The sequence below is a fragment of the Pituophis catenifer genome, unplaced genomic scaffold (genome assembly GCF_029215685.1).
Source record: "Pituophis catenifer annectens isolate HBS135680 unplaced genomic scaffold, rPitCat1.0.hap2 SCAF_1, whole genome shotgun sequence".
NCBI lineage: Eukaryota > Metazoa > Chordata > Lepidosauria > Squamata > Colubridae > Pituophis > Pituophis catenifer.
The window spans coordinates 120,678,583-120,750,671 of NW_027256881.1; positions in this window are offsets into that span (position 1 = coordinate 120,678,583).

The following is a 72,089-nucleotide window of genomic DNA, read 5'->3' on the forward strand; positions in this document are numbered from 1 at the left end:
ACTCAATAATATTAGTAAGAGTTAACGGTTTAAATAGAGTTCCTTTTATTTACAATAGGCATTCTATATTCACTGAATATTCACAGATAGAAGCGAAGAAAAGGGTGTAGGTAGCTCCTTATATATACAATGGGTGGAGCTATAAGTGGGAGTGGTGAATTATGAATACATTAAGTAGTGAAGAATAAGTTAACCCCTGATACCCCATTTATGTACTATTTACACATTAGAGAATAAGGCATTTACATCTGACACAACATTTTTAACAATTAAGTCCTAAAAAAAAAAAAAAAAAAAGGGACATCGCTTCTTCCTTGATATATAATGAGAGACCAGATGGCTGAAAACAAGGATCTCAAGCTTGGCTGTTTTCATTGATGCAGAAGAGAGAGAAGAAAATGGTAAATATTAGCATCTGCGTCTCCTTAGGCAAAAAAACAAATAAGAAAAAAACAAGCCATCATTCTTGAGGGACAGGAACATAGGAACAGAATGTCCGCTGTTTCCTGATCCCATTGCTTTCATGGAAGATTGAAAATATATGGGAAGGGGGCTTAAAAATAAGAAATGAAATCTAGCCCTCCACGAGGTTAGGTGTGGGGAAATAAGTAAGCTGGCAATTATTTTCAGATTTTATTTTTTTCAGATTCTACTTTACTGGGAATAAAGTTTTGAGAAGGCATATTTATTTATTTAGCTTTTTAATTAAAGTTTCAATACAAATAATACAAACTGTACATATAAATCTCAATACTAAAAAAAGGGGGGGAATACAAATATTACAGTGCACCCCCCAAGACCATTTTTTTCTTATATTTCTTCTTCTATAACAACTAAAATATATACAATATATTCCAATTATGCACTCCACTCCACTGCTTATCCACTCCAAAAGAACATATATTCTTGAGTAGGTTTATTCCCTTTGCCTTCTACCAACACTGTTTTTATAAAATCCCCCCATATTTCATTATAATTCTTTGCTTTAATTATACCTTTTTAAAATTTAATTTCTGTTGTTAATTTATCATTTGTGGCCATACTCCAAATTTCATTATATCACTCATTTCTTTGAATATCCCAATTTCATCCCCAATATTTAGATGAGGATCCACTAACTTCCTCACCATAGTTGCCATGGTAGCTTTCCTTTTCCCTGTGATAACATGAAGCATGTTGAGGACAGGGTATAAATCTCATAGCAACTATGACAAGACACAAGTAAAAGTGCATTACTGATCTTGCTTTGTGACAGATAGAGTAGTAAAAATTTCGCATTTCTCCATCTCCAAGACATGAGCTTTTTCAAGTTATCAAAGATATTGGAACCTAAAAGACTCATTCTGGTAAAGATGAAAGGCATTTATGCAATATTGTTATGTTTGTGGAATACCTTTCCCAGAGAAACTTACCAAATACGTATCTGTTTAGGATATTTCTTTAAGAGACCAGCCCTTACTAAGCTGCACCAATTGGAAACCAACTTGACTAAAGGCCAATCAGAAGTCCGATCACATTGGCTATAAAAGCAGGAGCTCAGTTAGTCCCTGCTCAATGGCCTGTGATATGTGGTGCAGACTACCTTGCTGCTGAAGATGCCAGTCAAAATTGCTAACAAAAAATCATGTAATCTGTCATCTAGACCAGGGGTGTCAAACTCAATTTCATTGAGTGCCGCATCAGGGTTTGACCTCAGGGGGCCGGTGGGTGTGGCCATAGTGGGCATGGCCAGCCCGATGTCACTCATGTTAGGAGGTGCCTTTGGCAGCCTGAGCACTCTGCCAGGGAAAACGGGCTCCCACGCTCCATTTTCGGCTCTGATAGCCTCCTGCAACCCTCTGCCAGTATGAACAAAGCTCGGAAGGGCCTTGCGCAGCCCTTGTGAGCTCCGTTTTTAGCTGTGACTGCCTTCTGCAACCTTCTCCCAATGAAAATGGAGCTCGGGAGGGCCACTGGCAGAGACACCATGAGGCAGTCCTTTGCTGTTTCCAGGGCAGCCCCATGGGTCAGATTAAGCACCCTGCAGGCCGGATCCATCCTGTAGGCCTTGAGTTTGATACTCCTGGTCTAGACTATAATCACTAAACCCTGAAGCCTAGCACTGCCCTCTAAGATAAGTTTACAAGAGTGCATAATTGGAGATAGAAGACTGAAGTAAATCTGGTAGAAATGGCTTGGTGTCTGAGAAGATGGTGATGATTCATCTCCAGGTGTACCTGAACGAAATGGTTTATTTATATCTATTTCACTCCAAGTCTGGAACAAAGGTTGGCATGGTAACTACTTTACCTGTCCTGATGGATAACATTTATAGATAGATATCTACTATTCAGATTTTCCTTCTATTCCTTTAAATAAAAGCTATGCTGAGATGACCAGACCAAAAACTTCACATTCCAGGCTCATTTGCCCCTGTCAGTTTTATGCTGAACAGTTTCTGTAGGACACAGCCAGAAAGCATCCATTCATATCATTTGAGATAATGATTGGTCAAATTAATTTTTACTACGTCATTTGTACTCTGTAATAAATTTCCTGTTGTGTGAACTTGTTTTTTATTCAGAAGGCTGGTGGAAAATGAAGACCAGACCCTGCTATGAAATCTAGAGAAATATTCTATAAATATTTTTAAATGAAAGGTTTCCTGTAAGTTTGAATAACTACATCTGATAGGTTTTAGTTAGCAAATTTATTGTGGTTGTTGTTGCTATTATTTTAAATTGCAATTGACCATTTCTGACTTCTCTCAGCTGGAGAAAGGATTACTTCAAGTAATAAGAGCTGTTGAAGAGGGAAAGCATGTGTTGGTTGATTACGTAAAAGACAGCCAAGAACAAGGACTGATGCAGGTTAAAAATTGTAAATCATTGAAGGTATAAGAAACAAAACGTGAATATTGAAATAATGTAATACAAATATGAAATAATCCTGCAAGGGAAAACTTTACAGTCAATTTCTACAAAAGATTCAGGGAAATGTGGATAAAGAAAAAATCTCCCAATGGCTTACAACTGAAATTAAAGCCAGACCGAAAAATTGTCAAATGATTCAAAGTGGAGATTGTGCAAAAATAGCAGAAGAAACAGTAGATCGTATACTTAGTTTGGGCAAGAATATTGCACAGACTGATTTTTAAGAACAACATAACATAACTGCCAAAATGATTACTGGAACATCTGTAAAAATTGTCATGTGCCAATTGCAACTTGCAACTGTGATTTCATATCATTGGATAATAATAATAATAATAACAACAATAACAGTTTCACACTTAATATGTGAATGCAGCAAAATCGCACAAACTGATTACAAAGCTAGACATGATTGAGTTGCTAAATTAGTCCACTGGTCATTATGTAAAAAATACGACATACCTGTATCCGAAAAGTCATGGAAGCAAAAAGTGGAAAAAGTTATTGAAAATGAGATGGTGAAGATCTTGTGGGACTTTAGAATACAGATTGATCGTCATTTGGAGCATAACATGCCAGATATCACAGTTGTTGAGGGCCAAAGTGTACAGTTTATTGATATCGCTGTACCAGGAGACACTAGAGTTGAAGAAAAAGAACTGGAAATAAATCAAGAAATACTGTGACCTGGCCATCGAAACTGCATAGCTATGGATGAAACATGTAGCAGTGATACCTATTATCATCGGGGTACTTGGTACCATGTCCAAGAATTTTACAAAACACATCAAGAAATTGCAGCTTTCTGCAATGACACCAGCGGAACTGCAAAAAACTGCACTACTGGGAACATCATATATTTTAAGAATATACTTGGTTGATACCTAGGACACTGGCAGCAACCCATATCAACCATTAGCATATCATATCAATCGTATTTGTGACACATTTTTAAATGTTGACTGAGTTTCATGTTTAATGAATAAAATAGATAATAATAAATAATAATATAATTTGTAAAAAACACAGGTCCTGCCATGAGAAATTCTGGAAAAAAAACTACTGTTCCCCTTGTAAAACCTTCAGTCAAGGCTCTAGAAAACAGATTTATCTACAAACAAGGAATTTGACTGTTGTCTAATTTTCATAAATTTTAAAAACATCATCATCATCATCCTCACCACCACTATCATCATGTTTTACATAAGCTATGCTGACTAAAATTTATATTGGCTGAACTTTCATATATAGCAGACATTGTGAAATTATATGAAAAAGCCTATAACCTGTTGTGAAAATAGAAAACCAATAGGTTTCCATCTACCTACCTAACTTAATTTACCTATTGTTATGAAGATGTTTCTCTCTAGCATGAAATATGAGTTTGCTTTCCCAGCCAGGGATGATTCTGCATGCTCTTCCATATGACATCAGTTCATTTATTATTTATTTTATTGATTTAAAACATTTATGTAACCTCCCATCTTATATCAAACTTCGGATGGCTCCCAGTTACCATCACACAGATGTTTATCTGGGATTAAAACAGAAAGATTCACAAATATTATTATTATTATTATTATTATTATTATTATTATTATTATTATTATTAGTTAATCTTTAGTGAGATTCACAGCCTTTGAGGCTGGTTAATAGCTCAGCAGCTCGAGTCCTAACCAAGGACCTAGGAACTGTTAAGGTATCGTCGGAGGATGTAAGCTGTTCCGAGTAAGGTGGTTTTTTGTAGAGTCAAAATGTTCAAGTCCGGCAAATTTAGAATTTCTAAATAGCGGGGTAGCCCTTTGGGTATTGCTCCGAGGGCTCCAATTACAATCGGGACAACACACGATTTCTTTTTCCACAGTCGCTCAACTTCAATTTGTAAGTCCCGGTACTTTGTGATTTTTTTCTTGCTGCTTATCTTCAATTCGTGCATCACCAGGTTATTATTTAGACTTCTATACCACTTCATAGTGCTTTACAGCCCTCTTTAAGCGGTTTACAAAGTTTACAAAGTTAGCATATAGCATATTGCATATTAGCGTATTGCATTAGCATTAGCATATTGCCCCCAACAATCTGGGTCCTCATTTTACCCACCTCGGAAGGATGGAAGGCTGAGTCAACCTTGAGCTGGTGAGATTTTATCTGCTGACCTGCTGAATTAGCAGTCAGCTGAAGTAGCTGCAGTACTGCACTCTAACCACTGCGCCACCTCGACACATAACAACTAAAACAACATATTCTGATACCATATGTAAGAAGAATACATTTGTTAATGATCATGTTATCATCCTGTTAATCACAGTGCATAATAGCTACCCTATCAAGGGAAAAGGGAAGTTAATATATAGATTAGGAGGAATCTGATTTTTTTTTACCAGTAAATGCATCAACGTTTGTGTTGTTTACTTCAGCAATCCAGTTAAATGCTCTAAATGCTGATGGTGCTAAAGCAATATGGAAGTTAGTATTTGCATTTAATTTAAAAAAAAAACCCCTGAGTAATGCTGTTCTAATCCTGATTTCCAACATCTGGTGTCTTTTACTCAGTCAATAAATCCCTTGAGACAGGCAAAATGCTGCAAGTTGGAATGCTTGTGCTGTACTGCTCTGTTTAGCTTTGGTGAGTTAATTGCCAAGAACAGATAAGGGATCAATAGTCTTTCAGTGCCAATAATTCCTAGTTAATAATTTAATACTCTACCATTTTAACTCAATTTTTAAATTAGTATAGGCATGGTAAAAATGCTAAACTTTGCATTTGCTTTATTCGTTCACTGCTGCATTATCCTTGCAAGGAAGATAAGCAATATGCTATCATCCTGCCATTTAAATACCTTAAATAACATGTGCATTATGAAGACCCACACACACATTGTTCGTAGCATGATGGAGCATGATTGACAATCTCAAAGGTGCTTTTTTCTTCAAAAGGCAACTGGACTGTTTTTTCCTTGAGGAAGAAGGAGAAAATGTTTTGCTTCTCATCCAAGAAGCTTCATCAGTTCTGATGCCCGGGGGATGGAAGCAGGGGTGAAATCCAGCAGGTTCTGACAGGTTCTGGAGAACCGGTAGCGGAAATTTTGAATAGTTCGGAGAACTGGCAAATACCACCTCTGGCTGGCCCCAGAGTGGGGTGGGAATGGAGATTTTGTAATATCCTTCCCCTGCCATGCCCACCAAGCAACACCATGCCCACCAAGCCACGCCCACAGAACCAGTACAGGGGTGGGTTCTAAATTTTTTTACTACCGGTTCTGTGGGCGTGGCTTATTTTGTGGGTGTGGCTTATTTTGTGGGCGTGATTTGATAGTCATGTGACAAATATTTAGGATTTAGCAGAGGTACTGGTCTACCAGGCTGAACCGATCTACCCATTTATTTTTGCAGGCACCGGTCTACTCATTTGTTTTCTTTTAACACTGATCAGCTATAGGGCGGCCCTTTGAAGCCCCCTGGCAAGAATTTAAACAGTTTTTTTCCCTCTAGCCATCAGCTGGGACTCAGGAGGCAGCAATAGATTGGGGGTGGGGCCAAATAAAAGGTAAGAATAATGCGGGGGGGGGTGGGAGGGCAGGGGGGGCAGAACCAGTTCAGTGTCGTCTTATCGTCACCACTACCGGCTCGGCAGAACCGGGCGGAACCGGGAGGAACCCACCACTGAACCAGTAGTAAAAAATTTTGAATTTCACCACTGGATGGAAGGATACATGCTGACAGTTGGAACTGGATGGCGGGGGGGATGGAAGGATAGCTTCTGATAGGATGGGGGGGGAGAAGGAAAGATTGTAACCAGATGATTTATTTATTTATTTTATTTGTTTAAATTTCTATACCGCCCTTCTCCAAATAGGACTCAGGGCGGTGCACAGCCTAAGTAAAAACAAAGCATACAAAATTTAAAAAACAGTATTAAAATAATTAAATATTCTGGCCGTAAATTAAAACAACCCAATTTAAAATCAATTTAAAATTTAGCTCAAGCCAGCCCAGCTAGTTGAAATAAATAGGTTTTCAGGGCCCAACGAAAAATCCGGAGGTCTGTTATTATACGTAACTCTAGGGGAAGGTTATTCCAGAGGGTAGGCGCCGTCACAGAGAAGGCTCTCCCCCTGGGGGTCGCCAGCCGACATTGTCTGGCGGACGGCACCCTGAGGAGGCCCACTCTGTGCGAGCGTACTGGCCGGTGGGACGCTATTGGTGGCAGTAGGCGGTCTCGTAAGTACCCCGGCCCTAAGCCATGGAGCGCTTTAAAGGTGGTCACCAACACCTTGAAGCGCACCCGGAAGACCACCGGGAGCCAGTGTAGCTCGCACAGGAGAGGTGTCACATGGGAGTGCCTCGTCGCCCCCATAATCCCCCGCGCGGCCGCTTTCTGGACCAGCTGGAGCCTCCGGGTGCACCCCAGGGGGAGCCCCATGTAGAGAGCGTTGCAGTAGTGCAGTCAATGATTGCAGTCAATCATCTAAAATTAGAAGCCATATTTTTTATTAGTGATTTGCAAAATTCAGTGGCATGTTTTTTTGGAAAGAGACCCTAAACTTTCACATTTTTCCGAGACTCTGACTCTCCTCCTCCCATCGCATCCCAGCACTTGTTCCAAAATTCTGACTAGATATGGATAACCTTCTTTCTCAAATTCCTGTCTAACTGTAGGAGAGGAGCAGGCTGAGACCAAGGAAGGGGTCAAACTCATCATCAGTCATGAGTCCCTTTGCTTCCACAAAAGATCTAAGTCAGGGGTGGGTTCCACTTACCTTTGCTACCGGTTCACAATGGGAGTGTGTGTGCACCCTCGCACTTGTTTCGCTTGTGTGTGGCACTTCTGAGCATGTGAAGAAGCTTCTGCACATGCACAGAGCATCTGTGATGATATCCGGGCAGGTGGGCGGAGCATCCCACTGCCGTTACTATTGGTTTGCAAGATCTGGACCGAATCGGTAGCTACCCATCACTGATCTAAGTTCAGTACACCTTGAATTCCTTCTACTCTTATCTCCCACTAATTTCCCTTGGCTGTTAGTAGTTCAGATTCTTGTACAGAGCTCAAGCTTACAATAAATATTTATACCTATTTGAACTGTCTGGATCTCCTGATATTCCTGGCACTTGACAATAACTCACCTATAAAGGAATAAAAACCATCTTGGTGGCACCTTTATCATTTTAAGAACTTCCTTCTCTTTGCCTCTGCCTCTAGGTGTTATTGATTTGATGCTTTCACACTGAGATCTTCCCAAATTTTAATTTTAACCAAAATGGATGAATGCATAAAAATGCACCAAATCCTAAAATACATTTTCATGCAAGGGCTGAAACTCTTTTGTGTGGAGGCAAACTTCCAAAATTGGTTCAGGCAATATTTCAGCAGGAATTCTATCACAAAGCTTTCAATTGAGGGGGAAAGAGCAAGAGAGAATGATCCTGGCAAACATCACACCACCAACACAAATAACCTAAATAAGTCCTCATTGAGTCTCTAAAAGATCTCTCTTGTAACCTTTCAGAGAAGCAACTTTTTCTCCCACTCTTTATAGCAGTGATTACAGAATGCCATTGTTGTAAGGCTTTTATTATCTTTTGGTTTTTTTATTTATTATTTTTCAGATTTCTGAAAAATATGAGTTCAAGTACTCCCGTTCTGTTTGGTTATAGGAGGATTACTTTTGGCTTGGACTTTTTTTTTTATTTGCTTCAGATAATACTTGGAAAAAAACTATTTTCAAAATAATAATAATAATAATAATAATAATAATAATAATAATAATAATAATAATTATTATTATTATTATTATTATTATTATTATTATTATTATTATTATTATTATTATTATTATTATTATTATTATTTTATTTCTATACCGCCCTTCTCCCAAAGGACTCAGGGCAGTATACAGCCAATTTAAAAACACAAAACACAACAATGATTAAAAATTAAAATAATTAAATAGATTTGGCCAATTTAAAACCCCAAAAATTTAAAATACCCCAATTTAAAATTATTATGTTAATATTATCATTAGGCTATTAGACACCTACTAGTAATGTGGCCTGCTTTATTGTGTTACCTTTGCTCAATTTGGTTTTGACTGTTTTTAAACTTGGCCCATGGGATTATTTAAGGAAGCGAGATCTATGTAGCAGATAGCAGGCATACAACATGTAAGGAAGATATTGTGAAGAAAATTATTTGAGACCATTGTACATGAGACAGAGGATACTTTGAGGGACTGATCACAAGACAGAACCTCACCATTGGCCATTTGCAAAAGGCAGTTTTGCTTGGAATAGCTTAAATCTTGTGACAATATCTTTAATATCTTCAAACAATAATACCTGCCTATCTCAGCTCCTTGGGAAGGACTCAGTAGGTGGACAAAAATGCCAAACCCAGTCTAAACTTCTGAATGACTGTGCAACCAACCATAAAAATAATAATATAATGTCAATTCTATTGAGATGGGCTGAGTCCAAACTGTAACAGCCTTGTCAACATGATTACAAATGACATAAGCAATAAACATTGAAGGACTCAAAACTTCCAGTCATTTGATATTGTTTCTGTTTAGCAAGTTCAGATGTGCTTGGCGGGTGAATGGTATGGTGGCCTAGATATGAAGACGCTCACCTCTCACTTGGAAAGTTGAGAGTTTAATCTTAGGCAGTGACAGATGTTTCATTATCAGGGTGCAAAGAGAAAATATCTGCTGTGAACTCCGCATAGGTGTCAGGAAGGGGATCTAGCCAGTAAATGCTCAGCTCCACTCAGTCACCCCGATCCCACCCTGAAGCAAAGGATTACAGGGTCGTAAAAAGAAAAAAAAAAGTTGTGCTTGGATGGTAAAACATCTGATTGAAGGAATGATCTCTTTGTTCAATTGTACCCAAATTAAAATCATATATACTTTAGCATTGAAATTTGTCATCATGAATGGAAAAAGGATAGCTATTGTAAATTATCAAAGAAGACCTCTGAATCTGTAGGATCCAAAGTTCCCGTGCTCCTTGGCAAGAGTCTATACAGTAAAGCATCATAAATATTTTCCCCACCTTTTGCTTACAAGAAGAATTAAATCAGGATTTCCACTCAAAGACAACAGGAGAAGTAGAATGATATTTGATTCTTATTGCTACCCTGATTTGGATTTAATGGAAGTTTTGGCTTAGAGTTTTTTCAAAGTAGGCAGATAAGATTACTCAGCCAGAAATCTTCTTATATAAGTAGCTTTATATCCTTGGAAAGAGTGGTCTATAGGCCATACATCAAGTGAAAATGGAGAGAAAGAAATGATTTTTTTGAGAACTCTAATTGAGAAAAAGGAATGTTCACTAAAATATATTGAAATATAATTGTGGCCAATTTTATAACAGTCTTATGGAAGTTCTCACCCATTCTTTTTCCAGCATGCTTCATTTCCACGGCACAATGTTATCTGGAAGGAAAAGTCATCCCATAATTATGTATACCTATTACTATATGAGTCAAGTACAGAGTGGGTTTCAGCAGGTTCTGACCAGTTCTGGAGAACCGGTAGAGGAAATTTTGAATAGTTTGGAGAACCGGTAGTAAAAATTCTGACTGACCCCGCCCCCATCTATTCTCTGCCTCCCGAGTTCTAGCTGATCGGGAGGAAATGCGGATTTTGCAGTAACCTCCTCCTGGATTGGGGAGGGAATGGAGATTTTACAATATTCTTCCCCTGCCATGCCCACCGAGCCATGCCATGCCCACCAAGCACAAAACTGGTAGTAAAAAATTTTGAAACCCACCTATATTTTCCCCTTTACCACCCACTGCAAGTGGATTTTATATTTTAATATTCCCCATGAAATCTTGCTCATAAAAAAACAGAGCTGCTTCTTGAACTTGATGAATAAATAAAACATGCCTAACCCATATAGATTTCAGGGTCATTTACTTTTAAGTAACTTACTTGCTTAGCATTGCAATTTGACTCATATATCAGATTCATTAATGTCAAGAGCTGTGTATGCTGTCCGATTTATTTGGGTATCTTACATTTTCTCATCTTTTTTATTATTATTTTGACATAGAAATGTGTTAGACGGAACATTAAAAGAGAGAAGGAAAAGGCAAGGTTATCAAGTAATACAAATATTCCGATAAAGTGATTGTATCTCAATTGACCTAAGTGACATTTACACTGCAAAAAGTGGTAATTAATTTATATGGATCAGATTATTCCCTCAGCTCAATTAAGACGAACTCAGTTTGAGACTCTGAATTCTGATGGCACTTTTCATACCATTTTAGTGGACTTGGATAAGTTGCCATGAAATGATTATGCTTACAAGCCCATCTTATATAAATAGTCCTCAACTTACAACCATTTGTTTAGTGACCGTTCAAAGTTAAAACACTGAGAAAAGTAAACCATGACTGTTTTTTTCACACTTCGGACCATTGGTCTCCATGGTCACAAGATCAAAATTCGGGTGCTTGACAACTGGTTCATATTTATGACAGTTGTAGTGTCCTGGGGTCATGCTACCTCCTTTTGTGACCTTCTCATGAGCAAAGTCAATGAAAGCCAAATTCACTTAACAACTGTGTTACTAACTTAACAACTGCAATGATTCGCTGTGGCAAAAAAAAAAAAAAAGTTTATAAAATGGGGCAAAACTCCCTTAACAACAATTGTCTTGCTTAGCAACAGAAATTTTGGGCTCAATTATGATCGTACATCAAGGAGTATCTGTAGTCAAAGCTCTGAACATGAAGATAAAATGAGAATCGTAGAATATAAAGGTTGAGGAAACTTTGGGAGTCATCTAGTTCAACTCCTTGCCAAGGACAGTATGATTCTGACATCCTGGCAAATGGTGGTTCTGTTTCCTTCTGAGAAGGAAAATGTACTTACTTTCAAGACAGTCTGTTCCACTCTTCAACTTTTTTTTAGATTTCTTTTCTTGATGTGCAACCAGAATCTTCTTCCTTTTAATTTAATTAATTTTAATTTAATTTAATTCCTTTGTTTCATGTTCTTTCTTCTGCAGTTATCTTTCACCAGATAGTCCTCCAGATGCTCAAAAACAGCTATCATGTTTCCTGTAGTCTTCACGACTTCAGGTTAAATATAACCAATGCTTCCAACTATTCTTCATAAGATTTCATTCCGAGCCACTCATTATTATTTTATTATGGTTCAAGCATATGTTTAGACTGGATTTGGAATAATCCATCGGTCAAGAGCTTCCCAAGGACCTGGGATAGGAAGATCTTGATGTTTGATAGTATTGTCACAGGATGTAAGCTGTTCCTAGTAATGCTGCCTTTTGCAATTGACTGATGGTGAATGTGTCAATGTTGATGGTGTTCAAGTGGTGCTGCCTTTATTACTCTGCTATAAACAATTCAAGGTGGCAAACATATCTAATACTCTTTCCCTCTGTTTTCCCTACAACAACCTTAATCATATTGGCATTCAGTATTCCGGACTAACACAAGCTCTCTCCTTTGTGTATTCATGTAAATATTTCATATTAGAAACTTCTACTCTGACAATATTTTTTTTTTTTTGCTTTAATTTATATGCCACCCTTCTCCGGAGACTCAAGGCGGCTTACAATGCGTTAAGCAATAGCCTTCATACTTTTGTATATTTATACAAAGTCAGCTTATTGCCCCCACAATCTGGGTCCTCAATTCACCTACCTTTGAAAGGATGGAAGGCTGAGTCAACCTTGAGCCTGGTGGGATTTGAACTTGCAGTAATTGCAGGCAGCAGATGTTAATAAGAGTGCATTAGTTCACTGTGCTACCAAGGCTCTTCCTTGGTAGCACAGGAGGATTCTTAAGATGTAAATTTCCTTGCCTGTGACAACACAAACACTTATTCTTACATAAATGGGTAATGTTGCTATAGATTTCATGAGTCTGAAAACAGTGGTGATGTCTTTACAAAGGTCAACTGCATGAATCATAACCCAATATAGCTGCCTTCCTAAATAAAAAAATAAAAAAGTGTTTTGAATCTGTCTTATTCTCTCTTCTAGTCTTTCTGCACAGACTCAGGTACTAACCAGGTTCTTCTCTACAATTAAGTTACTGTAATGCAATCTACCTGGGACAGATCCAAAACCTGGCCCAGAATGTGGTGGTACCAGCTATTATGATTGTGTCTTGGCATTTGCATGTTACACTTTTGCTTCACAAGCTGTACTGGCTTGAAGCTGCTGGTTGTCATGTAGAAAGACTTTCATAGTACAGGGTCAGGATATTTGGGAAACAACTTTTCTTTACCTGCATCAACAGGTGTGGCAGGAGGGGCATGCTCCAGGTTTGGTCTATTGACCTTTAGAGTATCAATTTTCCTCAGATTAGATTCGCCCTGATCTGTTGGTCTTTCAAAAGACCCTTCAGACCTGTTTGTTTTCTCAGAAATGAGGTCTGGGAATTTGTTGTTGATTACCTCGGCCACCATGTTTTATTTGAGTAGATCAGTTCATCAGACAGATTGCTGATCTACAGATAAAACTGCAGCTCAATGATTACAGGAAAAAGGATTAATGGCACATTGGTCTCCCTTTTATTCAAAATAGACTGTGCATTAAAATCCAATACACTGAGTCCCATTGAACTCATTTTTTAACATTCTTCTCAATAGCCATATAAAGAAGCAGACAAAAATGGCAAATCCAATTTAAACATCTGTCTGACTGTGCGACAGTGGATTCATACTTAATGATAAACAAATCAAACATGTTATATCATTGTTCTGCATGAGCCATGAACCTAACTGAGGTACAGTGGCGTTGTTTATTTATTTCTGTGAGGAAGATGGTTTTTACAAAAATGTTAATAACCACAACCTGAACTGATAGTTTGTTCAACTGAATATGCCACTGTCAGTGAATTCCTCAATTATAATTTTGTGTATACTCAGTAAACACTGCTCTATAAGCAAAAGCCGAAGAAGTAGTTCACAATTACTCCAGAACCTGTTTTTCCAACTATTACTTGCTTTTATGGTTAACACTGCTCTCCCTGAGTTAGCATTGGAATTAAAAAAGAATGGGATTTTCCTGAAAGATATCTAAGATAACATTTTCAAATGCTGTTCTACCTTAGACTAAAGAAAAAATTAAAAAAAAAAACCTCGTGTGTGTGTGTGTGTGTGTGTGTGTGTGAGAGAGAGAGAGAGAGAGAGAGAGAGAGAGAGAGAGGGAGACAGAGACAGAAAGAGAAAGACAAAGAAGATAGAGAGAGAAACAGAGAAATAAATCTCTTTAACTGAAAACTGGGATAGGTACTGAGTAAGTTTCCTTCTTGCTTTAAACACTGCAACTGAAATGACAAAATTGTGCTTAAAAATTCTTTGCAAACTTCCTTTCTCCTGTCAGGGAGGTCAAAATGTGTTTTGCATCCATGTTTTTTCCTTTCCTTTCCTTTCCTTTCCTTTCCTTTCCTTTCCTTTCCTTTCCTTTCCTTTCCTTTCCTTCCCTTCCCTTCCCTTCCCTTCCCTTCCCTTTCCATCTCCTGAAGACAATTGGATCTTAGCTTTTTTTTTTCAGATGCTGAAATTTTTGTGTACGGATTTATTTGAGCCCTTTATATTTATACATTATTATTTATGAAGTCTGAAGTTAGAGGTAATCACTGATAATAAACAATGTGTACATTAATAATTCACTCATGTCACAAAACACATTGTACTTTTCTAGAGAACGAAGGTTAGCTGAAAGGAGTGGTTTTTCATGCCATGTTATGAGCCTTATGACTCTTTCCTCATCTGTAATGGTGAAAAATTGTACCATTAAAATATTTATATTTAGGATTAACAGTTGCATGCTCACTAAACAAGCACCGTCAATAATTTTCACTTTGATGCTTTTTATGATAATACAATGTAATTGGATTCAGCAGTAAATCCAAACACAGCTCTAAGAAATGAAGCAGAAGCTTGATGAGGCATATCATAAAATGATTTAAAATATGCTTATTGAGGAGAAGATGCCAGGAAGCTGATAGTTTTGTTTGCTAAGACAATCTCTACAGAGAAATGCAAATAATTTCGATAAAATTGATGTTGTACTAGTGTATTTTCTCCTTTTGGTTAATTGGCAAGTGGATAATAATGTACTCTATTTTCTGAGACATATGAATAAGATATCGTTTAGTTCAAATACAGTTAAGAAGAAGATTATTCGAAAGAAGCATGATCCTATCTATATGTGCCTCCAGTTCTGAAGCATGACTTACACAAATAAATTACTCCTTTGGCAGGTTATCTAGCCTATTAGTATTCCTTCGATTGTCAATACAATCCTTCGATTGTATTTATTAGCTGTAATGGATTTCTCATCTGTAAAAACAAAAATAATAGTAATAAAAATAATTAGGATGCCAGCAAAAGGGAAACAATGTTTTGGTGGGGACAGGGGGGAGGATAGATTTGTGGAAGTTAGGTAGAGGCAATGAACTCCTGGAAGCTGGATTGTTCTTTCAACAGATTTTTGGTGGTCCAGAAAGATGCGGTTATTTATTTAGCATATGATGAGAATATGACAAAGAGATGTAAACATATACATTTGTGTAATCAGGGGTGGGTTGTAACAACTGGTTCACCTGGAACCAAAAATGTGAGTGCTAGCATGCATGCGGCATCGAAAAACCAGTGATTGTATAGGACGTGATAGCGCCAGGGCAGGCAGGTAGGGAGACACCCAACCAGTTCACCTGAACCAGTCCAAACCAGCAGCAGCCCACCACTGCACATAATTATATACAAAACCTCTATGGGGGTATGGCAATGACCTCAGAACCAGATGTTCAGATCAGTTATCCAGGCAATCACCTCTGGCATTACTTCATGTAGATCTTCTAAGGAAGCAGAGAATACATCAGTGGTGAAATCCAAAATTTTACTATCAGTTCTGTGAGTGTGGCTTGGTGGGCGTGGCTTGGTGGGCATGGCAGGAGAAGTATACTGCAAAATCTTCATTCCCACCCCACACCAGGGGAAGGATATTACAAAATCTCCATTCCCACCCCACTCTGGGGCCAGCCAGAGGTGGCATTTGCTAGTTCTCCGAACTGCTCAAAATTTCCGCTACTAGTTCTCCAGAACCTGTCAGAACCTGCTGGATTTTACCCCTGGAACACATGTTGTTGGCAGCCACACACAATATGTTTAATAGTTTACATATTAGTACCATAGTCACAACAAGGGGAATCTTTCCAGCCTCATTGATACAGGGCAGAGGAACTTCTTCCAGTGTCATGTCTAATTCTTTTCAGTTTTGACCTGAGGCAGATTAAAACCAGGTGCTTTGGTAGAAGGATCACTAATGCTCAGGACATAAGAAGATGACTTGGACCATTCCTCTCTCCAGAGGAATGGAGAGGAAGCATTACATGGAATAAACATCTACCTGGTGAATGGGTAGATGTTGAATGGCTGTTTTCCATGCTGGCCTTCAGGATTTCCAAAAGGGGAGATGATGATGGTGAAATGTTGTCGGATGAGACGCCAGGTATGGAGCAACAGCAGCAAAATTTTATTTTATTTTATTTTATTTTATATCCAATTTATATACCACCCTTCTCCCTGAGGACTCAGGGTGGTGTACAGCCAAATAAAAACATAAATTACAAACATTAAAATAGTATTAAAAGAATATATATAAATTTGGCTCCGTAATTTAAGAACAATAACAAACCCATTTAAAACTTTTAAAAAATTAAGAAAAAAAAGTTAAGCCAGCCTGGCTTGCTGAAAAAAGAGGGTTTTAAGGGCACGGCAGAAGGCACCGAGGTCTTGGATTCTCCTAATCTCTGGGGGCAGTTGGTTCCAGAGGGTGGGTGCCCCCACAGAGAAGGCCTTCCCCCTGGGGGTCACCAGCCTACATTGTTTGGCTGATGGCACCCCGAGGAGGTCCTCTCTGTGGGAGCGCACAGGTCGATGGGAGGCCGTCGGTAGCAGTAGGCGGTCTCGAAGATATCTAGGTCCTATGCCATGGAGCGCTTTAAAGGTGATAACCAACACCTTGAAGTGCACCCGGAAGACCACTGGGAGCCAGTGCAGCTCACGCAGGAGAGGTGTTGTATGGGAGCACCATGCAGCTCCCGTAACTACCCGCGCGGCCAAATTCTGGACCAGTGAGAGCCTCCGGGTGCCCCTCAAGGGGAGCCCCATGTAGAGAGTGTTTCAGTAGTCCAGGCGAGAGGTGACGAGGGCATGAGTGACTGTGCGCAGGGCATCCCGATCAAGAAAGGGCCGCAACTGGCATATCAGGTGGACCTGACAAAAAGTCCCCCTGGCCACAGCCGTCAGATGTTCCTCCAAGGACAGCTGCGTATCCAGAAGGACACCCAGATTGCGGGCCCTCTCCGAGGGGGCCAACGACTTGCCACCAATAGTCAGAGATGGAGTCATCTGACTATATCGGGATGCCGGGAACCACAGCCACTCAGTCTTGGAAGGGTTGAGTTTGAGCCGGTTTCTCCCCATCCAGATCCGCACAGCCTCCAGGCACCGGGACATTACTTCAAGGGCATCGTTGGGGTGGTCAGGGGTGGAGATGTACAGCTGGGTGTCATCAGCGTACTGGTGGTACTTCACCCCAAAACCACGGATGATCTCGCCCAGCGGCTTCACATAAATGTTGAACAGAAGGGGCGAGAGAACCGACCCCTGAGGCACTCCACATATGAGAGGCCTCGAGGTCGACCTCTGCCCCCCTGCCAACATGAACTGCAACCGGTGGGAGAGAAAGGAGGAGAACCACCGAAGCACAGTGCCCCCAATCCCCAACTCTTCCAACCGGTGCAGCATGATACCATGGTCGATGGTATCAAAAGCCACTGAGAGGTCTAACAGGGCCAGAACAGAGGAACAACCTCTGTCCCGGGCCCTCCAGAGATCATCTACCAACACGACTAATGCCGTTTCCGTGCTGTGCCTGGGCCTGAAACCCGACTGGAACGGATCTAGATAAGACGTTTCCTCCAGGTACTGCGGAAACTGTCGTGCGACCACACTCTCAACAACCTTCGCCACAAAGCGAAGGTTGGAGACAGGACGATAGTTGGCTAATACTGCTGGATCCAGGGAAGGCTTCTTGAGGAGAGGCCTCACCACCACCTCTTTCACTGCCTTTGAAGAAGGACTGTGAAAGACTTTGAGCCATGTCCAGTTGGTAGCCTTTAGCCAAAGAAAAGCTGGGTCCTTGGATGCAGGTACTTATGAAGCTTATGCAATCCAACTGATAATGGATTGAGAGAAACCCTACTGCCACTTGAATTAGAAAGTATGTCTGGCTATGCAGATTTGTATAGTGGGCAGTAATGGTAGACAATATATGACTCTTTTTTGTGTGCATGTGTGCGCCGGAACATCCAAGGATACCCTACAGGGACTGTTTCATGGAGGGGGGCTTGTAGCTTTAGAGGGGCAACTGCCCCCTCTCTCATATCTCTTCCCTGGTTCATCTTCCTACCTCTCAGGGAATAGTGAGACATCTTCGTGCTATGGTTAGATGCCATCAGGAATAGCCCTTTGGAAGATTTTAGAGAGGGAGGTATTCAATCTTGAGAATGGCAAAGGAAACTAAAGTAATCTATTGTTGGGCTAATTGGATCTGAATTTTGATTCTATTGCCAGACTCTCCAGAACTGCTGTCCAGTTTGTCAAGATTTATTCAGTGCATGCTCCCTGTATTTTTACGTGCTTGGGATAAAAAATGATTAATTTTGCCTTTGAGCCAGTCTTGACTTCTGGCAACTGTCTGACTTAGTCTTTGCTGTTTTCTTGGCAAGATTTTAGAAATGCTTTGCCCTTGCCTGCTTCCTAAAGCTGAGAGAAACTGACTGGTCCAAGATCACCCAGCAGGCTTTATGCCTAAAACAGAACTAAAACTCAGAGTCTCACAGTTTGTAACTTGATGCCTTAACCACAACTGGCTTGTAACTTGATGCCTCCAACTGGCTCTCAAAATTATTATTTTATTTATGTCTGTTCTCTACTGATGCTGTAAATCTCTATTTTGCTAGTCACAGAGTTTAACAATAAAGATGTAATGGTATCTGAGAAAGACCTTGAGTTACAGGCAGGGGTGAAATTTACTTACCTTTGCTACCAGTTCCAAATATGAGTGTATGCGCACATGCGCACAACACTCAAACGTGCCTCCTCCACGCATGCACAAAACCTTCTGCGCATGCACAGAGGGTCAAAAATGGGATGTGATGACATCCGGGTGGTGGGTGGAGCCTCCTGCCGCCAGCACTACCAGTTCGCCCGAGCCGAATAGAACTAGCTGAATTTCACCACTGGTTATAGGGGAAAGAAATGCTGCCTAGGGAATGGTCAGATAAGGGAGGGCATAGCCCAAAGCTGCACAATGGGTAGAGAAAGAAGCTCAGAAGGGACTTTCCCTAGCTTGTTAGGCTGTAAAAGAGATGGTGGGAGAGTTGTACTTTCAGACCTGCAAGATTCTATTAATGTCGCTTTACAATAAAGTAGACTTAAGTTCATATGGTTATGTTTCCTGTCTAGTCTATCTGGGGAAGGCAGACAGTTACTAACAATAAAGTTAGTTACTAATTAGAAAACACTGCAAAAAAAAAAAAAAAAGGTCAGATGTTGACCTACTCAAAATCAGCATAGTCACAATTCACATCACTCTGATTAGAAATTATGTTATATTCAGATAGCCAGAATTAATTAGCTATTAGGTGTTGTTTTAATTATTATCCTATTTATTTACTCTGCTCTTTAAACAAATCCTCAGTTCAAAACATAGTTTTTTAATAAGCCCCAAAGAATTAAAATTCAGGGAGAGACAACTCTGCTGCTTGGGAAAAAATACAAGCAACAGTAACAGAGAGCAACAAAGAGAAACCATTTATATTTTGCATCAGCTTAGAGTAAATTTTAGTGTGATTCAATCTGCTTCACATTTTCATAATTAGTTTTTGAATCTCTTAGAACTTTGCTTTGAATATACAGATTCTTTGCTGCTATCTCTGTTGTCCTGATTTTTTACAGCCCAAATCTGGTAATTCCACACTAAAATAACCTGAGAGAAATGCACTCAGAAATATACAAATATACAAACAGAAGATAAAATATGAACACCGCAGAAAATAGCATTCAGTGATACATATAGGTGGTGAGACTTCTTACAGAAATTCAAATACAGTTTTCTGCACATGAAAATATAAGCTCATTTTCATGAAGACCTTTTATATATACAAAACAGCTGCAAATGTGTGGTGGTAGAGTTAAAAGACATGGGTGGATTTAGCATGAAGAAAAATCTAGAGGTGATAGAAATAACACTATCTATCTGTTACGTGGATGGTGGGGAAAAATTGTCATTTTTTTTCCAAGAAAGGAAACATGGAGGGAATATGTTGGAATAGATTTTGCCTAAATACTAGGAAACTTTTACAAACAGGATTCATCTACGTACCCTCATTGCATTGCATCCCAAGTAATCTGGAAAGAATGTTGTATTTTCTATTAGAACATTTAATAAAACCTTTTATGCCAACATTCTAGGCTTCATGGTCTAGTGATAGCTAACCTATGGCACACGTGCCAGACGTGGCACACAGAGCCATCTCTCCAGGAATGCCAGCCATCGCCTGTTGTTTTTCTGGGTTCCGGTGCGCACATGTGCACCGTCCAGCTTTGTGCACATGGGAGCACTGGAAATCGGAATAACAGCTCCCTGGTATGCATCTGCACACCAGGAAGCTGAGTTTCCGGTTTCCGGCGTGCACATGCATGCCAGCCAGCTGGTCTTCACGCGTCCTTGCATGCCAGAAACCGGAAGCTCAGTTTCCCAGTATGCACATGTGCACTGGGGAACTGCTGTTCTGGTTTTTGGTGCTCCGTACACACACACACACACACACACACACACACACACACACACACACACATTCCCATTTCAGCACTTGATGCTAAAAGGTTTGCCAACACTAGTCTAGTGGGTAAAAGACACCAGGCTAGAAAACTGGTAGACTGTGAGTTCTACTCCTGCCTTAAGCATGAAAGCTCAACTCATTCCTTCCTCCTCCTATTCTTCCCAGAGCAACAACCCTATGAGATGAATTGAGCTGAGAGAAAGTGACCATACCAAGATCACCCAGCCAGTTTTAATATCTAAAGTGGAACTAGAACTCACAGTCTCCTGGTTTTTATATTAGTACCTTAACTATTACACCAAACTGGCTCTGTCTCAATCAAGTTGGAGTTTCCTAACAGTGTAGACACTTTTTGCCTCCCTTCAGTTGTTACTGAAACCAATTAATAGACCTCACAGTCAATGAGACATGTTCTTCTTGCTGATCCTGCACTAAGCTTAGAATTGAATTGCATAACATTCAAGATCCCATCTAGCTCCATAATTCAGTAATTCCGTTCAAACTTTGAAAGGAAATGATCACCTATTTCACATATATTATCATTTTAGCCATTGTCTATCCACTGCAGGATGAAGGCCTCTCCTGCATGTTTCCAACTAATATGATCCTGAGCTTTCTTTTGCCAATTGGGCCTGCAATACTTGCTGATGTTGTCGATCCATCTCTTTCATGGATGATTTTTATTAAGTGGAATCCATTCTATGACTGCCTTGGTCCACCTGTGATAAGTCCTTCTTGCTACGTTGACCAGCCCATTTCCATTTCAATTCTTTTACTCCTTTGATGATATTGTATGTTTTCACTTGTCTCTAATCCATGTGCAGGTCTTTCTATTTTGTCCTATAATGCTGAGCATGTATCTTTCCATGATTCTTTGTGCCATTCATAGTTTTTGTATCGATTGTGAGGTTAGTGTCTATGTTTCACCGGCATATGTTAGAGCAGGTAGCAGATACTGATAGAAAATTTTTCTTTTCAGGCCTAGAGGGAGGTTGTTCTTAAAAATTATGCTTAGGTTGCCAATGCCTGCCAACCATATTTAAAATGCCATTCAATTTCCTTTAATGTATCACCTTCCATTGAGATCCATTGGCCAAGGTATATGTAGTGATCTATCATGTCTAGTTCTTCTCCAGATATATATATATATTACAAACTATTCTAAAAATACGAGTTCCAGGTATATTAGAAAAAAAAGAAGCAGACATACTGCGAATTCCGGAACTTAAAATTTTAAAATTTTAAAAGAATTACAATTTTAGTTAACTAAGCTTTCGTCAGCCATCTGCTGACATCGTCAGAGTATTAAACTACCATTACAGAGATCTGTAATGGTAGTTTACAGAGATCTGTACAAACTACAGAGATCTCTGCCTTTATATGCCATTAATCAATTTAGCCCTTGCACGTGTAATGTACATATACACATACATATACATATACACGTATACACACTATATATATATGCTTTGTGCAGATCTTGTATGTGTCTTTGCTCTTCTGGGTCTAGTGAGAAGAGGATAACATCACCTGAAAATCTTAAGTGATTTAAATAGCCACCATTGATTTTTATTCCATCTTTTGCCCAGTCTAGTTTGCGAAATACTTCTTCAAAGCAGGTTGAGAAAAGGATAAGCAATATTGTATCGCCTTGTTGTACACTTATTCTATGTTGATTTCCACTTTAAGATTATTAAGGCCATTGTTTTTTCACATATTGATTGTAGTATGTTTATGTAAACAGTGTCTACATCTTCATTGAACAATGCATTAATTATTGCTTGCTGGAATACTGGATCAAATGTCTTTTTGTAGTTGATGAGAGCCATACACAGAGGCATGGTGTACTTGTTGTGGCTTTCAATGACTTGCTGAACAACCTGGATGTGATCCATTGTGCTGTAGCCACTTCCGAACCCTGCCTGCTTCTTTGGGTGTGCATCATTTAATGTTCTCGATATCCTTTTTGCTATTATATTGGTGAAAACCTTGTAGATGACTGAAAGAAAGCATTTTGGCTGCTAGTTCTTTAAATCATCTTCGGCCCTTTTTTATGTATAAAAATCACTTCAGCATTTTTCCATGCATTGGGTATTTTTTCTTCTCTGAGGCATCTCGAGTATAGTTTTGCTAGAATCTTGTGTAAGCTGTAACCACCAGCTTTCAGCATTTCAACCGTAACAAAGTCATTTCCTGAAGCTTTGCCATTTTTCATTGATTTTATGGCACTTGATATTTCCTCCACTAGGATATCTGGATTTCCTCTTTTGTGGGTGTTGTTACTTTTGAGTGATCTTGATCTTTGTATAGCTCTGAATAGAATTTTTCAATTATTTCTAACATTTCCTGTCTTGTTTTTTACACACAAAGCCATCTTCACGTTTTAATATATAAAAATCTTGTATTTATAAGATTGCATTTTGCTCAGTTAATCTCTTTGTTTTCTTCAATTGCCTTTTTCAAAGCTTCACGTTAAACTGACACATTTCTTCTTGGATATGTTTTCTTGAGGAAAGGCCTTTTCCACCATAAAAGGAGGCCCAGAGGGAAGCATGCACCCCTCCTGGCCTCTATTCTTGGTGGCAAAGGCTTTTTATTTATTTATTTATTTAATTAATTAATTAAATTTCTATACCGCCCTTCTCCAATAGGACTCAGGGCGGTGCACAGCCTAAGTAAAAACAGAGCATACAAAATTTAAAAACAGTATTAAAATAATTAAATATTCTGGCCGTAATTAAAACAACCCAATTTAAAATCAATTTAAAATTTAGCTCAAGCCAGCCCAGCTAGTTGAAATAAATAAGTTTTCAGGGCCCGACGAAAAATCCGGAGGTCTGTTATTATCCGTAACTCTGGGGGAAGGTTGTTCCAGAGGGTGGGCGCCGTCACAGAGAAGGCTCTCCCCCTGGGGGTCGCCAGCCGACATTGTCTGGCGGACGGCACCCGGAGGAGGCCCACTCTGTGCGAGCGTACTGGCCGGTGGGAGGCTATTGGTGGCAGAAGGCGGTCTCGTAAATACCCCGGCCCTAAGCCATGGAGCGCTTTAAAGGTGGTCACCAACACCTTGAAGCACACCCGACAGACCACCGGGAGCCAGTTCAGCTCGCGCAGGAGAGGTGTCACATGGGAGCGCCTCGTCGCCCCCATAATCCCCCGCCCGGCCGCGTTCTGGACCAGCTGGAGCCTCCGGGTGCACCCCAGGGGGAGCCCCATGTAGAGAGCTTTGCAGTAGTCCAGGCGGGAAGTGACTAGTGCCTGAGTGACTGTGCGTAGAGAGTCCCGATCTAGAAAGGGGCGCAACTGGCGTATCAGGCGAACCTGATAAAAAACCCCCCTGGCCACGGCCGTCAAATGATCTTCTAGAGACAGCTGTGCGTCCAGGAGGACGCCCAAGTTGCGAGCCCTCTCCGTGGGGGCGAGTAATTCACCCCCAATAGCCAGCGATGGCGTCAGCTGGCTATATCGGGACGCTGGAAGCCACAGCCACTCGGTCTTGGAGGGGTTGAGTCGGAGCCTGTTTTTCCCCATCCAGGCCCGCACGGCCTCCAGGCACTGGGACATCACTTCAAGGGCATCGTTGGGGTGGCCTGGGGTGGAAATGTACAGCTGGGTGTCATCAGCGTACTGATGGAACTCCACCCCGAAGCCACGGATGATCTCACCCAGCGGCTTTACATAAATGTTGAACAGAAGGGGCGAGAGGACCGACCCTTGCGGCACCCCACAAGCAAGGTGCCTCGGGGTCGACTGCTGTCCCCCTGTTAACACAGATTGCGACCGGTCAGAGAGGTAGGAGGAGAACCACCGCAGAACGGTGCCCCCCACCCCCAACCCCGCCAACCGGTGCAACATGATACAATGGTCGATGGTATCAAAAGCCCCTGAGAGGTCTAACAGGACCAGGATAGAGGAGCAACCCCTATCCCGAGCCCTCCAGAGATCATCCACCAACACGACCAATGCCGTTTCCGTGGTGTACCCAGGCCGGAAGCCGGACTGGAGCGGGTCTAGATAGACAGTTTCATCCAGGTACCGGGGAAGCTGTTGCGCTACCACACTCTCATCAACCTTCGCAACGAAGCGAAGGTTGGAGACTGGACGATAGTTAGCCAAAACAGCCGGATCCAGAGAGGGCTTCTTGAGGAGGGGCCTCACAACCGCTTCTTTCAAAGCGGCCGGCAGGACCCCCTCACCCAAAGAAGCGTTAACAATCTTCTGGAGCCAGCCTCGTGTCACCTCCCGGGAAGCCAGCACCAACCAGGAGGGACACGGGTCCAATAAATATGTGGTCGCGTTCAGCCGTCCCAGGACCCTGTCCATGTCCTCGGGAGCCACAGGATCGAACTCCCCCCAGATAACACTCTCAAGACCTGCCTCAGTCATCCCGTCCGGACATACCCAGTCAGAGGCCAGCCCTTCCCGAATCTGAGGAATTTTGTCATACAGATACTGCACAAAGTCCTCAGCTCGGCCCTGCAAGGGGTCATCCCGCGCTTCCAGATGGAGGAGGGAGCGGGTCATCCTAAACAGGGCGGCCGGGCGATTATCTGATGATGCGATAAGAGCGGCAAAATAGCTAGATTTCGCCGCTTTTATCGCCACTAGGTAGGTCTTAATATGAGACCTCACCAGTGTTCGGTCGGATTCGGAGCGGCTGGTCCTCCAACTACTCTCCAGGCGTCTTTTCCGGCGCTTCATCTCCCTAAGCTCCTCAGAGAACCAAGGAGCTAGGTGAGTTCGGTGCCGGGTCAGAGGCTGCAAAGGCACGACACGGTCCAAGGCCCCGGCAGCCGCACTATCCCAGGCGGCCACCAGATCCTCAGCCAAGTCTCAGGAAATGGCCCAAGCTCCAGCTGGAACCTATCAGGGTCCATCAGGCGCCTGGGGCGGAACCACCTGGTCGGTCCCGCCTCCCTGCAGCGGGGTCCAGCAGTTAGAAAGTCCAGTCGAAGGAGCGAGTGGTCAGACCATGACAAGGGTTCGATGACTATATCCCCTGTATCAAGGCCACTCGATCACTGACCAGAGACAAAAACTAAGTCCAGAGTGTGTCCACCCCTGTGAGTGGGGTCATGAATTAACTGAGTAAGGTCCATGGCCGTCATGGAAGCCATGAACTCCCGAGCCACCTCAGACGTTTCGCCGACAGATGGCAGGTTGAAATCCCCCATGACTAAAAGTCTGGGGGTACCAACCGCCACCTCAGCTATGACGTTGAGCAGCTCGAGCAGGGCCGTTGCCACGTGGCAGGGAGCCAGGTACGTGATCAACAAGCCCATCTGTACTCCACGACCCCACCTCACAAAAAGGGACTCACATCCGGCTATCTGTGGAACAGTGGTCTCCCTCGGATCAAGACTTTCCTTTATAATAACCGTCTTTTTGCAAAGACGACCACAATCTCTCATCCTTGTAGGGTTCAGCAAGCCTTTGCTCAAGGCAAAACCACAGCAGAGAGGCTGTAGAGGAGACAGCTCCCTTTATCATCGAGATCTACATAAAGTACTGTAAGTACCTGGTCAGGCAGGATGGGGGAAAGCATGATATATCTCAGTGGGTTGGGAGAAGCCTTTAGTGATCAGAAACACTAGGCTTCCCATGGTCTTCCTTACACTGAAATATCTAGTGCACTTAATGACCCACTCATTCAATTAGCAAATGCATGTGAAAAAGCAGGGAGTGATCTTGTTCAAATTACATAATTCATTCCAAGAATCCTCAGATTATAAATGTATTTGGCAGGCTCCATTACATTTGTAACTCGAAGATTACCTGTAGTAGTTCATATGCACCTGGAAAAATTCACATTTTATCTATTCCTTTGATTTGACTTTAAAAGTGTTAATGATATATTTTAGTTACATTAAAAGAATTAATGGTGTGAGGTATAAAATGGATATGTCACTGAGGGATTGTTCCATCATGTTATAAACTAAGTGCTATGGAAAAAAGAAAGTATTATGATAATCAGGTTCTGAATGCAGCTGAAAAAATGCAGCAAATACAAATTACAACAGAAAATCTGTCTGTGATGGATCTTCTGGAAGTAAATCTTAAACCTAAGCTGCACTGTAATTGAAATAAAATTTAAGTATTCCATCTTGACCATCAGGCCATCTCATCCTATTCTTCATTATTCAAAGCATTGTCAATGAAATGAATTCATCAGTGTAACAGAGATAAATGAGACAACATGGAGCAGTCACAACTATCTCTCTACACTTATAAAGAAAATTGTCTCTTATATCAGTGACAAAGATGTCTGGAGTTTATAAGCATTTTTTTCTATTAAGTCTGCCTTAAATATTAATGGCCCTGTAATTTAACCTTAAAACACATTCAAGTAAATGCTTAAAAGTACTATTGACAAGAGGAACTGTAAAAAAGATTAAGCTATAGCAATAGTCAAATTCTGCAAGTTAGGACATTCTTATTTTTCAAAATAAGAAAAGAAAAGAAAAAAGGAGAAAAAAGGAGAGAAGAGAAAGAGAAAGAGAAAGAGAAAAGTTTTGCTGATAACCTCGACCTGCTGTGTTTGTCCCCATACAAAACATAATATTTGGAGCATTTCTGCAAATATAGCTTTCTAATATAACTTAGCCACAAAACATTTTAAAGACATATCAATATTTATATTCATTGCCTTTGAATCATGTAAGTTTTAATACAATGGTCCTTCATTTATGACCACAACTGAGCCCAAAATTTCCATTGCTAAGCAAGGCAGTTGTTAAGTGAGATTTCCCCCATTTAAGATCTTTCTTGCCGGTTGTTAAATGAATCACTACAGTTGTTAAGTAAACCATGCAGTCATTAATGAATCTGGCTTCCCACATTGCCTTTGGTTGTTGGAAGCTGGCTGGGAAGGTTACAAATGGTATTCACATGACCCTGGGACAATGCAACTGTCATAAATACATGCCAGTTGCCAAGCATCTGAATTTTGATCACATGACCCTGTGGATGCTGCAACGGTCTATGTCCATGTTGGCAAACTTATGGAACACGTGCCGGAAGCAACACACAGAACCATCCCATGAGGAATATGTGACCTTGCTGGCTCCTCATCTGCGTTCCTGTGCACACACACATGCTGGTCAGCTGCCCTTCGCGCGGCGCGTGGTTGCCGAAACCCAGAAGAGCAGCATTCCATCACACAGCTGTTTGTCAGGCAGGCATCTGTGCCGGAAACCGGAAGTTTGGGTGCCAGCTCGCGCATACGCGATGGAACACTGCTCTTCCAGGTTTCGGTGCTCCTGCGCACATGAAGGCCAGCAAGGCCACACGGTCCAGGTGTGATGGTTTTGCATGCCATTTCCGGCACGTAGGCTGGCATGCGGTGACATAAAAGGTTAGCCATCACTGGTCTATGTGAAAAGTGTGAAAAACGTCATAAGTCATTTTTTCAGTGCTCTTGTAACTTTGAATGGTCCCTTAAAAAATGGTTGTGAGGATTACCTGTAGAAGAATTACCTATCCACATAGTTTGCTTCTACTGAAGAAACTCCACTAGAGAAATTCAGTTTTAACTAGATCATAGATTCATAATTGTCTAATCAAAGACTGTTTTTTCCCTCTAAGACCAGATTTGGTTCTGTTCTGTCCAATTTTTGGAACTCCCATGCTGACAGAGCGATACCTTTCTAAATTTCTTCACATAGCTTCTTTCCAGCATTTTCCACTGGGTTGGAAAGAATAATAAGGAAAAGAAACAGGAAAGTTTGGTGCCCTTTCTACTCTCAGGTTCTACCCTTTCTTTAGAATCAATAGCCTGGAGTTTATTCACTCCACTTCCATGAGCCGTGGTGGCACAGTAATTAGAATGCAGTACTGCAGGCTACTTTGGCTGACTGCCGGCTGACTGCAATTTGGCAGATCAAATCTCACCAGTCTCAAGGTTGACACAGCCTTCCATCCTTCCAAGGTGGGTAAGAGGAGGGCCCTGATTGTTTGGGGCAATATGCTAACTCTGTAAATCACTTAGAGAGGGCTGTGAAGCATTGTGAAGCGGTATATAAGTCTAAGTGCTATTGCTATTTGCAGTGCAGTCTCTGGGAAAGAAAATACCTGAAAGCTGTTGAGCAGAGACAGTAACAGGACCAGGAGCAGAGTACAGAATGCAGATTCTGTTATGTTTTTTTTTTTTTAATTTGATTTATATGCCGCCCTTCTCCGGAGACTCAGGGCGGCTTACAGTGCGTTATGTATATAAAAGCTGTGCCTCCACAATACAAAATATCCCATATATGTCTGAAATGGTACGAGAATTCTAGAGCAGCGGTCTCCAATTTTTCTGGCTTGGCGGATCGCCAGAAGTAGCGGTGGTAGCAGCTGGGGGAGAGGGGATGCTTTCACGTGTACATGACGCTTTCACAAATGAAGTTTTCCGTGCACACATTCTCGCCCATCACTTCTGCAGCTTGGTTCCAAACAGGCTGCGTCCAGACACTGGGCCGTGAATGGGGATTTGGGACCCCTATCCTAGAGGACTCTCTAAAGAGAGGACATTTCATCTGTTAAATAAATAAAAATAGAGCAAATAGGAATCAGATTTAAGTGGGTGAATAAATGTGTGAAACAGGGAAGAATAGTTTTGATTTCTATGTGTTTCCGTGTTTCATAGGTCCAACGAGGGGCAGCATTTAATTGACCCTGAAAAAACTAAGCAGAGTCAGATTTGATTGAGTTAGAAACCACCAGGATCTACATATAAAACTGGGTAGTAAAGCAACAAGAAAAAAGAAAAAGAAAGAAAGGAAAAAGAAACAAAATCCCAGAAGGCAATGACAAACCATTTTGTTATTGTTGCCAAGGAAACCCTCCACAGAGTTACTAGAAATGTCTTTATTTGACGGATGTTATCTTAATCCTCAATCTATATAGTCATGTATTAAATAATTTTTATTTACTCCTCTATCGCAACTGTGGATATTATGTATAATTCTAGAATGAAAGCTATAAATCCATGTACAGTTTAGAAATGAGCCATTTTCAGGTGTAGCATTTCAGTAAAACTTTTTTGCTCTTCCCCCCCCCCCCCTCAGCTAATGCTCTGCGTGCATCACAGCATTAGCAAAATGAAAAAGAAAAGGAGGGTAAAAGGAGAGCCGTCAGATTGAAAGCAATCAGGCATTTCAGTCCATAAATTGCTGGCAAATATCTATTTGCCATCTAATGACACTCTCTTAAAAAGTAGGGAGAAATACTTTACTAAGACTAACTTTCGGAATATTTCAAAATTGAATGCATTTATATAGTCTCTCAAAAAAATCCAATATAAGTGACAAGGATATCAGTTTCAAACTTGAGTTTTCTGTTGGAATACTTTCATTTCTGAATTCAATTTGTGATTTGGAGAAAAATATTCAGTAATGTTTGCCTTGGCCGATTTATAATAGCAATAGTAATAGCATTTAGACTTATTTTTTTTAAAAAAAATTGTTTTATTGAATTTTTACAATTAAACAATCATTATTCAACTCTTGTGCATGACTGTGACCATTTACATATCATCATACTAGTATTCACCTATACTCTATATATTTTTACTAAATCTACATTCTATTATTTTCCTTTTTTTCTATTTTCGATCCAATTATACCATTTCTCCCATATTAAGTAAAAATCTGAATCCAACAATCCTTTCAATTCAAGTGTCATTTTGTCCATCTCAGCACAATCCAATATCTTTTTAATTATTAAATCTTCAGAGGGTATATTTGAGCTTCTCCAACATTGTGCGAAGGCCAATCGTGCCACAGTTATCATGTGTAGAATAATATATGTTTTTTTTTTTCATATTGCCTTTTCATTATTCCTAAAAGAAACAATTCTGGCATTTAGAGTTATATACTGCTTCATAGTGCTTTACAGTCCTCTTTAAGCAGTTTACAGAGTCAGCATAACACTTCCAACAATCTAGGTCCTCATTTTACCGACCTCAGAAGGATGGAAGGCTGAGTCAACCTTGAGCCAGTCAAGATTGAACTGCTTGCAGTTGGCAGAGCTAGCCTGCAATGCTGCATTCTAATCACTGCACCACCACAGGTCCTATTCAACATTTTATATTATATCACACATACAGTATGAAACAAAACAAAATTATCTGAAATTCCAGGCACCTCTCAATTCATTTTCTTTTAGAGAGCATATGCATTGGATGCTTTGGATTCATAAAAAGATTGAAAATGAATATCTGAGCACAAAATATAGTTTTTGCAGTTTTTGAAGATTACAGATTAACAGATTAACAGAGTTGGAAGGGACCTTGCAGGTCATTTGCCAATTTCCAGCAAAAAGCATCCATTTGGGCAGCTGAATTTGCTAACAACCATAGGTTCCACTGAATGAGCATGTGACTTTCTTAACAACCAACATGAAAATCAGGTCCAGTCAAGCAGTGACTTGATTTACCATTGTACCGACTTTAAATTGAAATTCTATTTCCAATATGGTTATCACTTGAGGATTATCTGTATTAATATGGCTTGTTTCAAAAGCAATGAGTTTTACATTAGGGGGAAATTGAAGAACCCAGTTGGAGGCAGATCATCCTGGAAAAGGATCATCTATGTGGTTGTTAGGAGTTGGCACATAATTAATAAAAGCAGCCCTATAATGACCAAGCATGGAAAAATGCCACTTTGAAAAAGAGCTACCTAATAGTATACTAGAAAGGAATTGGTCCCATTTAGCCTTTTATTATATATACGGTTTGCATTGGATCCTGAACTGAACCAGTTGTTGCTGTTGTTCTTCCATGTTCTTATTTTATATTTATGAAATGAGAAATCCTAGCAGAAACAAACAAAGCTTCATGCCTTTCTCAGTCGCTTTTTAAAAGCTTTCCTTAAAGTCTTTAGGTGCAGTTTCTATATGCATCCAAATGTGGTAACAGAATCTCGATATGAGACTCTAGAAAGAGTGCAGAGAAGAGCAACAAAGATGATTAGGGGACTGGAGGCCAAAACATATAAAGAACAGTTGCTGGAATTGGGTATGTCTAGTTTAATGAAAAGAAGGACTAGGGGTGACATGGTAGCAGTGTTCCAATATCTCAGGAGTTTCCACAAAGAAGAGGGAGTCAAGCTATTCCCCAAAGTACCTGAGGGCAGGACAAGATACAATGGATGGAAACTAATCAAGGAGAGAAGCAACCTAGAACTAAGGAGAAATTTCTTGGCAGATAGAACAATTAGTCAGTGGAACAACTTGCCTCCAGAAGTTGTGAATGCTCCAACACTGGAAGTTTTTAAGAAGAGATTGGACAACCATTTGTCTGAAGTGGTAGAGGGTTTCCTGCCTGAACAGAGGGTTGGACCAGAAGACCTCCGAGGTCCCTTCCAACTCTGTTATTCTATTCTATTCCAAGTGGCTATATTGCTTCAGACTGCAGGCAAATATACCATGTGTGAGATTTCCTATGCAAAATACAGTAAAAATAAGAATGAATTGTCTACAAGTTAAAAAAAAATAGCATAGTAACACAGTAGAAATTCAGCTGGCTTTGAAGTTCAGGGTTGGGGTTTTTTTGTTTTTGTTTTTTGTACATTGGAGAGCAGCATTGATGAACACTGAAAACAATGCACTATAAGCTTAAATTTTACCAAGTGTTTTCTCTCTTTGTAGCTACCAGTTCTTGTTTAGCCTTGTTAGGCAACTATTCGCCTCTATGATGGTGACAAAAAAAGTAACTTTGTGATCAATATTCACCTTTATGACTTTTGCGCTCACATGTTCTCCTTTACAGTCATTAATTGTCCTATTATAATCATACATTGTCTCGTTACAAACACAGTGGCAGTTATGCAATTTTTCACTTAGCAATCGCTTCACTGAATGATCCAACTGCAGTCTCTAAAATGAAAACTATATTTGCTACTTGGTGTGCATATCCCACCAAGGATATTTTGCTAGAATGATGACTGTAGTTGACTTTCTTTTAATTTCAGCAAATTAGGGGGGAAAAAATGGAAATAGTTGGGAGCATAGCCGCTTTTCTGGTGTTCTAACTAAATTTTTTCCCCTCTAATTCTCTGCCTACTTTGTCTGAAGAGGCATCCCGGAAGTTAAAACAGCTCTTTAAATGAAATTTGAAGAGCAATTTTAAGCCACATTCCAAATAGGAAAGCCAATTCATAAAAATACTTCTGATGAGTTGGGGTTTTGTTTGTTGTGATCTGGCATTTCCTTCCTCTTCTGCATTTTCAGGCCTTTCTATTCCAATTGGCTCTGAACATAACAAAATTGTTAAAAGGAGTAAAAACAATAATGCCACTAGAATGACACCATCCACCAGGGCCTGGCTGTTTGAAAAAAAACAATTGCTTTTCATCAGTTACATGGTACTTTCAAATGTTGGCAGGGGCCTCTCTTTTACTTCTAAAACTTACATTTCAATAGCTGTGCCAACAAAATATTTTATATCGTTTATTTATTTCAAGGAAAGAAGTATTAGCAATATTTATCAATATGTTTGCACAAATACATACTTAGGAATACCCAATCTGGACTGCAAAATCTGATATACGTTACATGGCAATCATAGGTTAGGTCCATCTATCCTTATACATATATTTCGTCTGCCTGTCTGTCTATCAGTCTATCTGTCTATCAATCCATCCATCCATATCTATCCATCCATATCTATCTATCTATCTATCTATCTATCTATCTATCTATCTATCTATCTATCTATCTATCTATCATCTATCTGTCTGTCTGTCTATCATGTATCATCTACTGTATCTATATCTTTCTATCATCTGTCTATCTATCTATCTATCTATCTATCTATCTATCTATCTATCTATCATGTATCATCTATCTATATCGATCTATCCATCATTATCTATCTATCTATCTATCTATCTATCTATCTATCTATCTATCATCTATCTATTATGTATCATCTACTGTATCTATATATCATCTATCTATATTTATATATCATCATCTATCTGTCATCTATATCTATCTATCTATCTATCTATCTATCTATCTATCTATCTATCTATCTATCATCTGTCTTTCTAAATCAAATCATGTATGAGAAATAAATAAAAATAGAAAGAAAGAAACAAATGGAACTCTCGTGCTGATCAACACTTGGTATCTTGGTATCAAATGATATCTTTATCAAAAGATACCATTTCACTATTGCTTTTCTTATGGTAGCATATTAAGAAACATGCTGTGATATATCATAATAAATAGTAATAATAAATAAATAACTGGAACAAAATCAGACTGTCAAAAATGAATTAGTAAAATGTATTCTGCAACACAGTTCCCTTGATGTTTATCCATTTATTGTTTGCTTATTAACTGGAACAGCTATGCTAACCATTATGGATTTTTCAATTATTAAGTAGGGATTATTGACCTTCTGTTAAAGAATTCGAGATCAGAAAATAAAGAATAATGACAGTTGTGCACTGAATGTGATCACCGAATACTAACTTGGTTATAAATAATAAGCATTTGGATGAATTTTTACTTTGTAGATATAATTCCTACAAAAATGAGAACAAAATTCAACCTGCTCCACATTTCAGGGTCTTTCCTTTCCATTCTTTTTTGGGGAGAGAGAGAGAGAGAGAGAGAGAGAGAGAGAGAGAGAGAGAGGGAGGGAGGGAGGGAGGGAGGGAGGGAGGGAGGGAGAGAGAGAGAGAGAGAGAGAGAGAGAGAGAGAGAGAGAGAGAGAGAGAGCACCAAATCAGTAGTATGTCTAGTCTAATGAAAAGAAGGACCAGGGGGGACATGATAGCAATGTTCCAATATTTGAGGGGGGTCAAACTATTTCCCAAAGCACCAGAGGCAAGACAAGGAATGGATGAAAACTAACCAAGGAGAGAAGCAACTTAGAACTAAGGAGATATTTCCTTATGATGAGAATAATTAACCAGTGGAACAGCTTCCTTTCAGAAGTTGTGGGTGCTCCATCACTGAAGGCTTTCAAAAAGAGACTGGACAGCCATTTGTTTGAAATGATATAGGGTCCCCTGCTTGAACAGAGGTTGTATTAGAAGACCTCCGAGGTCCCTTCCAACTCTGTTATTCTATATTCTGTGTTCTGTGATCTCCACACAATGCAGGAATGTCTACAATGTTTACTGAAATTAGAGGTTAGGAAAGGGATGAGGTTTCCTGCAGTGATCAGTGATGAATTTGGAGCTTCACAAACATTATGGATGGAACACAGGAACAGAGTTAGCAAGCAAAGGACTCTTCATTGTTTTTGCCCTCCCTCTGTTTTCCTCAGGTTGAAAGACTGATTTTTTTAAAAAAACTTTCTCTTTCAACCTAGTTCCTGAAAGAAGTATAAAGGTTTTCATCTCTTTTCTGTCTTCATTCTCTCACCATGAGAATAGAAAGTTCAGGATGCATGTTTTTTTTTTTTATCACAGCATTGTGATTTCCTTGCCCTTTATTTATCCTTTCTGATGTTAAGCCATAGGCATCGGTGTCTAAACACATTGATGACAAAATGAGGAAGCACGAATAGTGACTTCATGATGCAAGTTTTGTTGTTTTATGTTCACATTAGGATGTCACATGACACTCCTTGCTGCCCTCTGTAGATGGCTATGCTTTAAGCATCTATCTTTAGATACTTCTTTAGGCTTTTTAGAATAGAATTCTTTATTGGCCAAGTGTGATTGGACACACAAGGAATTTGTCTTAGGCAGTGGTGAAATGTAAAATTTGTTACTACTGGTTCTGTGGCATGGCTTGGTGGGGGGTAATGTGACTGGGTGGGCGTGGCCAACTTTTTAAAAAACTTTTTTAAAGCATTTTTTGCAACCTATTCAGGCGAATAGGTTGTAAAAAAATGCTTTTTAAAAGGTTAAAAAAAAGCTGATGATCATGTGGCACAACTGTGATCATCAGAGCCTCTTTTTTTAACCTTTTAAAAGCTGGAAGTAATGACACCCATGCAGGTGCGCAGAGCCTCACACTGCCATCGCTACCGATCTCTGAACCACTTGCCACAATTGCTACCAGATCGCCTGATCCGGTCCGAACTGGGAGCATTTTACCCTGGTCTTAGGTGTATATGCTCTCAGTGTATATAAGGAGAATAAAATGCATTCATCAAGAATAAAAAGATACAACTTCTGGTTTGGTGTCGCAGCGAGACAGTCGGGGAATTAGCGGGCTCTGATGAGTGCTGCAAAAACCCCGGCTGCCGAACCACCACCGATGGGTCTTCGGACCGGAACCGTCCTGCAGGGATGGGGGAGAAAGAGGGCTGCCTCGGATGACCAAGAGGAACAGGCAAGTTCCTCGGAGGTCAGAGGGAACCCTCCGTGAGTCGGCGGCGGGGGGCGGCAGCCATGGCGGCTGCCACGAAGCTGGGACAACTGGACTAAGAATGCGCAGGAGGAAAGTGGATTGAAACGGAGTGACAACCCAGGCTTGTAACAACTCTTAGAGCAATATTACTAACTATAAGACCCCTAGCCTTAAAACAGCGGCTGAACAACAAAGGGGCTATGGAAAGTTTAAAATGTAACTTTCAAGAGATAAAGACCCGACAAACAACTAACTCTTGAACAGAACTAATGGAATTAAATATCAAGACATGGTGAAAAGACTGGAAATTTTAAAATCTGAACTGGATCTTAAAAAAGAAGAAGACTTGATATTTTTAAAATCAAAGAAAGAAGAGTAATTACATTGGACTGTTATATAATTGAAACAAAATAAATACTTGCATGACTAATGGAAAATGTGGATTGTAGTGGGACACCTTCTGGTTTAAAAAGGAACATTGGAACTTGTTTTTGTTATGGAAAATTTTGAACTTTACAGATAACAGCTGTGGGATTTTGTGGAGGAGGTTTTTTTTTTTCTTGACTGCAGGCAGTTTGACTTTGGTGAAAAGAAAAGGAAATTACAATGGAACACCTATAATTGGAATAATAATAATTTAAAAAACTGGCACAGGAATAAAAGAAGGATCTAGCGCAGGCTCAAGAGAAGGGAACTTGATGCATTTTATCTGGAATAAAAATAAGAAAAAGATCTAATATGACATATGGAGGACAAAACTTGAAGACTTTGAAAATGGAAGGAAATATATGCTAGCAGGCGAGAAAGTGAAGAAATGAGGTATACACAGCTGGAAAAAGAAAAAAGAAGATTAAAACAATGTTATTAAAAATGAAATAATGGATAGATGGATAGTAATAATAAAAAGGAGGTTCTTATAAGATAATTATGGATGAATAAGAATATGAGACGAATATGACATAGATAAATAAAATTGAAATACTGTTGGAAATTACAATATTAAAAGAGATTTACAAATATATTCAAAGATATGTTTTAAGCAAGAACAATGTCTCAATGTTAAATTGTCATAAAAAAGGATAATGATAAATATGATTAACTGAAATAAGAAATGTATAGATGGATGGAAACAACAAAAAAGAGGATTATGCTGGGATTAATAGTAAAGCTAACTATGATTATGCTGTGTTTAACAGCCAAAAAACAAAAATAACTATGCTGTGTTTAACAGCCAAAAAACAAAAATGCTTATGCTGTGTTTAACAGCCAAAAAACAAAAATGATTATGCTGTGTTTAACAGCCAAAAAACAAAAATGATTATGTTGGGGAGGACAGCAAAATAAAGAGGATTTTGCTGGGAGTAAAATTGAAATGATTAATGAAAATGATTAAAATGAAAAGATAGTGATGTTAGGTTTAACAGTAAAAATAAAATGACTATGCTGGGATTAACAGCCAAAAAAATAAAAAAATATTATGCTGGGTAGGACACCCAAAATAAAGAGGAGTATGTTGAGATTAACAGTAAAAATGAAATGAATAAATTGGGTTTATCAACAGAAACAAAGATGATAATGCTGTGTTCAACAGTAAAATAAAATGATTAGGTTGGAATTAACAGCCAAAAAATAAAAATGGTTATGTTGGGAACAGTAAAAATGAAATGATCATGTTAGGATTAATAGTAAAGTAATGAAGATGATTATATTGGGAGCAATAGTTAAATATTTTTTAAATGTTTACAATAATTGTAATGATTTATATTGTTAAAATATATCCATCTAAGCCAGCAGTTCTCAACCTGGGGGTCGCGACCCCTTTGGGGGTCGAATGGCCATTTCACAGGGGTGGCCAAAGCCCTCTCTCGCCCCCCCCCCACACCTTCACTCACCCTCATTCTCTGCCTCTGTTGGATCGCCGGCCGTTCGCTTACCCCGCCCACTCCCAATCTATTGCTGCCTCCTGAGTCCCAGCTGATGGCTAGAGGGAAAAAAACTGTTTAAATTCTTGCCGCGGGGCTTCAAAGGGCCGCCCTACAGCTGATCAGTGTAAAAAAAAAAACAAATGAGTAGACTGGTGCCTGCAAAAATAGAAAAAACAGCTCCTTTCAGCTTCAGGATAGGTTAATTAGCACAAGTTGATTAGATCAGTCTCGACTCTCAGCTGATTTGCTCTCAGCTGTTTTGCGGAGGGCTCTGTTGCTAGGTGCAAAAAAATCTGGACCAGATTTTTTTTCCCCTAGCTATGCTGAAAAAATGAAACTGAAAGTAAAGCAGGGTCTTTGCTGCAACGTGACAAAATGAGGCAGAGAGATATTTCTTTTTCTTTTTCCTCACCAAAAAAAGGTAGGTGCAAAACTGCAAACAATGAGAAATTTAGGACAAAAAAGGAGGTTCAAGATTTTAAAACACAAAAGAAAAAAAGCTCTATTTAACTAGGGAATTGTAATAATTGAGATACTATTAATTGTATATTGTGTTGAAAGCAGAAATGGTTAAGTTGTGGTTTGGAGGATTATATGGGGGAAATTATTTGATTTATTATTATTGGTAAATATAATTAATTGATTTGTAAGAAATTGGATTGCATGGAAATAATTGGAATATTCATGTTCATATTGATTAATATACAAAAAAGATAGTTATATAACTAATTGATTTATATTAAAATGTTGAATTTGTATTAAACAACTGTATTACATAATTACATAATTAACCAATGTGAGGATGAATATAAAAATAAATGACAATGTGAAGGGGTATAATATAGAATAGAAGGAAAAAATTGAATTTGATTAAGATTAGAGATGAGGATGAAGGGTAATATTGATTTTTTTAAAAAATAGATGAGGAATAAATATGGCAAAAAGGAAATATAGAAATTGTAAATTTAATTGAAATGACTAAACACTGTTCACTGTTTAAATTTGTGAACTGGCCAAATACTCTGTCCAAAGAAAATACATTGTATGTTTGTATGTGTGTTTCTAATTATTGCTATTTATTCATATTTGTTCTCTTTTATTCTTTAAAGTTTAACAATTCATTCTTTATCTTAATATCTTCATATCTTCATATCTTCATATTTGTTTGGGGTTGGTTTTCTTCCCTTTCATCTTTTTTATTGTACAGCAATCTTTCTCCTAAAACCTACCACCTCTGTCTTTTCTTTCCTTCTTACTTTCTCTTCCCCCCCTCTTCTCCTCCCTACTTCCTCTTCCTTTCTCCTTCTCCTCTTCTCTTCCTCCCTCTCTTACCCTCACTCCTACTCTAATTTCCCTTCCCTTCCTTCATCCCTCTCTATTGCTGTATCCTTTTATGCATATGGACTACTCAGAGGGCTGAAAAAGTTATTTTTGTCTGGTCCTCGCACTTTTGACCAGTCCTCGAACTTACGACTGTCCTCACATTTTACGTTTTTGCCCTATCTTGTCACCATGGTGAAGAGAAGCAGTTATGAAATGAGTGACACGGTTGTTAAGAATGCTACAATGGGCATAAATGATTCCAGTCATAAGTGCGAAGACCGGTCAAAAGTGTGAGGACCTGTCAGAAATCACTTTTTTCAGCCCTCTAGGTAGTCCTTTTGTGCACATGGACTACTCAGAGGGCTGAAAAAGTTATTTTTGACTGGTCCTCGTACTTTTGACCAGTCCTTGAACTTACGACTGTCCTCACATTTTACGTTTTTTGCCCTATCTTATCACCATGGTGAAAAGAAGCAGTTGTGAAATGAGTGACATGGTTGTTAAGAATGCTGCATGGGCATAAATGTGAGGATGGTCATAAGTGTGAGAACCAGTCAAAAGTGCGAGGACCTGTCAGAAATGACTTTTTTCAGCCCTCTGAGTAGTCCCTATACCGAGTAGTCCCCGGTCACATGACCAGCTAGCTACGTCCACCCAGTCACATGACCTCCAAGCCACGCCCACAAAATAAGCCACACCCACAGAACCGGTAGTAAAAATATTTAGAACCCACCCCTGGTTGGGGGTCACCACAACATGAGGAACTGTATTAAAGGGTCATGGCATTAGGAAGGTTGAGAACCACTGATCTAAGCAAAAAGAAAGAGAAAAATGGAATGATATTTGGTTAGGATTTAAGATTTAAATAATGGGTTTTTGGGATAATGGCATAGTTAAATTGAGGGAAATAACTGAGTAAAATATTAAGTTGTGTTAATTGAAAATTAAGATTTGTTAGTGATTTGTACTAATTTGTGACCGGATCAATGCTTTGTTTGGAAAAGATGTGTTTTATGTTTATGTTTTAAAAAAAATAAAAAAAATTCAAAAAAAAGAATAAAAAGATACAACACTTAGTGATAGTCAAGATTACTAATAAGCTATCTTTTTTCTTCTTATATGCATAATTTCTGCTACAAAGAGATCCCAGGAAATGAATTGCAGGGCTATCTTAACAACCTCCTATAGTCCAGTTGGAATTTTTCTGTGCATCCCATCTAATAAATTTCAGTCTTCATGGTCACAAGTAATTTAAACAACAAGAGTTCTTCTTCTTTATAATTTATTTGAGCTTACTCAAGCTAAGAGAGTTATTATGGTATGACTCCTGGACATTGATTATCAAAGGGAGAATAATTTTATTCTGAAAACTATCTCAGCATGGTTTAACAATGCAAGGTGGAAACTAGTTAATTATATAAATTTATTAATCTCCCCATCAAAAATAAGGGCTTTTTTAAAAGGTCCAGATTCAACAGCCTTGCCTTGTACTTTTGTATAAGAAATGTAGAAAGATTACTATAGCTATCTGAACGTGTTTTTATCTGACAGTTCAGTCAAATCTATCCTTCATATACAGCTATATTGTTTATTTTATAGCAACATCCAAAGCAGTTTCATCTTCTCTCTGTTCTTGTATTCTCCAGGTTGGCTTGTAAAATTTTGGGCTGACTTTTTGTAAGTTCTATTATATATAACATATAGTAGTTAGGCATAATAATTGTCAGTGTGTGTGAACAATTGGTCTCAGACTTACATTACTTTTATATCTGTCTTTTAATCATTCTTTTTGGTTTTCTATGATTACTAAGGTGACCAGATTTTAACATTGGTAAAGAGGGACATTGTGGGCGTGGCTTATTTTGTGGGCGTGGCTAGCTGGTCATGTGACTGGGTGGGCGTGGCTAGCTGGTCATGTGACCGGGTGGCCATGGCTATGTCTATAGGGTAAGGTGAACAGATTTTAACATTGGTAAGAAGGACACCATTGTGGGCGTGGCTTATTGTGTGGGCGTGGCTTGGAGGCCATGTGACTGGGTGGGTGTGGCTACCTGGTCATGTGACCGGGTGGTCATGGCTATGTGTATAGGGACTACTCAGAGGGCTGAAAAGTCATTTCTGACAGGTCCTCACACTTTTGACTGGTCCTCACACTTATGACCATCCTCACATTTATGCCCGTGCAGCATTCTTAACAACCATGTCACTCATTTCACAACTGCTTCTCTTCAACAAGGTGACAAGATAGGGCAAAAATGTAAAATGTGAGGACAGTCGTAAGTTCGAGGACTGGTCAAAAGTGTGAGGACCAGTCAAACATAACTTTTTCAGCCCTCTGAGTAGTCCATATGCATTAAAGGATTACAGCAATAGAGAGGGATGAAGGAATGGAAATTAGAGTAGGAGTGAGGGTAAGAGAGGGAGGAAGAGAGGAGGAGAAGGAGAAAGAAAGAGGAAGTAGGGAGGAGAAAAAGAGGGTGGGGGGAAGAGAAAGTAAGAAGGAAAGAAAAGAGAGAGGTGGTAGGTTTGAGGAGAAAGATTGCTGTACAATAAAAAAGATGAAAGGGAAGAAAGCCAACCCCAAGCAAATATAAAGATATTAAGATAAAGAATGAATTGTTAAACTTTAAAGAATAAAAGAGAACAAATATGAATAAATAGCAATAATTAGAAACACACATACAAACATACAATGTATTTTCTTTGAACAGAATATTTGGCTGGTTCACAAATTTAAACAGCGTTTAGTCATTTCAATTAAATTTACAATTTCTATATTTCCTTTTTGCCATATTTATTCCTCATCTATTTTTTAAAAAAAACCAATATTACCCTTCATCCTCATCTCTAATCTTAATCAAATTCAATTTTTCCCTTCTATTCTATATTATACCCCTTCCCATTGTCATCTATTTTTATATCCATCCTCACATTGTTTAATTATGTAATTATGTAATACAGTTGTTTAATACAAATTCAACATTTTAATATAAATCAATTAGTTATAAAACTATCTTTTTTGTATATTAATCAATATGAACATGAATATTCCAATTATTTCCATGCAATCCAATTTCTTACAAATCAATTAATTATATTTACCAATAATAATAAACCAAATAATTTCTCCCATATATTCCTCCGAACCACAACTTAACCATTTCTGCTTTCAACACAATATACAATTAATAGTATCTCAATTATTACAATTCCCTAGTTAAATACAGCTTTTTTTTCCTTTGTGTTTTAAAATCTGAACTCTCCTCCTAAATTTCCCATTGTTTGCAGTTTTTCACCTACCTTTTTTGGGGAGGAAAAATAAAAATAAAAATAAATCTCTCTCTGCCTCATTTTGTCACGCTGCACCAAAGACCCTGGTTTCGGTTTCGTTTCTGAAGCTTAGCTAGGGCAAAAAAAAACTGCTTTACACTGATTGCCTGTAGGGCGGCCCTTTGAAGCCCCGGGCAAGAGTTTAAACAGTTTTTTTTTCTTCTAGCCATCAGCTGGGGCTCAAGAAAAATCGGGACTTTTTTGAAACGCCGCGGGACGCGGGACAAATTGCTCAAAAGCGGGACTGTCCCGCCAAAAGCGGGACGTCTGGTCACCTTAATGATTACTATCCCAAATCCCTAAATTTTATGGGATAATTTGTCTACATCGACAAATTATTTTATTGTAGGTTAAATGTTTCCTTCCTCTTTTAGACTTAGATACAAATTTAATTCAAGAAATGTAGCTTTAATAGTACTGTATGTATGCCTATGAGATATGTCAAGTACTTAAGGAGAGAGAGAGAGAGAGGGAGGGAGAGGGAGAGAGGGAAAAGGCAGAGCACTTTCAAATTTGTTAGGAGTGTTAAAAGAAAGGTTTAATCAAGAACAATATGTAGCCAATTATTACAATTAGGAATCCTGAATGTGTTTCTTTCAAAATTTAAAGACAAAGTCCGTTATTAATTTTAATTAGGCTGGAATGCAGAAAACTGCTAAGAGTGAAAAAAATAGATAACATATCTTATTGTGATACCTGCATGCACATATATCTTGCAATCCCATTGCAAGACAGGATTATACTTTAATTTTTCCATAAGAAATAACATGTACAGAGTTTGTCAGCTGCTTTTACCCAGGACTGTAGAGTCATTATGAAAAACACTACAATACAATACTCTAAAGATGATAAGATTTAGAAATGAGCGATAAAGCCGGAACAAGACAATGCACTGCTGGAATTCTAAACAATATTGTAAGAGAACAGCAGGCAGAGCTGGGAGGCAGAATTAAACATGTCATCAGTTTAGAGGCATTGCATTCACACAAGCACTCCAAGTCCAACCCCTCCTGAATTCCATTGACCCTTATCTGGCACCAATTTTGTATCAAGTTTTCTTGACCAGATTCTTGTGTCTAGGCTCGGATAAATCTATGCTGCAACCTAACCAGTGGTCCTGATTCTTTGAACCTGACAAATATTACCATAGTCATTCTACTGATAAGCCTATATATTTTTTATCCACAAAACCTACTAATGCCACTTGTTTTGTGTCAGGTTCTTTTTTTTTTTTTTTTTTTTTTGGCCTGTCTATATTTATGGCATTTTATCTCACTGTGTCAGTCTGCTTCTGCTTTTGCTGCTAACTAAAAAAACTACTGTAACGTTAAGTGCTGCAAGCAAATCGAAACCCTGACACAATCAACTTCTGGCGCTGATGAGGGGTTCTTCCCAGGAGGGGTCAAACTTGCCAATCAGCTATTCCAATGCTGTCTACCCACAAAACACAGCTGCAATCAGAGCACCCCAAGGACAAGCCGGTGGGCATTCTTTAGTGTCAAATCAAGGACGGCATCTCAGAGAAGCAAGTGGAAAATAGTATTTTTTGAAGAAGAAAAAAGTCACTATTTATTGCTAAGTTTGAGTAGGATACTTCCTGCATTGGTTCAACACAACTCAAGGTCTTTAATGGATACTTTGGGAGTTGCTGAGCTATCCTTTCCTCATCTCTGTTATTGCTGCCTGTCTTACTGATACAGGGGGAGTAATTTGAAACATTTATTGCAGTGAAGGTATCCAGCTGAAACTGGACAAGGTTAATATTTTCTAAGGGGTCTGCAGTTTCTGCTAGTTTCAAGCTTTGCTAAAAATATATATATGAAGAAACCGCATGGATTTTGATGCTTACTCATTTTGGTCTGTGGAGAAATCTGTTGTTGAAATGGATTCTCAAAGCAGCTCCAAGTATACCAGTTTCCTCTTGAATCACAAAATTATACTGAAGCATGCCCTTACCCTATCTTAAATCTCGAAATCAAACCAAACCAAAGCTTAGTTACATAGACCTAGCACATACTACCTGCTTCCTTATTCATTTTATAAATCAGCCAGTTTAGCCTAATGGTTAAAGTTCAGGCTAGAAACTAGGAGATGAGGAATTCTAGTCCTCCTTAGGCATGAAAGCCAGCTGGGTGATTTGGGGCTAGCCATTGTCTTTCAAACCACAGGCTTCTTGTGAGAAAAAAGGAAGATGAAGGAGAATTAGGTAAGTTTGCCAGCTTGTGTTACTTACAAAGTAATAAAGATGAGGTAAAAATCAAATAAGCAAATAATAAATGCATCAACATTAACCATTAAATGATGCTTTCCCCCAATAGGCTTCTTGCAAAAACATCTCCTTTTATATTTTACCTTGTATAGTTGCATACAAGAATAACATGAGGTAGTTAACATGATAAATTGAATAATTAATGAGCCAATGGCTGCCAATTTTTCCACGTTTCCTCTTCAAGCTCCTAATCAAGTCAGCTTTTGCTGCTGTGATTAATAATGCTCTGAGCATAAGAACATTAATTTATAACTTATTGACAACGTCATGCTACAGTATGCAGATGAGAAGTTAGTGGCTATTTGTACCAAAGGCCCATTTTAAAATATCTCTTTTATTCATTAAACATGAAACTCAGTCAACTGATCATTTAAAAATGTGTCACAAATACGATTGACTGGTGCTAATGGTTGATACGGATTGCTGCCAGTGTCCTAGGTATCAACCAAGTATCTTCTTAAAATATATGATGTTCCAAATAGTGCAGTTTTTTGCAGTTCTGCTGGTGTTATTGCAGGAAGCTGCAATTTCTTGATGTGTTTTGTAAAATTCTTGGACATGGTACCAAGTGCTCCGATGACAATAGGTATCACTGTTATATGTTTCATCCATAGCCGTGTAGTTTCAATGGCCAGGCTGCGATATTTCGTGATTTTTTTCCCGTTCTTTTTCTTGACTCTGGAGTCACCTGGTACAGCGATGTCAATAAATTGTACACTTCAGCCCTCAACAACCGTGATATCTGGCACGTTGTGTTCCAAATGACAATCCATCTGTATTCGAAAGTCCCACAAGATCTTCACCGTCTCATTTTCGGTAACTTTTTCTACTTGCTCCCATGACTTTTTGGATACAGGTATGTCATATTTTTTACATAATGACCAGTGGTCTAATTTAGCAACTCAATCATGTCTAGCTTTGTAATAGCTAGTTTGCGCGATTTCTGCGTGATTTCACATATTAAATGTGAAACTGTTGTTGTTGTTGTTGTTGTTGTTGTTGTTGTTGTTGTTGTTGTTGTTGTTGTTATTTAGCTATGAAAACCATGTTCAGTGCCAGAACATATTTTTCACAATGATGAAAAGGGAAATGCAAATTCAGCCAGTTCTCACTGGTTCGCCCGAACCTTTAGTAAATTGCTTAAACAGTTCAGAGAACCGGTTAAAAATAAAGTGCAAAAGAGGGTTTTTTTTCCTCTCTCTCTCTCTCTCTCTCTCTCTCTCTCTCTCTCTCTCTCTCTCTCCCTTCAGTTAATAGCTCCACTTAACAGTTGCAGCTGGAATGCAACCAATACATGCTGAATCAAGTCAATAAACAACAGAAACTGACAGGATTAGGGCAGGGAAACCCATTGATCACCCATCTAGGGATGGGATTAACCTCTTCTCTTCAGGAAGAACAAGATTAAAAACATTTTCATTATAAAGAGTATTAAGTAACACTTCTATGATCAGCTGATACTCCCTGGAGTTTCCCAAGTCCTTTTATAACTGCAGTGCTGGCTATTTCTTGTTTCTTCCTGAGGAAAAAGATACAGGAGGGACAATGATGCAGCTTGATCATACAGGTTGTGAATTTAATGCATGTGCGGTCCAGCCAGCTGTATTGCTTTTGCTGTGAATCACCCAATTTAGAACAAAGAGAACATAATAGAGTTGGAAGGGTTAATGGCTTCTGGCAGCACGCCCAGGCTTTCAATTAGCCTGAACAGCTGCTCTTAATTTCCCTCTCAGCGTTTGCTTTGGGGTTGACTTGTTTTTAAAGGGGGAATGACTGTTTTAAGTTTTCTGCATTGTTTTAGTGGCACTGTCCTTCTTGGGTATACTTCCCTCACTCCTTTTGAAAGCCTCTAGTGATGGAGCACCCACAACCTCTGAAGGCAAACTATTCCATTAGTTGATTGATCTCACCCTTAGGAAATTTCTCCTTAGTCCTCGGTTGCTTCTCTTTTTGGTTAGTTTCCATCCATTGTTTCTTGTGTCTTTTGGTTCTTTGGAAAATAGATTGACTCCCTCATTTTTGTAGGAGCCCCTCAAATTTCCTGACAAAACAATTAATCAGTGGAACAACTTGCCTCCAGAAGTTGTAAATGTTTCAACACTGGAAGTTTTTAAGAAGAGATTGGATAATCATTTGTCTGAAGTGGTGTAGGGTTTCCTGCCTAAGCAGGGGGTTAGACTAGAAGACCTCCAAGATCCTTTCCAACTCTGTTATTCTATTCTATTTTAAATATTGGAATAGTGCTATTTTATTGTGCTATTTTATTGTGAGTTGGACTAAGGAGAAATTTCCTAAGAGTGAGACCAATCAAGTTAGCCACGTCCACCCAGTCACATAACCCATTTCCCACAGAAAACACCGGGAGCCATAAAACCTGGACACGTGTTGTTGGGGGGTCATGTAACTTGGTGGGAGTGACATTGAGTTGGCCACACCCGCCCACCCACCCATCCAGTCACAAGACCACCAAGCCACACCCAGCAAGCCATGCCCACCAAGCCATGCCCACAGAACCAGTAGGGAAAAATTTTAATTTTGAATTTCACCCCTGGCATGAACCCACAAGATGAAAAATGTGTGTGGAGGACTAAAACTCCTTGATGTTTTCCCAACTATGTGTAACTTCTTGGTAGTTGTGTTGCCAACACTTACCTTCTTTGGATATTTTTTTAACAATTCACCCACCTGTTTACTCCAGTATGTGAGATGTTCCAATACTTAGCAGCTTTATAAGAATAATAATTATGGGAAATTATCATTTCTGTAGAGACAGTTTCTGGACCTGTAGCTTTTAGAGAATGTGACTAGCCACTGTAACTTTTTTTTTAACCAAAAATTAAATCTACCTCCTATTATGGAAAGTGATGATATATTCTTTGCAAGATGTTAGCTCTTTTTGGTTGCTGCTCAGTGCTGAGACCACGCTATCTTAATAGATACCAGTAGTTCACTTCTTGCATCATTACCTCCTCATTAATATGTGATCTTAGAAGTGAAGCTGAGTTCCCAGATAGCAGTGATAACATGTCAAAGACCCAGTCTTAACACAGGGCAGGCAGAAACTGCATTTCTGCTAGCTTCTTAAAAAAAGAAAAGGTGAGAATTACTCTCCAGTATTATTATTAGTGTATGAAATTGTTACAGTAGCCAGGAGACTGCTATTGCAATTTGGCTTGGAAGGCACCAGTCTTGTGATAAGACACGCTTGCATGCTTCCCAAGGTGTGCCACAGAAGGGCAAGCTGGCTTCGCACCAGAGAGAAAGACAAGCAACTCTTCCTGCAACAGCATCAAAGATCCCTCCTCCCTTCCCAGAGCTGCCTCATAAGTGGGCACCACAACTGGGAAAGTTCAAAGCTCTTAGGAATCTGCCTGCCTGCACAGAGCACCAGCTCATCTCCTCACCAAAATGGTACCCATCTATCTACTCGCATAATGTTCTGCCCCAGCTACAGACCCCAAAGAACGCAGTACACACAAAGTCTGTACAAAACTTAATTTACTAAAATAACTCAGTCTTTTTCAAACAAAGGCTGTTAATAAACTTTCTTAACAGCCTACAAGAAACCAAAGATAAAGTAATCACAATCTTACTATGGTTGGCAGAAAGCCCAGAAGCAATTTGCAGAGAAACCAGACGCGAAGGAGAGTGAACTAAAGTTGTTCCCTACAAATTGCTTCAGTCGGCGTTCCTCATTAAATAGGCTAAGGGACTGGCCAATTAGCCCCAAGCCTTACTCTCGAGGAGACCTCCTCCTGAGGAGCCACTCTTGCCTTTTGGCAACTCTGCGCGCCCATGCATCGAGAAGAGGCTCCTCCTCTTCGTCCTCTTCACTTAAAAGAGCTTCTGGAGGCTCTGGCTGAGTCCCTGCCTCTGGCACCACATCTTCTTCAGCCTCCTCATTGTCTGACTCGAGTGCCAGATTCACAGGCTGCTGGCGCAGCATCACACCAACCTCCTCATTGTCAGAATCAGCTACAATCTGCATACACCGCTGATGGGCCACAACACATAGATCGAACTGTTAGGTGGAAGAAATCTGAGGCAAGTGACAGGAGCTCACCCTGCCACACAGTGCTGGGGTTTGAACTGAGATCATCTCCAGCATGATTAGGCCACTGAGCCACCACATCTTTTTTACTGTCCAATCAAGCCACAGAGAGCTGAATCAAGGCTAGAAATTTAACTGCAGCATTACTGAACAGCCATTAGAGACTGACACTCTCTTAGGTGTTAAATTAATAGGGGCATCTAAAAAAGAAATGTCCCAAAATATGCAACCCTGTCAAAAACAAGAACCCTATTTTCTTTCAAACTGTCTCCACTAAAGGAACGGCACTAGCCAAGTTCTGTGTATGACCAAAGCAACATAAAATGGTTAGAAAAAGGAATTGCTTAGTTTTTGACCTAGCTTGTGGTAAGGGAACTTCATAGATACCCACTGAAAGAGACTATAGCAACAGATATCTAGAGGGAAAATAGGACTTAATTCTTCACTGGCATGAAGTGAAAATCAGTTATATCCATCTTCGCCAAATATAGAAGGAAAACACTAATAAAAGAAAACAACATTGGCAACGTTACACTTTGAGAGAAACATTCTGCTAAATTTTCTTCCAGGCATAATAAGTCAATGAAAGTCACTGGGTGTTAGAAACACTAGCAAATGCTCACTTCCCACAGTATTTTAAGAAGGAAATTTGTTATTGACGCCTCACGCCATAAAAAAAAAAACCTCCATCCATGATTATTTTCTCAATTCTTGTTTGTGATAGAAAAGGAAAAAGAAAAAAGAAAGAAAAACAAGCAAGCATTAATCTCCAACAGGGAGTATAAGATTTCATGGAGAATTATTAGGTAGGCAGGCACTGGCCTAATTAAATGGATCTGGTAAATACTCAACAGAGATGTGTTTTCTACTGCTCTATCATCATGATTAATAGATAAACAATAAGGTAGTCCTGGAAGTGAAAAGTCCTTGGTGGAACATACTAAATTAACCACCAACCACTTTTTAAAAATCTTGTAAAATACTTGACCCAGCAGTGTCAGTATCAAAGGAAGAGAGCAGCAGTTAGCTTCAGCATTATAAGTTGATCTATTGATATAGACCAGGAAAAAGTTTTTCTATCTTTCATCCAGTTTTATGCCACTCCTTGATTTAAAATTAACTGAATGACTTACAGTAAATAAGACAATTTGAATACAATATAAATATAAATATAAACCCCAGGAATCAAACTAACTGCAATTAGTTATAAGACCCAATTGAAATCGTTTTCAGACTTTACCGTATATATATAGACTTTAAAACTGAGAATCTCATGATATATAAACGGTCAAGGTCAACTGAATTGTAAGTCACTGAGAAATTACAAAGCACCATCATTTTTATAAATTCCCCAGTTTGGTGCACAAAAGTTGGATATAAATGGTGTTGAGTTGCTTTGCGGAATTAAATGGGTGACATCTAAATATAACAATAACAATAGCACTCAGACTTATATGCCACTTAATAGTGCTTTTACAGCCCTCTCTAAGTAGTTTACAGAGTCAGCATATTGTCCCCAACAATCTGGCTCCTCATTTTACTGACCTCGGAACCATGGAAGGCTGAGTCAACCTTGAGCCCCACCAGGATCAAACTCCTGGCTGTGGACAGAGTTAGCCTGCAATACTGCATTCTAACCACTACACCACCATGGCTATAATAAATCAATTGGCCGAAATATAGCTATAGGTTTTGCATAACTGCCATCACCAACATCTTATCACACCATCGCATGGGAGAAGACTATACACCCACATAAGACTTGCAAATGATGACTTTCAATTCTAACTATTAGCAATTCTTATAACTTTCAGTTATCTTTGTCTGCCTATCTGTCCTCCATTTTTTTTTAAAATAGAGAATTGCCTTTGGGAGCAAATTTGATTTTAAAATGCATTTGAATTTCTGTGTGTGTGTGTGTGTGTGTGTGTGTGTGTGAAAAATGATTTTGTGTCTCATGAACACATAGGTTGGATTAGGAGTTTTCAAACTTTATTTTGAGCAGCAAAAGATATTAGCTTAAAAAGAAAAACACACAATCTCTAATGAAGAGACAAAGCAATAAGTAATCATGAGAACCAATGGCCATCTCCAGTTGAGCTTCTGAATGGCAGATAACATTCTGTTATACCTTAGAAATCTTGTAACTTTTTTGCCTTATTTCTCATCGAACCTTATAAAGTTCTCCTGATGGGGAATATAGGTTGGAAAACCCTAATGAGGCTACTCAAAATTAAGATCTCCAAAGAGAAAAGAGGAATGCAAGTAGCAGCCACTTCAGTTGAATTATTCTTTTCCCTCCCTGTTTCATTATGATCATATGGCTTGGAGAAAAGATATTAAAAGCTTGGGGTTTTGTTAAAAGATATGGCACATGCTTATATTCAATTATTTATATTTTTGTAACCCACTTTGGAAGGATTGTGATCCTAAAAAGGGGGAAATAAACAACCACAATACAACTATTCAGTAAATTTGTGATTAAAGTTATTAGAATTGTCTTCCCACGACCATAAGAGCTATGATATATTTATTTTATTTATTTATTTAGTTGGTCAAACATGTACGAGATAACAGGAATAAGTATAAACATGGCAGTGGTGGAATTCAAGTAATTTAACAACCGGTTCTCTGCCCTAATGATTTCTTCCAACAACTAGTTTGCCAAACTGCTCGGAAAATTAACAACCAGTTCTCCCAAAGTGGTGCGAACTGGCTGAATCCCACCATTGAAACATGGATATGAATACAGGAAATGGGTACAAATAAATGGGGACAGCTTATGCACGCCCCCTTTATGGACCTCTTAGGAATGGGTGAGGTCAACAGTAGACAGTTTAAGGTTAAAGTTATGGGGGTTTGAGGATGTAACCACAGAATCAGGTAGTGCATTCCAGGCATTGGCCACTCTGTTGCTGAAGTTGTATTTTCTGCAATAGAGTTTGGAGCAGTTTAGAGTTTATATCTATTGTGTGCTCATGTATTATTGCAGTTGAAGCTGAAGTAGTCATTGACAGGTAGTATTTTGTAGCAGATAATTTTGTGTCCTACACTTAGGTTGGGCCGTAGGCAGCATAGTTCTAGGTTGTCCAAGCCTAAAATTTCAAGCCTGGTGGCATAAGGTATTTTGTTGCGAGCAGAGGAGTGGAGTATATTCTGTAAAAATGAAGAAAAAAAAAGTAAACTCTAATCCAATTTATGAAGGCACTTATTGTGAAAGTAGAATATACATTTGGAGAAAAAAAAATAGCAGCATTCTGTTGACACAGGATGGATGGATGGATAGATAGATAGATAGATAGATAGATAGATAGATAGATAGATAGATAGATAGATAGATGACTCATAAAGCAAGCTCCATCCTGCTGCCTTTACAAATGGATCGCTACAAAGCAGCTAGGAAGTGTATTATTCCTTCAAAAAGAGGTAAAATAATAATAGCAATCTCTGGCCCCAGAAACCCCAGCTGTTACTTTAGAAGACTCTTCCAATTTTTCTCCAAGCTCTCACTAAAAACAGACAATGATATGGAATGCTTTTCCCAGAGCAGTTTATATGGATTCAGGTTGAGTTTATTTAAGGAGTAATTAAGCCATCAATTTCTTTAAAAAAAAAGAGAGAAAGAGAGATGTCATGACAAGCTTAGAAAACATACTAGTCAGGAAGTGAGACAAGGTTTTATTGTCTCTCCTAAACAAGATACAAAAGCCACGATACATTTATGACTCTACCTAGATAAAACTACATCTCCAGGCTACAACCGTCCTGCAATTTCTGCCGTTGTTTTTAACAGTTCCAATCTAGCAACCGCTTCACAACAGCAGAGGGCTGTCCAGGCAATGTCTTGGTGCCATGTCCACACTGAACACAATCTGTTTCTCTTTATATTGTTATTTCGGAGGCGGGGGTTAAGCATTTCAGATTATATAATAATGTTCCCTGGCCTATGCAAGGAACATATGCCATGTGCATGGCTGCAGGCAGCGTGATCTAAATCCTGTGTAGGTCTCCTCTGGAAGATAACAAGGTTTAAAAAAAAAATTCAGAAAAATAATACAAATGGATTGCTGCCCTTGGACAGTATAGAAATTTTTAAAAAATCTAATCAGCTCCACTTTTTTTCACTGGTGGTGCTTTGGTAAAGTAAAAAAGGTAAAGGTGTCTCTGCAGATTTTACTCCACTAGTTGTAATCAACTCTAGGGGCAGTGCTCATCTCCATTTTCATTAGCCAATGAGCCAGCACTGTCTGAAGATCTTTCTGCAGGCATGTCTCCAGCATGACATGATGCCACAGTGCAGAGTGTAGGACAAAACACAGAACGCTATTACCTTCCCACTGAAGGTATACCTATTTATCTACTTGCAATTACATGCTTTCAAACTGCTAGGTTAGCAGGAACTGAGGTAACTGATGGGAGCTCACTCCATTACACGATGGTAGGACTCGAACTGCCAGAGCATAGACCTTCTTTTAAGCTACTGAGCCACTGCGCTTGATTCTTTTTTTCTGGGGGGGGGGGCCTCCTAAATATGCCAGAGAATAATAAATACTCTCATTATAAGGATTCCTATGTGGTTAAATATAATTAATTTATTTGTTTATTTATGCAATTTAGCCACCACTTCAGTCTTAATCAGTTCTAGATAGCTTGATTGATTATGTACCAACAAGTTATTTTCAACTCGTAGCAACCATATAGATAAGACTTTCTTCACAATGATCTGCTGTAACCTGTCTTTTAAGTCTCCTCGTGGTGCATTCATCACGACTATAACTAAGTCCATCCACCTTCTTCTCTTTCCTTCTGCCTTTCCTAACACCTTTCTCAGAGAGTTATGTATGTGTCCAAAGTAGGATAATTTGAGCATGGCCATTTGTGCCTCAAGTAATAATCCTGGTTTGATTTGTTCAATTATTTGTTTGCTTTCATGACCACCCACAATATTTTCAGGGGCCTTCTCCAACACCAAAGTTCAAAGGCATCATAAGGGCCTTGGTGGCACAGTGGTTAGAGTGCAGTATTGCAGGATACTTCTGCTGACTGCCGGCTCCCTGCAATTTGGCAGTTCAAATCTCACCAGGCTCAAGGTTGATTCAACCTTCTGTCCTTCCGAGGTGGATAAAATGAGGACCCAAATTGTTGGGGGAAATATGCTGCCTCCATAAACTGCTTAGAGAGGTGTAAAGCACTTTACAGTGCAAAGCACTGTAAAGCAGTATATAAATCTAAGTGCTATTGCTATTGCTATTGTTCCTAACCTGCATCTTTAAAGACCAACTTTTGCATCCATGGCTTGGGTAGATGGTTTACCGAATTTAACATAATAATAAATATGTACATTATGTTAAATCAATTAAGTGCAATATATGGATGCAAGTGGTTCCACAGTCAGTCCCCAAAGGCCTTCTGGAAAAGCCAGATGTTCAACCACCTCTGGAAAGCTGTGAAAATGGGAATTGATAAAGGAGAATATTTACAGTTCAGGGTTGAAATGAGGGATCCTTGGTACTCTCTGATCTTTGTAGTTTTCTTGCAGACGTTTCATTACCCAATCTAGGCAATATCATCAGTGCTCATCATCAGCCCTGATGATGTTACCTAGTTTGGGTAATGACATGTCTGCCAGAAGGCAACCAAGCTCAGAGAGCACCAAGGACTCCTCAAAGTGGCAATCATTCCTCACCTGGAAGGACAAGTTGTTTCACAGGAAGGGAGTAGCCAAACAGATTACCCAGAATGCCCAGCTCCTTTTCTGTCTCACCTCCTGATAAGTGAGGACCGTTAATAATTGCTCTCTAGCTCTCTGGATGGGATGGACATCCTAAAAACAACTCCCTTCTTTCGTCGTGCTCCTGAGCTATTTGATAGCAGCATGCCCTCTCCTAAACTACCATCCTAAACATCTTTCTGTTCAGTTTGTGCAACCCTTCCTCCACCCAACCCCATACAACTCAATCCTGTTCATTTGCTAGAGTTCTATTGACTCTGGTTTTTCACTCATTATGTATTGCCTTCAAGGGTTTCACTCTTTAACGCTGTCTTTTGACACATCCTTGTGGGGAAGGAAAAACAAAATCTAACTCGGTGCTGGAGAAAAAAAAAATGCCCTAAGATAATTTTTTTTTTTAAAAAAAGGTGATATTACAAGCATTCAGCCGAGTCTAAGGCGCGCTAATGATGTCATCTGGCAAACCTGATGGATACTATTCCAACAAAGGCCTATAAATAGAGACTCTCGTGGGGGCGAACAAATCCTCAGAGAGAAGAAGAGGCCCCGAAAGCACTCAATTATAGATATGATACATGTGCCAGACTGTCAAAAAAAAAAAAAATCACCCAATGTGCCTTTTCAAATTAAGATATTATGTCACAGACTGAAGGGCTGTTATTTTCCTCTAAGGGGCATTGCAAGTGGTATCCCAGCAGAGTTCAGAAAGTTCAGACTTTCCCTTTCAAGCTTTCTGCTTGCTACAATGAGAAGTCCAATCGACTGTAATACATGTCATGCTGCTGCCATAAAAGAGGATTTTCAGGAGGCGGACAAGAAAAACAAAATGACCTGGTGTGAGAACCACATTCCAATGCTTACATTTAAAAAGAAAAGAGAAGAGAGAAATTCTAAAAGCTTTTTTTGGGAGGGAGGGAGGGAGGGAGGGAGGGAGGGAGGGAGGGAGGAGGGTATGTTTTTGATTTAAAAAAAATACTTGGTTGATCGGCTTTAAGAGCTTGAAATACTTATCGGTATTATATGCCAGGGTTCAGTTACACTCCACAGTGCTTAATAAAGAATCAAAATAATTATCAGGCTGCTAGGTGTCTTCTGAATAGACTTGGTTCTGAATAGATGCGTATGAGATTGCAAGTGCTAAAAATAGTATACAATGGAAGATGTTTAATTAGGGTTATTTATTCTTTATTCTCCCCTTCTTTCGTTATTCCATTTTAAGCATGTAGTCAAAAAATATGAAAATCCTTGCATTACAAGAAGGAATGGGACACTGAAAGGGCTACTAGACTGGAAACAGTTTCCTGAAAGGTGTGCGTTTTCCCTGATGTTGCAAATGCTTGCAATGATAGCGTTATAAAAAGTTACACTAGAATCTAGATGCAAAGTCTTTATCCTTTACCTGTCAATATGGGTGAGGGAGATGGAGGGTTCAGAAATATGTGATATACATTTGTTGTTGTTAGTTGCAAAGTTATGTCCGACCCATCGCGACCCCATGGGCAACATTCCTCCAGGCCTTCCTGTCCTCTACCATCCTCTGGAGTCCATTTAAGCTCACGCCTACTGCTTCAGTGACTTCATCCAGCCATCTCGTTCTCTGTTGTCCCCTTCTTTTGCCCTCAATTGTTCCCAGAATTAGGCTCTTCTCCAGTGAGTCCTTCCTTCTCATTAGGTGGCCAAAATATTTGAGTTTCATCTTCAGGATCTGGCCTTCTAAAGAGCAGTCAGGGTTGATCTCCTCTAGGACTGACCAGTTAGATCGCCTTGCAGTCCGAGGAACTTGCAGGAGTCTTCTCCAGCACCATAGCTCAAAGGCCTCGATTCTTTGGCGCTCAGCCTTTCTCATGGTCCAACTTTCACAGCCATACATTGCAACTGGGAAAACCATATACATACATACATACATACATACAGACATACATACATATCTTACCTTACAACATATATCTCAATTGTATTGTGTTTATTTTGAAAAAGCATAAAGTTGGTAGAAGCCCTACATGGCCCAGGACCTGGTTATTTGTAGGACTTCCCCTCCCTAAGAATATCTGCCCATCCCACTAGTTCAGATAGGCTTGGGTATGCTCTATCTTGTTGCATCTAGTGGGACCTCTGAAATGTGCTTCCCCTACTTTCTGGAACATCTTCCCACAGTTGATTTGACAGGCCATCCACTCTTCTAGCCTTTTGGAAGGCTGTTAAAACCTGGCTTTCTGCTAAGAAGCTGGGATAGGATTGCATCTGTAGAAAGTATGGAAAGAGGGCAGCTGATCTGCTGTGGACCATCCCAAAAGCATAATTAAGGTGCAGAGTTTTTGTTTTATTGTTTTTCTGAATTTCCTATTTTATGATCGTGGGGTCCTTGGTGCCCTATGAGCTTGGTGGTTTTCTTGCAGATGTTTCATTACCAAACGGGGTAACATCATCAGTGTTTTATGTCTGTTATAGCATAAAATAATAATAGTTGAGGCTGCCAGAAATGGAAAAGGAGGAGGAGGAGGCGTTAAGAGCAATCCATATATATCTTTTAAGTAAATACATTTCTCTTGTTCTTTTCTGCTGCTTTCTGCTTTGCTATCTCCATTCTTTGCTTGAAAGGCAACAAAAGGAAACATATATGCACTAGCCCAGAAGTAGGCAATTTGTGGCACTCCAGATGTTGCTGAATTATAGCTCCCAGCATTGTTAGAAAGCACAGCCAATAGCAAGGGCTTCTGGCAGTTGTACTTCACCAACATGTGGCCTGTCACAAGTTGTCTACCGTTAGGATCATCTATCCAATTTCAAGGAGAGTTGAAGAAGGATCATAGTAACAATAGCTGAAGTAATTTAACAAGATCTTTGGAAGAGTCAAAGGAATTCCATATCTGAAGAGTTTAATCTAGATAATGTAGTTATTCTCAATTCTCAGGCATGTTTTTGCCATAGATGTCCCATATATGACCCATATATATCCTGGACATAAACTGTTTCAACTCCTACCCTCAAAACGACACTATAGGGCACTGCACACCAGAACAACTAGACACAAGAACAGTTTTTCTCTGAACGCCATCACTCTGCTAAACAAATAATTCCCTCAACACTGTCAAACTATTTACTAAGTCTGCACTACTATTAATCTTCTCATCATTCCCATCACCCATCTCCTTCCACGTATGACTGTATGACTGTAACTTTGTTGCTTGTATCCTTACGATTTATATTGACTGTTTCCTAATATGATTTGATTGCTTATTTGTACCCTATGACTATCATTAAGTGTTGTACCTTATGATTCTTGATGAGTGTATCTTTTCTGTTATGTACACTGAGAGTGTATGCACCAAGACAAATTCCTTGTGAGTCCAATCACACTTGGCCAATAAAAAATTCTCTTCTCTTCTCTTCTCTTCTCTTCTCTTCTCTTCTCTTCTCTTCTCTTCTCTTCTCTTCTCTTCTCTTCTCTTCTGGTTGCATCTGTCATTAAAAAAAAAAAAAGACCGTATGGAGCCACCTCCATTTTGGAAGAGACATAACATGATTTGAAATTCCCTGCTTTTTGTTTATTTATTCATTATTTATACGTCATATTTAGAAACTGCCCATCTCCCTTCCAGATTACTTGTGAAGCTGTATTCTGCACCAGTTGAAACTTCTGAGTGCTTTTCAAGGATAGCTCTATGTAGACCACACTGCAATAGTCCAAATGGGAGGCTATGGGAGCATGTGTAAGTGAAGGGCCTCCCTATTGAAGAAGGGACATAGCAGGAACACAATGTGAAATTGAGCGAAAGCTCTCCTAACCACAATTACCACCTACTCTTTGAGCAGGAGCCAAGAGTTCAGGAGAATGTGTTACAAGCAGTCCTCAACTTACAACAGTTTGTTTAGTGACCATTCAAAGTTATAACCACACTGGAAAAAGTGACTTGTGACTATTGCAGCATTCCCATGGTCACGTGATTTCCATTCGGATGTTTGATAACTGACTCAAATTTATGACAGTTGCAATGTCTTGTGGTCACACGATCATCTTTTGGGACCTTCTGACAAGCGAAGTCACTAGGGAAGCCAGATTCACTGAACAATTCACTGTGTTGCTAATTTAACAACAGCAGTTTTTCATTTAATAAATGGGACAAGGAAAATTGTAAAATGGGGCAAAACTCACTTGGTAACATAAATTTTTGGCTCCACTGTGGTCGTAAATTGAGGATTACATGTATTTGTTTCTGGTTTGTTTGGTTTTTCTTTTTTCCAATAATGAGAAATTGGAGATGAGCCGGCACCTTGCATTCATAAAAAGAGCTGTAGATATAGATTACATAGGGCATATTTCAGTCATGGAAGGAGATAAATTCACTTGCTAAGTTAGATATGCTAACGGAGAGTCATGATATACAGTATGTGCTTTTTAATCCTAATTAGAACTGTAAAATAATTTTACCACAAATTTTGTTTTCAAGAACATCCAAAGCAGAGGTGGTATTCAGCAGGTTCTGACCAGTTCTGGAGAACCAGTAGCGGAAATTTTGAGTAGTTCAGAGATCCGGTAAATACCACCTTTGACTGGCCCCGCCCCCATCTATTATCTGCCTCCCGAGCTCCAGCTAATCAGGAGGAAATGGGGATTTTGCAGTAACCTTCCCCTGGAGTTGGGTGGGAATGGAGATTTTACAGTATCCTTCCCCCTCCATGCCCACAAAGCCACACCCACAAAACCATGCCACGCCCACAAAGCCACACCCACAGAAGCGGTAGTAAAAAATTTTGAAACCCATCACTGATCCAAAACCTGAGCACAATCAAAATTGGCATATGTTTCTAGCAAGCTCCAATGAGGTGGCATTTCACAATTACACAGAAGAAAGCTCCAGTGAAGGAGTAAAGTCAATGCAAAGACTGTGATGTCTTTGCTTTTAAAAAGCTAAGTAAAGCTGAAGGAGATCCTGTAGCCACTTTGTACACGGCAACTTCTTTCTTTCTTTCTTTCTTTCTTTCTTTCTTTCTTTCTTTCTTTCTTTCTTTCTTTCTTTCTTTCTTTCTTTCTTTTAGTTTGTAAATATTGTTTTGGATCTTTTTAAAAAACCCTTTCAAAAGAATGTTAGATTTAGTTCAACTGCCAAAAAGTGGATAATAGAACAAAGTGGATTTTTGAAGATGTGTACATTCTTATTCCCCACATCTGCCTTTTTACAGAAGACAGAGTACCATAAAACAGAATATATTTAAATCAATTGCTTTACAGTTTTCACATGCACATAATGGAATATGACACATTTAACAAATTCTTGTGCAAGAAAAAAATTCAATAGGACAGGATGTAACTGACCATTTGTGTATCCCCTATCAGCTTCACATCAAAGCATATTTTATGATACAGACTAAATGTATGTTCTGGGTAACATTACTCAAATTTATCATTATGCTCGCAAGATTGAAAGAATTGTACTAGTCTGTAGCAATGAAGCAATCATAAATTCTGATTGTGTCTTCAAGAGTAATTAATTCTGTTTAGGACATAGATTTTCATGAGCAGTTGGCTAGTCTTGAGGGTTGATTAGGCTCCATTTTTACTTTATATCATGAACCAGGAAAGTCAAAGCCACACCATGTGTTGTTTAGAAGACTGGCAATGGTGGATTACATGTATGCTTGTGGGGAAATGGCTTTTACCTTCTCTCCCAGTCATGCTTTGCAACAAACACACATAAACGTGAAGACAAATGCACACAGATACATTTATAGAATGTCTACAATGGATTCCATAGAATGGATTCCACTTGGTAAAATGTATCCTCAAAAGAGACCTAAAGCAAGATGGAGAGAAGACCTCAGCAAGCATTGTAGGCCCAATTGGCAAAAGAAAGCTCAAGACCATATTGGTTGGAAACATGTGGAAGAAGCCTTCATCCTGCAGTGAATAGACAATGGCTAGAATGGTGATGATGATGATAATGATGATGATGATAATGATGATGACAATGACATTTATATACAAGACAAAGGGAAGATCAGTTCATTGGTCATCCATTCTCATAGATCCATATCACCAAATTCCTTTCACCCGGCAAGGTAACCATGCTGATGGGTAGCACCAATTCTCTCCTTCTACTTATTTCACATTGTTTCTTGGAATTTATAGTTGTATCTACGTAGCTCCCATCTCTCTGAATCCAAAATGGTTTGGTGTCAGCATCTGTTTGCTTTTCAACTCTTCCAGTGCAACCTGATCCTATGGGACTCTTGATTCATTGTTTTTTTTTCTCATTGAGAAGAGGGTGTGGTGCAAGTGAATACCATATAATAATCTTGTTGGTTTCACTTTGGTTCATAGCAGAAAATAATATTATTTTGCTCGTAACTCTACTGCATAATATCCTCATTCGACAGATAGAAGTAAACAAGTTCCTTCACAAAAAAAGTAGCATGCCAGAAGAGACATGCATCTGATAGGTAGATAAATCTTCTGTTTGGATATCTTGCCTGACTTATTAGCTAGCATTAGAAAAGTAAGAATACATCATTCAATTCGTACCCAAAAGAATGATTGCAAATTATGTATACTAGGTGGAATATCTCTCTAGATGGTGATGAGTTGAAGTCAATAGTGTTGCTGGTGATATAAGAGACAGGGCATGATACTCAAACTTCAGCAAGGCTCACAACTCAACAATTCTTTCTCATATTATTGATATCCTGTTTCCCCAAAAATAAGACATCCCCTGATAATAAGCCCAATCGGGCTTTTGAGCGCATGCACTAAAATAAGGCCCCCCCCAAAAAAAAAGCCCTCCCCAAAAATATTTAAACGCATGTGCAGCTGGTCCCCGACATTTCCTCTGGTTAGGGTTAGGGAGACAGAGCTGGAAATCAGGTAAGACTGCAAGAGGAGCCCCAACTTGCTCCATACGCCCCAAAATAATAAGACCTCCCCAAAAATAAGGCCAAGCACTTATTTTGAGGTTCAAAAAGATATAAGACAGGATTTTATTTTCAGGAAAACACGGTACTTCTGGCTTTTTCTCCCCACACTCTTTGCAATAGTACCTGCTCCTTGCTGCCATTCCTCCTCAGTTTGCTAAGGCTATGCATTTCTATGTCTCTGCAAAGACTCTCTTAGTATGCCATCATCCTGCCTCCTTCTCATTACACCACACCTCTATCCTTTCCATTCTCTTTCCTTATCCTTGTGATGAAAAGAAACACACTGATATTCTGCAAATCCTCAACATGATCCTGCAAACAATTTCTCTTGGGAAATCTGAAACACAGTCTTGCTGAATTGAGTCATTTTCATTTCTGGATGGATTCCAGATTATTGCATCGCTTAGGGTCCACAGCTATTAATTTAATTTATTCAATTTAGGCATCATCTGACTCCAGCCAACTCTGGATAGCATGCCATAAAAGTGACAGCATAAGAACAGAACAATAATTACAAAATAATAAAAGAACGAGTGTTAGATCTAGTCAACCATATCCACATGCAATCCAGGAAGGACCTCATCTGTGCTAACCCAAGGCCTGGGTGAACAATCAGATCTTTATGGCTTTCCAGATTGCCAGTAGGGTGGGAGCAACACAGATATCAATGAGAATCTCATTCCAGAAGGAAGCACTGCAACATATAAGTACAATCCTGGGGTCCCAATAGATGGAATTGTTAAATTGAAGGAATCTAGAGTTCATCACTATCCTAGCACAGGCCATATTGGTGGCAAAAGTGATACTTAATTGGGATTGATAAAGCTCATTCTCAAGGGAAGAACGTTTGCCAGAAAATAAACCATTGGAAAGCTGTCAAATAGTGTTGTGCATTATGGTAGTATTAGGAGCAGAGGTATTCTGGTTTTGTTGTGGTTTTTCTTGTTTGTTTGTTTTTCCTTCCATCGCTTGCAACGCTCACTGCATCCTGTCTACCTTTCCTGTCAATTAAAACCAACATGATAGCAAATCTCACAGTTGTAAAAGGAAGAGTTTCTAATCACCCACTCATATAAAAGAGAGGGCCAGATGATCCATTACATGGGAGAGAAGAGGCACAGAAAGATTCACACATTACACAAGGGTTGCTTGTGTAGGAAGAAAAATCCATCTGGTTCAGTTTCAAGCCGGGAGAAAGGCGCTGGAAAGAAAATGGAGGCTGATTGGAAAAAAGGATTCCATTTATTGATGAACAGAACCAGCATGTGGTTCTGGGACAGCTGACAAATCAGCTTGTTGAGTGCAAGGATTTTTATACAGTTTACAGTATTTTGTAATTTTGAGGTTTGTTTGTGTGCTTTTATTATTTGATTGGAAGTGGTTTAGTCCTATTATGTCCTAAAGGTCATGTCCGGTCCTTCTTAATACCATCATCTGGAGCTGAAGATGTTTTGTTTATGAATAGATTGGCCCAGATTTCTTAATGGGCATAAAATCTCCATCTCTAAAGACTTCAGGCATCTGCTGAAGGCTGTTTTACTATACAGAAAGACTGGGGTTGCCTTTAAAAGCATGTTTTCTCCATTTCTCCTTTGGGGAAATATAAAATTCTACCTCTTTTAATATTCCCCAAAATATTTCATTCTCTAGAAGTGGGCAGGGCTTCCCACATTTGTAAGCACAGTAATTGCTAGAATAATTTCATATAGCTTTTTTGAAGCTGCCTTCAATAAAGATTACTTATCACTAGTTCTTGGATATTTTTTTTTTTAGAGCTTCCCTAATTACCTGCTGTGTGAAACTAACATCTCTTTGTTCAAGAGTTCATGGGAAATCAGGAATTTTCTGAACTTTGTATTACCAGAAGATGAAGTTTGACCCAGTTAGAGGAATGGCTTCTTACCAAAGCTATTTATAAAGAGTTTCAACAAGGATATTAGTGGCTATTTGCGTGTTATGGTAACATAGCTTTTAAGCGACATGACTGATTTTGCCCAAGAATAGTACAATTTCTAAACCTGGTTATGGCTACTCCAGTCTTCATCTCTTGCATTTCTTAGTTCCTTTGGTTTTGGTGGATTTAATTATCTTAGGACCATTAAGTGGTGAAAGTGAAAAAATGCAGGCAAGCCAATATAGCGTGAGTAACATGAAATATTATGTAGAACGATTTAAATAGTAAAGAGAAATAACTTAATGAGATGGATAAATGATGGGAAAGAGATTAATATGCAGTATGTCAAAGAAGATATAAATGTAGCACTAAATAAGATTTCATAGGGTCCAGAGAGGACGTGCTTACACTCCTCCTAGGAGGCATAAGTTCAATGAGGTTCTCTGTGTAATTAGCAAGGAAAAGAAAGAAGGAAAGGTGAAGTCATAGGTGAAAGATAGATTAAATGCAGGGTAAATGCCTGGGCTTAAACAAACTATAAAATATGTTTTGCTCTGTCTTTCATTGCCATTCCTGAAACTGCTTAAATAATTTAAACTGTAGCCTGCTTCCCATTAACAAGACTAATACAAAATAAATGGTTAGATGAGTGAATGATATTTTCTAAAATGAAAATATTCCTGCTGAATATTCTTCCATTTTAGATTGAAGATGCAATCGCTTTAATGACTAATGCTGTCATTAGTGAGAGAGTCCAGATTCTAGACTTACTTTTGGGGTCCCCTTTTGCTCACCTCTAAATCAGGCGTGCTATTCAGCAGGTTCTGATAGGTTCTGGAGAACCGGTAGCAGAAATGTTGAGTAATTTGGAGAACCAGCAAATACCACCTCTGGCTGGCCCCAGAGTGGGGTGGGAATGGAGATTTTGCAATATCCTTCCCCCAGGAGTAGGAAGAGAATGGGGATTTTGCAGTATCCTTCCCCTGGAGTGGGATGGGAATGGAGATTTTGCACTTTCCTTTCCCCAGGAGTGGGAAGGGAACGGGGATTTTGCAGTATCCTTCCTCCGGAGTGGGGTGAGAATGGAGATTTTGCAGTATCCTTCTCCCAGAAGTGGGGAGGGAATGGGGATTTTGCAGTATCCTTCCCCTGCCACACCCACCAAGCCATGCCTACAGAACCGGTAGTAAAAAAAATTAAATTCCACCACTGCTCTAAATGATGGAAGACTAGCCTTACCGAATATTTTTGTCCTGGCCACCTGAAACTGAGGACCCAGGTGCAGAATGTGTGAAATAGTTAGTTTATGATTGAACTGTCTATCCTAATTTAGTAATAAGCTACTTAATTAAATTATTGGTGGCAGAATTGAGAAACATCTGTAAAAAGGCAAGCAGCTTCCTGATATACCTCTTAATAAAGACCAGGGTAAAAAAAAAATATATTAAAAAAAAACCCCATTTATGGGAAAACAAGTAAGAATCTAATTAATTCAGGTAGCATTTCCAAGATTATTTTTAAATATATATATATATATATATATAATTCACTGCCTCAATAGTTAATCCCACCTTGCCTTGTACAATGGGATTTCTAATCTCTAAGGCCATTTTGGCATTGAATACAGTAGAGCAGAGATTCTTTAGAGTTGCAGTGATATTTGATAATTCTGTGTGATAGCTCCCCACTATCCCCACTAACCAACAAGTACTTGGTTTTAAAGAGGTTAGAACTGGGACAGAAGCAAGCTACAAGCCTAACACATTTTTTAAAATTTTAAAATTATTTTTTTTGTCAAACATATAAAAGATAACAGATAAAAGTATAAACATGATTCATTGGCATCCTTCAATCTCAAGAGACTATGGTATCGTGCTCTGGAAAGAGGTCCTAAAACAGCATCTTGTGTGACTAAAAAGGCCAATTCGAGAGTGGCAATCCCTTCCACACTGAGGGCAGATACATTCTGTTCCCTGCCCAGCCCCCAGATTTTGCTGGTTCCAGGACTGCCTCTTTGCCTCAGATTGCCATACAAGCGTCTCTTCGAATTGGAGAAGGCCATGCTGCGTCTTTAGCCTCCAAGCTGAACGATCGGAGGTCAAGGTTTCCCAGTTGTTAATGTCCATTCCCAGGGCCTTTAGGTCCCTCTTGCAGATATCCTTATATCGCAGCTGTGGTCTCCCTCTGAGGCGCTTTCCCTGCACTAATTCTCCATACAGGAGATCTTTCGGAATCTGACCATTAAGAATACATGAAATGGGTACGAATAAAAAGGGGCATTAGGACAGGGACAGTAGGCAGGTTGGTGCGCTTATGCACGCCCCTTACAGACCTCTTAGGAATGGGGTGAGGTCAACAGTAGACAGTCTAAGGTTGAAGTTTTGGGAATGAAACCACAGAGTCAGGTAGTGCATTCCAGGCATTGACCACTCTGTTACTGAAGTCATATTTTCTGCAATCGAATTTGAAGCGGTTTACCTTAAGTTTGTATCTATTGCGTGCTCATGTATTGTTGTGGTTGAAGCTTTCATATCTGCTTGTGTCTACCTATTCCCCACCCTATCCCTTCCTTAGATCATGACGTGCTTCATATTGACCCATAATTTTCTTGGGGTTGCAAGCTACAATTTAAAAATCCCCAAAAGAGTGAATGCATCACATCTCATTTTATTTCTTACTGATGCCAAAGTCGCCTAGTAAAAGAACAAGCGGAATCGCCCTACTCTTGTGCCACTTAGTTCACGTGAAATAATATTTTAAGAAATAGCAATGATATCTTCTGAGTCATTTGAGCTCCTCTCTCGACAACTCTGCAATTGTTTTAAAACCAAGATTGGTCTTATTTCCCGCTGCGAATAATACCTGAGAAACAGATTTCCCGATCCTGATGCTGAGGTTATAAAATCTTCTAATTTAGGAGATCAGATTGAATATCATTAAGGAGAGAACCAGGTGCCATACTAATATGTTTTTATTCCAAGATAATTATAGTTAACTGATTCTTTAATGGTCTCCTGATCATTGCTATTGCCATTACTATGCAATTTGAATGGCAATATACTACTACTTGGAGGAAGGGGTTAATTACATGACACATTGATTTTTAGGGTTTCAGATATGTATACTGTATGTCTTTAGGGTTTCAGATACATATACTGCATGTATAAAAAAAAAGAGCCTTGGTAGTACAGGGGTTTAAGGCACTCTGTTATTAAGCTTATTAAGACCAGCTGCCTGCAATTACTGCAGGGTTCGAATCTCGCCAAGGCTCAAGGTTGACTCAGCCTTCCATCCTTTCTAAGGTAGGTGAAATGAGGACCCAGTTTGTGGGGGCAATAAGCTGACTTTGTATAAATATACAAAAGCATGAAGGCTATTGCTGAGCACATTGTAAGCCGCCCTGAGTCTTCGGAGAAGGGCGGCATATAAATCAAATTAAAAAAAAAATGTGTTATGTACGCATTCATAAAATGTTTAAAATCATCAATATGGGTGCTTGAAATTCAGTTCTTTAAAATCCATATGGGAGAAGTCTCAAAAAATAAGGATGGGTTGAAGTATATAAGTATGTGTGTGTATGTGTGTCATAGGAGAGGAAAGCATTTCAAACTGACATAGAAAACTTGCAGTGGCATCCACTTATTTTTTTGTTTAAGAAAGTCTACAATAAAAGAAAAGTTTTCAACTTTTCTACTTGTCCCTCAACTTTTCATTGGATAATAAGTGGCTTCAAGCCAAAAATGTCAAAAGTTTAACAACCCTTTTCAAACTTTCTCCCCCCAAAAATGAATGCAAAGAAATTCACCATACTGGCTATATAGGTAGTGGTGAAATCCAAATATTTTTACTACCGGTTCTGTGGGCGTGGCTTGGTGGGGGTGGCTTGGTGGGGGTGGTAGGGGAAGGATATTGCAAAATCTCAATTCCCATCCCACTCCTAGGGAAGGATACTGCAAAATCTCCATTCTCTCCCCACTCCTGGGGGAAGAATACTGCAAAATCTCGATTCCCACCCAACTCCAGGGGAAGGATACTGCAAAATCCTCATTCCCACCCCACTCCTGGGGGAAGGATATTGCAAAATCTCCATTGCCACACCACTCTGGGGCCAGCCAGAGGTGGCATTTGCCGGTTCTCTGAACTGCTCAAAATTTCTGCTACCGTTTCTCCAGAACCTGTCAGAACCTGCTGGATTTCACCCCTGCATATAGGGCAAACTAAAGGAAAACCACTATTAGGCAGATGTGAACATCTGTAATGGAATGCCATGGGAGATGTCTGACCAATGTTGGGGAGAGAAGAACCAAGAATCCCAGCAACAGCAACTAAAAGCACATACTGATACAAAGTGGGAATTGACAGAGAGCTTTTATAAATAGTAAAAATTGATTTCCTGCAATTTTCCAGCAGAGTGAAACAACGCTTGTGTATTCCTGTCTACAAATACATCTTCAGGGGGAATTTGCACATCAAGCATTGTAGCCTGCATGCAGTTTTTATTATGAGCTTTAACTTAACATTGGTAAAAACGCACACACAGAGACACATTATTAGGAATAATAGAATTAATATTCTCTGCAAAGTGGTGATAGTAATGGAGGGAAACATTAGATGAAATAGCGGAGCTGCAGCTAACTCTGAAAATATAGCCAATAGATATAAAAAGCCAGTAGGCATAACAGCTGGGAGTGCTATATTAGCCACAAAGGATACTAGAAATGTATTTATTTCCCACACTTATTTATTTGTTTCTTTGTTTATTTGGGGAGGTAGTCCTGTTGGGACTGAAGCATACCCAAGCTAAAAACTTGATCTTTTAGGAAAAGTTCTTGGTAAAGAACTTATCTGAAATAAACTTCAATCTGTTAGTCATTCCATTGTCACAGCAAGCTCCTACACCATATTCAAAACAATATATATTCAAAATAATGCACCTCACATCTTCAGGAAACTTTTTCAAGAATTTTTGTGTAGATGCTTAGGAGGCTCCTAATTGGTAGAAAGGAAAGGAACCAGCCACTAAGATTGCAGGGAGAGTTTTTGCACAGGCCTCCTCATTAACCAATGAACATTTTTCTAGCCACTACAAGCAAGCCTTTAAAGTTCCAGCATCCGATACGTGATATGAACTGATATGATTTTTTTAAAAAAATAAAGAGCATTGAATCTTCTTTATTACAAATGCTAGGCAGTTTGGCACCTTTTTTCCCCCTTCCACATGACCATCACTATGGCAAACAAACTGAATAAGATTTTAGCTAAAGGTCAGTCAGACCCCTGCTTGTTTGTCTTGTGTTCATCTTCCCATAATGCTAATGCACAGACCAAGCTTGAGTGCAGAGAAAGGCAGTGAAGCTTGCAAATAACAGCAGTGAGCAAAGTTTCAGAAGGCAGGAGTTTGCCTGCTTCATTTGCTCCCATCAGTCAATAAACTATTTTGTCTAGAGCCAGTATTTGTTTGTTTGTTTGTTTGTTTGTTTGTTTACTTATTTTTATGTGCTGTTTTTAACTAGGATTAGACCACAAACAACTACATCCAAATGTGTAGTTTAGTTTTGGGTTTATTCCCTTGGTTTCTATGTAGACTTCTCAAGCCATTTGAATATTTACTATTCAAATCCCTAACTTCAGAACTGTATTAATTCAAGGTATGTTTGCTTGTGTTGGAAAATTACTATGGATAACTTCCAGTTTGGTTTCCATCTAGCACATTTCAGGTCAATTCCTACATCCAACTCAGAGCAAGAACACACAATTCTCTATTCAACTAGCAAGTATATAACTTGATATTTGCTTATTAAACAATGGCAAACGTTAAAAAAATACTTAATGGAATAACAGAATAACAGAATTGGAGAGGATCTTGGAGGTCTTCTAGTCCAACCCCCTACTCAAGTAGGAAGCCCTATACCAATGATGGCTAAACTTTTTGCCATTGCGTGCCAGGAGCGGGGGGAACACAGGGAGGGTTGCGCATGCCTACACCCATAATTCTATGTACCCCGCCCCCGTGCATGTGCGTGCAACTCCGCCCACTCCCCCCACTCCTGGCATGCAATGGCCTGGTAGGCCCGTTTTTCTCTCTCCCCAGGCTCCAGAGCCTTTCTAGGAGTCTGGGAAGGGCAAAAACGGCCTCCCCACCACCGAGGCCCTCCGGAGATCAGAAACGGCCCATTTGCCAACTTCCGGTCCCACGCGTGCCATAGGCTTGCCATAAATTTCCACAGAGAGGGCTCTGCATGCCACCTCTGGCATGCATGCCATAGGTTCTCCACCACTGCCTTATATGTACAGAACAGAATAGAGATGGAGATGGCATACTATTCTACATCAGGAAGAAACAATTGAGTGGCCAGAGATGATGTATCCAACAGCTTGAGAGCCATGTTGAGGCACTCGTTGAAGTCTCAAAGACCTCATTTCTTTGTAAGGTAAGCTGTACAAGCCATGTGCTAACTACAACATGCTAATATAACAACTAATGTAGACCTAATTATCTCCCAAACTCTTTTTCCAGTGTTTGAAGTATTGTAGTGTATGGAATGAATAAATGTACTGTAAGGATATTTGTAAATAGTACTTCAGGGGAAACATATTTTTTTTCCTGTGCTGGAGAAGAACAGTAATATACTTTCTCAAACATTTAACTTCTATTATATATGAAATATTATGAGAAATGTTTGTCAAGAGAAGTTTGGGAAAAGATAGCCTATAGTCAATAAATGTTGGCTACCTTAAAACAAAAGCTGTTATTTTCAGAACTGGTGAAAGAAGTTTGAAGTTTATACCTCAGGAAGATTTTTCTCATCTTTTTGGGGAAAAAAAAGGGATCAGGGAAACATGAATTAATCATTTATCAATTCAACTAAAAGCTTATTGTGATGTGAGAAGATTGAATGATTCGTCCTTTGGACTGATGAAATTAATTTGCACTCAAATGCAGAAGGATTAAATCTAACGTCGGACTGTGTGTGATACTATTTGATGAAAAATCAATAAATAATAATTCATTCAAGTAACTGGAAGGTATTACAAGTCATCTCCTCTAACAGCTTTTGGAGCATGATGAAACAGTGGGAAAAATTGAAAGCCAATAGGCAGAACAAGACAGGTTGGATGAGAGGACCATGTCCATGTTTTATCTATAACAAGAATGAAGAAATCATAATGATCCAGGAAATACCGTATTTTTTGGAGTATAAGACGCACCTTAGTTTTTGGGAAGGAAAATAAGAAAAAAGCTGATTGGCAGGTGGATTGGCCTCCCGGAATACCCCAATCAGCTGTTCCCAGAGGTGAATTTTAGCAACAGGTTCCTTGGTTGTGAGCTCTGTGCCTGCTTTTTTTTTTTTTTTCCTGCCTCTGAAAGCCTCCGAAACAGAGCTTCAGAAAAAAAGCCTCTGAAACTCTGTTTGGGGACTTTTTTTCTGAAGCTCTGTTTCTGATGCTTTTTTGAGCTTCTGAAAACTCCGTTTGAGAAGCTGAGCCGGGCTACATTCGGACTATAAGACACACTCAGATTTTCACCCTCTTTTTTGGAGGGGAAAGGTGCGTCTTATACTCCGAAAAATACGGTACTTACTTTTCTACATATTTCTTTTTTAAAAATATTGAAATAGTCTCCCTCATGTTTGACAGTGATTAGCCAAATTTGGGTAGCCAAAGATGTTTGTATTTTGCTTGTTTGTTTGTTTTAATGTAAATAGAACATGCCTTGGTGCCTCTCAGCTGTGCCATGACTTTGTACTTATCGACCAATGCTGGAAAAAAAAAAAACCATAAATTGGAATGTTGACTGTGTACTTATCATTCTATTCTAACAATTATCAATCATGAACCAATATTATGATCACAATCAGACAAAACCTGCTGAAATTTAAAATTTACATGCCAATTTACATGGATGTCTGTGAGAGAAGTGGTAAAGGGAAGGGACAAATCATGATATCTGCATCATGACATCACCATTATATACCTGGCAGACATGATGTGCCATTTGTATGATAATATTTTGGGCTTGTCATCATTTGCCATTATTATGGTTGTTACAGATGCCGCTGGACCAATGGGTCTAATTAGAATATCTAAGACTCTGCTCCTGCATTGAAATGAACATAAAACTTTTCCAATTTAATCTTTTTTCTTTTTCAAAATAGTCTGATAGACTAAATTCTGGTTGGTTGTTATAGAAGGCCAGCTGATTATTGAAGATAGAAACTTCTTTCTTTATTATTTCCAATTAGCCCCCTGAGCCAAAACATCAGAAATAGAGATTATTCAACCGCTGATTCCAACAATTTTCTGTCTCAGAAAAGGGTCTCATTTGTCTCAAATTCTTAAATTAAATTAAACATGAAACAGCTGTATTTTCCAAAATTTGTTAGTGAGAGTAGATATTGCTGCTTTGTTTAATTTTGGAAGAACAAATTGTGGTTACTAATAGACAGAGTCTCTATTTGGGTTAACCACCAATCAAAATAACAAACACCTGGCACATCTGGGGCTTAAGAGTGAATAGGGTAGTTTTAATTATGCTATTCATA